We start from the raw sequence: 61,847 nt of genomic DNA, 5'->3' as shown, positions 1-61,847 counted from the left end.
GGCGCTTGGGTAGACGAACTACAAACAGTGCTCTGGGCATATCGGACGACAGCTCGCACCAGCACAGGGGAGACTCCTTTTTCGTTGGCCTACGGATCCGAAGCTATGATCCCAGCAGAATACGAGGTAACAAGCCAGTGAAGAGCCACTTTCAACCCAGAAGGGAATCACGAACTGCTAGTTGTAAATTTGGACCTACTGGAGGAAGCAAGAGACATAACTCATTTAAAGAATGCCGTATACCAACAAAGGGTAGCGCGTTACTATAACAGAAAAGTCCGGATCAAGCATTATAAAGTTGGGGATCGCGTACTACGCTTAATACTTCCCGCAGCTTGGAAAGCCAGTGATGGCACGCTTGGCCCAAACTGGGAATGACCCTTTGTCATCCACAAAGACTTGGGCAATAGGGCGTACCATCTAGCCAACATGGACGGGGCTATCCTCCCGCGAACCTGGAACGCGGAGCACCTCCGCCCCTACTATCAGTAAAAGTGTTTATTTTTGTCTATGTTTCATGTTACAATTCTTTAAGCTCGATTGAGATCAATAAATTTTTGCCTGATCAATTTTGCCGCACTTTGTTGTCTATTCTCCACCATGACATCTTAACATTTTCGGGGGAAGGGTAAAAACCATGGTTTGCGAGCTGGGGCCCATTCATCTTAGTCAACGGGCTATGGTTTGCGGCTTATCTGAGCATTCCTCTTGGTCCTCCCCCAGGTCGTGGTTTGCCAGCTAAGGCCCATTCATCTTGACCCAATGTCATGGTTTGGTGCCTACCTGGGCAACCACTTCCATCTCGAGCGAAGGGATCACTAGCTGAGACCCCATGGTCTGCGGTCTACCTGGGTATTCCCCCCCCTCGAACCACCCATGGAAGAGCCATGGTATGTTAGCTGAGGTCGCTATGCGACCTACCTGGACATATATCTTGGCCAAATCTTCAACTCCACGAATTTACAAGAAAAGCCTTGATATGTTAGCTGAGGTCGATCCGCAACCTACCTGGACGTGTATCTTGGCTGTCTTCGACTTTCCCGCAAAAATATCACGGGAAGCTCGTCTCGAGCCGTAGCCCGTTAGCTACGATCGTAAAATGGTCTATGCAGGCGTATGATTTGGCCAAGTCACACTACAACTCTCTCTATGTTTGTGACAGCTCGTTTTGGTTTTATAAGTTACTTTAAATAGCAGATCATTTATCCTCTCGACGAGCTGATCAAAGGATCTATAAATTATTCACGACCTGCCGCTCAACTAGGCAAAGCTTTCGCGACAAGCAACATGCGACCTACAATCAATGATTTATTATTAAAGAACAATCGTTCTGAGAAACTCTTTAAGATCACAGGATTAATTCAAGGCGAATATCGTTTTATTACAAGAAGGTATCTGATACAAGAATTTTCTATCGAACTACAACATGAAGGAATGAAGCCTAAATAAACTAGAGGATAACCAGAGTCCACAATGATCTCTGGCCTCCCCTGAAAGCAAGAAAAAGATAAAGTTCGCCGGATGCCAAGTGGCTCGGCAATCTTCAAGCTTTAGTCGCGCGATCCAACAATCTTCAGCTTTGACCGAGCGGCCGGCAATCTTCTTCCTCCCACATTCGACGGAAAAAGAAGAAGAAGATTGCCGAACCGCTTGGCCGCAGCTAAAATATCGGGGTACAGCGAGCAGCCTCATGCTTGCAAGAACATTCCACTAAGCAACCCAGAATAAACATGCCCTGATAGCTTAAAAACAAATGGGGTATTTATAAGCCCCATCCTGGAACAAGGGGGGATGCACGGTCAAAACCATGAAAAGCGGGGCCGTAATGGTAGCCCTCGTTCCTAGGTCCGCTGACTATTCTCGGAGTCCAAAAATTATTCCCAAGGATATGGAGAGTCCCAAGACGACAGTCTGACTTCGTAAAGCAAAGGATAGGTCGCCGGCGAATTAAACCTTAGCTCCCAGATCGCATGACGAACTGCGAGCTAGGAGGGATGCGGTAAGGGGGTTGCAAGGTTGAGCGTTGAGTTGGGCCAATATCCGAAGCATTGTGAGGTGTGAACTCCTTGACGGGTCTTCGAACAGCCGATAACGAGCTAACAATGCGGAAATTTGGAAATTTCCAAAAAACCAAAGAGATACAAAAGCATTGGGGTTTTCATTGAAACGCAAATGTCTTACAAAAAAAAAGGGGGGGAGAAAAACCCTAGTCAGAGGGGGGAGCCGCGGTTTCATGAGGAAGGCCGGCAACATCTTGAGAAGGAGCAGCCGCCTCGAGCTGAGCATCTTCAGTAGGAGGAGCAGCCTCGAGCTGAGCACCTTCAGTAGGGGGCTTCGGCCTGATAAGGCTGAGCGGAAGTCCCAGCAGCCTCTCCTTCAGCTGCCTCGGCTGCATACCTTGCGAACTCTTCCACGGCATCATCGCCAAAGAAAGAGACGTCCAGCTCGAGGTGAACTGTCCACAAAGTATACAGAAACTCGATTGAATTTTTTGAGGCAGCCTCTTTGCGCTCTCGGGTCACCCGAGCTTCAACCTCGACTTCTTTCCGCACGAGCTCCTCCTTGAACTTTTCTAGCTCACGAGCGACAGCGTCAGCTCGCTCCTCAGCCGACCTCTGTGCCTTCCTGCTTTCCTCCAGCTCTTCCGAGGCTTTCTTGAGCTTCACGTTATAACCGAAAAAGGCCTCGGCATACATAGATTTCTCTTTAAAGAGCTCATCCTCAGCTTCCCTCTTAGCCTCCTCGGCCATTCGGACGCGGTCTACGAGCCCCTCCTGGTGACTCCGCATCTTCTGGGTCTCCTCCGTCAGATAGGAGAGGCTATCTTGCAACTTCCTCTTATCCTCCTTGAGGTCCCTCGCGAGAGTCGCAAGCCTCTCCTTCTCCTTCAGGAGGACAGAAAGTTCCTCCGCTTGTTTGACACAGCTGAGGACAGACTGAAAGGCAAAACAAAACAAAACATGTAAACTTGCAAGCAAAAGAAACGGCAAAGAAATGAAAGACAAGGAAAGCTTACCAAGAGGCCATGACGAGCAGAAAAGAGTGGGAGCCTTTCTCCCGTAACACTCTCCCTCTCCAAGGCCTGAGCAGAATTCCCAAGGACGCGGTTCAGGTTGTCCGAAAGTATGTCGAAATATACTCCCCCTACAGAAACCCCTTGGGCCGCGGAGTCCGGAGGAGCGGCAGCCTTTTTCTTCTTCTCGGCTTGGCTCCTTGTAATAGGAGACGAAGTCGATGGAGCCTTCTTTTTGCTCCCAGAAGCTGAGGCGGTTTGACCTTCGGCCCGAGTCTTCCCACGAGCAGGTATAGCCACAACCACCTCGGAGTCGTGGGTCGTGACTGTCTCTGGGGCGGGTAAAGCAGATGGAATCACCGGAGGATCGGCCGCAGGTATTATGGACCCTTCAAACCCAGGTGCATCCACCCGAGCCTATGAGGTCGAAGCCAAAGAAGTTGCAGCAGAGGTTGCCGCCGACTTGCCGCGCGGGGCGTACTTCAGTTTTACCGTCCTCGGCATTGATGAACCAGCCTGTTCCTCTCAATCACCTTCGTCCGAGCTCACACCCAAGTCAATCTGTTCAAGGGAGGACTTAACGCCCTTCCTCCCTCGGACCCCTATCCTCTTCTTGTCTATCTCCTTTACGTTGAGGGAGGGGGCAAGCCCGAACTTACGAAGCAGGTCGTCAAAAGGCTTGATGTCGTCGGCATCCGTCTTCAGAGCCGCAACACTCTCGAGCAGCTCAACCTCGCCCTTGGTCAAGTTGGGCTTTTCACCAGAAGTATCTGAAAAGGAAAACAGTTAGTCAAAAGAGTAAGGGAAAAGCATGAAAAACAAGGATATGAGCTCGCTTACTGGGACATTGAACGAAGTCGTAGCTCGTGTAACGCCCCGCTCCCACCTACGGGTGTTACTCACGAATAATCAACTTATTATTCACATGCTAGGGCAAAGATGAAGAGATGGCTACGTTTTGAAGAGAAACGACCTAGGTGGGAAACTAGACTTCACCCTCTCTTCACTCCACTCAAGGTTTCGGGAAGATAACTAAATGACCCCGCGAAGAATAAACCCAAAACCTCGAGAAGTGCCACCTTCTCAAGCTTTTAATGAAGAGCTAATGATGGCTACCCAGGATCGAAAGAAATAAACTCGCTCACTAAATTCATACAAATTATGGCATAAGCCTTAATTATAAGAAAATAATAATTTCTTTACCCCAACTATTAACCCATTTATCTCACCTTCATTTCCTTTAGAAAATTATTGGGTTAATATTTCTTTGGAAAATTTTTATAAAATTTTCCTTATCAAATCTCCATTACTTTTTTTTTCCTTTAATTATTTCAAAATACCAAATTTTCCAAACACTTAGGAAATAAATTTTGAAATACAACATCAAGGCATCCTCATCCATTTTCTAAAATTTAAGGAAAATACTCCATTATTGGTATTCCCAAATTATAGAAAATTTTCCCACAATTGCCTCAAGTTCATATTAATTTAATAATTAATTTAGAGGCTAAAATACTCCTTTATTTATTTATTTATTTAAAATACATTTTATTTCATAATTACTCAAAATGTCAGAAATAATTAATTAAACAAAAAATAGAATTTAAAATAACATAAAAAGCATCACAGTAGCAGGGGGCAGCAGCAGCCTACCGCGCCCCCAGCGCGCGGGCCGCGCGCACTGGCCGCCTGGGTTGCGCGCGCTGGCCGCCTGCCATGCGCGCGGCCGCGCGCCCCTGGCTCCAACACACTACCTTTTAATTTTGTTTTTTTTAAATAAAAACCCCACATTTTCCAGAATTGAAATAAATGAAAAAAAAATACCTTTGGGCCACCCCCTTTCAAATAAATAAATAATTTTTTTTTTATGACCCCAAATCATTTTAAAATAATCAAACACCCTTCCATTTCATGCCAACCAAACCTCCAACTAAATCACATTATGTATCCACCATCAAAGACATTAATACCTTCAAAGACTAGCAAAATAGATTACATGCCAACATTCAACAACATAACCCAAAGATCTAAATGGTTTCAACTTTTCATACTCAAACCTTACTAATGATCACTCAAAATAGATAATAGGCATGCTCATACTTTCCAAACTTCAAGCATCCATCTTCTTCTTCCCTTTTGATGATGCCCCAACTACAAGGAGGTAAAAATACCTCATGAGCTTTAAGCTCAATAAGGGTGCAAATGATAAAATATGCGCAATAACAAGTAAAGTGTGACAAAATAAATGTATGCAATATGCTTGGGACTTCACATCCTCACAACCCACTTGGTTTGAGGCTTCCATATATCCCAACCCACATAACCTCATGGCCATAGGTCTTTACCACAACAAACATGCAAGATGCACACACATAGTTAAAGCATATATATAACATTTGCAAAGCCACCTCCCATGGGGCCATCCCTTACCTCTTAAGCTTCAACAACTAGCTTCAAGACTTCCTCCTTGCTTAACAACAACTTGCCCTCACTTCCAACCCTTAAGAAAAAAATAAAACTTGCTTAAAAAAAAAAAAATATTCAAGACTAGGGTTTTAAGGAAACAAGCTTTCTTGAAGAGCTTACCTCTTCAATCTTCCAAGCTCTCTCTCTCTCTTCTATGCTTTTCTTCTACTTGCCCAAAAGAAGACAAGTCTTCTTCTTCTTCTCTTATATAAGCAAATATTCCTTAATTCATTTTGATTTAATTCTATGGCAAGAATAAATCCTAGCCTTTGGATTTAATTTTAGTTGGAAGAACCCATCCTAGCCATCCAAATAAAGCACAATCCATGTGCTCTTGCAAGAAGCAATCTCATCCATCCATCTTGGGAGAATTAATCTCCACCCTTGAAAGAAAGCACAATCTTGGTCTTCCTTCAAGACTACATCTTAACCATCCATAATTCTTAACCCATGATCTCCACCATCCATAATTCCTTTTAAATTAAATTTTTAAATGTGTTGGCAATCCATGCCATCTTCCAAAACCCAATTCTAGCTATTGGATTAATTCTTCTTTCAAGACTTAATCACCACTATTAGATCACTTGGAATTTCTATTTTAATTCCCATTTAACTTTATTTGACTAATTTCAAGACATGTCTTGAAAGACATAATTCTTTTTCTTTTCTAATTTATATATCATCTCTATTTTCACTCATTAATGGGTGACTAATTTCATTTCATTTTGTAATTTCTTTTTAGAGACATCATCATGGCTTCATTTAATGCTTGAAAGACCAAATTCTTTTCTTTTTGAATTTCTTTTTATTCTCCTATCTTCCTTCACAAGATCATGCCAAGTGTCCCCTTAATATCTAAATTGGCTAAATTTCTTAATTTCACATTTTAACTAAATTCCTTTCATAAGAATTTGCCAAGTGTCATAATTCTACACAACTTGGCTTCCAATTTTTAATTCTTAATTTTTTTCCATACATTTTTCCCCATGCTTGAAAAGAATAATTAAATTCCTTAAAATTCTAATTACACAATATATATAAATTTCTCCACCAAATAATTATCTTTATGGGGAAAAACACCAAATTACCAAATTTGCCCTTCCCAAGGCATCTTATATTTTTATGACTTCTCCATGATTCAAGGGCAATTATGGAAACCCCCATATACTATCATACTCTTTATTATCTAATTTATCATAACTCACCAAGGGTATTACAGCTTGTGAGCTCTTGAAGAGAAATGCAAGAGGCAAAAAATCACCGTGCCTTGTACGCCCCTACGTTGGACTTCCACTTTGCCTTACCTTTTGGCAGGAGATCTTTATATTTAGACCTACGAGCTGTGATATAGTACAGCCCGCTACCTAAACCCTTGAAAGAGAAGAGGAACCTAATGATCCTAGGGGATGGAGGCTCAAGGCCTGCCCTCTTAAAAAGGAGAGCTAATGAAGAAAGTTGAGCGTAAGAGTTTGGGGTGAGCTGGAAAGGTGAAAGCCTCAGGTCATTCAGGAGAGCTATCAAGTAAGGAGGGACTAGAAACCTAAAACCAGATTCTAGATGTTGAAGGCTCAGAGCAATGAACCATTTAGGAGGGTTGGCAACATGGTCCTCAGGAGAAGGAACCATGGCACTGGAGCTCGAAGGGAAGCTATACTCCCTAACCCATGAATTGAGCTCGCTGAAGGTCACGTTTGAAGGATGACACTCGAACACCTCGCGGGCGCTTCGGTCATCCCCAGATCGCTGAGACGAAGCAGCAGAGACAGACGAAGCGAGTTCCTGAGCGCCCCCATCTCGCCGAGAGGAGAGCTCTTGAACAGTCTCTTCCCACCCTTCGCATGGCTCCGAAGAAGTCGGAGTGTCCATGTCTCCTATCTTGTAGTCGCGGCGCCTGTGACCTGAGAGGGACATCTACGACAAAATTAGAGTCAGGTCGCCGGAAGCCGACCAGTACTCACGAAAAAAAAAAAGAGCCCTAGGGACTCCCCCATTCAATCAGGTCACGCAAGATCCGCGAAACAAGGACTACCTAAAGTAAGGGGGGTGGGGGCTGGACATTCCAGCCTGGAAGATATCTAAACGTGAGACGAGCTCGCTTCTACAGCCACGAGCCCAAAAAGGGGCAGACGACGCTCCAAAACTGGAAAAAGACGAGCCATCACGAAGAAGGCAGTACGCGAGTAAGGCTGAAGTGCAGCTAACCAAAAGGCAAATTAAAAGAGTTGGAACTTACCAGAAAAATAGCAGGCGAGTGGTGCCGGAGTCGAGAACGGCAACAAAGGCACCTAAGAACCAAGAAGGCGATCGTAACCGATGCTAAGCGAAAAGACGGAGGAAAAAGCCTTTGCAAAAATTCGAAATGACAAGCGAAGAGGGAAGAACGAAGCCTCTGCCCATTATTTATACCTTTTACCCGAAAGATCTCAGCCGTCAGATCTGAGAACAGCTCATAGCATACCCCAAGTAAATCGGCCGCACGATATCTCGTGGGGCCCACAGGCATAATCACGCGCAGTAATGGGAAAGTGCGCACATTAAAAGCGGTATGAACAAAACGTGCCATTCGAAACGTTTCTCGAGGAAGGAACGGGAGATAGTCTGAAACACGGATAAACAAGTCGCGGCAACTAAAACAGCTCTCAGTCCGTAGCTCGCACTAAGAGCTGGGGGGGCTTATGTTATGGGCGATCTCCGAAATTCAGCTGATGAGCTAGACTCGGTTGCGCAGGGCGAACCCAAAATACCCAAGGCACAATAGGCCGGCCGGAGTTCCTTAGAGGCTCGCCAAGCCCAGAGATCGAGAACCACCAATGAAGTCTCACGATAAAAAGTCAAGTCACCTGAAGACAGCGAGCTCGCTCTAAGCGAGCTCACTCAAAACAACATCCTAGCATCACAACATCACGACTTCCGCTTCGCCGAAGGATGCGCCAAAGATTAGAACAGCTAGGAGACCGCGAGATTATCGGAAGCGATATACACCTGCCTATCAGAAGTAATTCAAATCCATGAAGACAAGGAACCTATCTCTGATATTCTGGAGCCAATAAGGAAAGTGCCATCAACGGAATAGACTCCTTCCATATTTAGAACTGATTCGAATTGTAAACAACACGACTCTATTTATAGAGAAGAAGACGCCACTGTAAAGGGATCGATCACAAAATTACATACTGTGACTCTGCCAGAATAACCAGAGAACAACCATGGACTAGGCATCATTCGATCCGAACCACGTAAAAATCTTGTGTGCTTATTGTTGGTTCCTTTGCTTCTGTTCCTTACTCTTCGGCACCTGTTATTGCATTGCGGGCTCTCGAACTTCGATTGACGGTTCTCGTACGTCAACACTTTACTATTTTTAAAAACGCATTTTCTAAAATAAGAAAAAAAATTATAAAGAAATTTTGGATTTTTTAAGTCAAAACACGCTGAAAACACACAAAACGCTGAAAATGCGAAAAACACTCGGCCAATCCCCGAATCTCGCACAAATCCAGTGTCTCTCATCTCTCTCTTCTCTTCTCTCATTTCTCCTTTCTTTTCTTCCTTTGGTCTTCCGCTATTGCCACCACCATCACCGCCGTCGACCGCACCCACCACTGTCAATCGTACCCTCCACCGGTTATGCAAGTCGTTGTCGACCACCTTCTGTCGTTCTTTTGCTGGTTTTATCTCCTCTCCCATCTCTTCTCTTCATTCTCTTGCTGGTTTTTGGGTATGCTGGTCGATGGGCCCTTGGGTGTCGAATGGTTGCCTTTGATCGCCAGAAACCACCGATCACGTTAGTCGGTGACGACTGATAGTGCGTTTTTCACTTGTGGCTGAAAATTAAAAATTAGATTTATGAAAATCTAACTATTAAATCTGACCCATTTTTGTGTATATTAACCCCCTTGGGTTGAAGTTTCTAATGGTAGACTTTGATCGTGTGAATCTTCTGCTAGCAGTGGTCGCTAACGATGGAGAAGAAGAACATAGAAAAAATAGGGGGGGAAAAGAAAATTTTATTATTAAATTTTAAAAATAAAATTATATATTTATTTAAAATTTAAAAAATGTAGTATATCTATATTATAATAAAAAATATAGGATAACATATAATATATTATTAACTATATAATTTAATATAAATTATTGTTAAGTTGTATGCTAGTAATTTATTAATCAAATTTATTATTTTATTTTAATAGTAGAATTTCATTAAAAATAGTTAATTTTATTATATAATAATTAAATTCATTGAATAAAATATCATAACGACAAAAAAGAAATAATTTTTTAAAATTTTAAAATAAACGTTTTTTCTAATTTTTATTTTAAGAAACAGTTTTTCAGAATGATAAAAAGAACGCATTTTAAAAAATCTCAAAATAGACAGTCAAAATACAAAATTGAAAATTAATTCAAAACTCGAAACTCAAAATTGAAATATGAAAAGAATACCACCTTATTTAATTTTTTTGTTTTTATCTGTACTTTAATTTTTGGAGCATATAGAAAGAACAAAGGTTCATAAGAGAGGTTATGTTGCATTAGAATTTTCGAGAGAGATTGTTGTATCTTAAAAGAGAACTTAGTCAATTCAATAGAGGAGAAAGTAATGCAAAAGAACAATGATAGATGTACATATGTTTGAGGGTAGGCAATTGCCCCCTCTCAACTTGTAAAATTGCACCTAACCCCTTGATGTTGTGCATATAAATTATTATACCCTTTAATGCTTGCCCCACTTGAAATAAAAAAGATTGGGGATGATTAAGTAATGCTAAAAAAAATTAGTATAAAACCTTTTAGACTTTTGGTCCCTGACATAATGTCCTAACTCCGCCACTATAGAAGAATGTGTATTTCCAATATTTTAGGCTATTTTTAAACCTCTTATACTTTCTTTATATAATTGTTATTGATTGAAATAATATGTTAATTAACAAAACATGTATCTCCTTGTTTTTGTTTAATATCCCCAATAGCATAGATCAAATGCTCACACAAAATAAAATGGGCCGAATTAAACAAGCTACACCAAGAATCCATCAATTTATCATTGCAACCTTATTTCAAAAATGATAACAATTTCCTTTGCCTTAAACCTTTTCTTATCATAAAGTTCCTTGTGAATACCATATTCACCAACACTAAAATGCTCTACTCTTGAATGCATTGATTGATCCATTTAACCTATTTATGACTGAACCCAACTTGAAGTACCTTAGTCAAATAAGTTTAGTCAACATAGTCAAATACCTTTTCGAAATATATACAACTTAGGCAAACACCCATATAGTGAATCTAACCTAGCCAAATTATGTTACCACATGTAAAGATGGAGGCATCTTAAAGCAACAAGTTCTTCCAACAATCGGTTCTTACTTTTATGGATACTAGCTACTCATTTTTTATTTTTTTCCGTAGTAGATTGTGATGCCTAGATGCATCTCAAACCTATATCTAAGTTCAAAGATATGTTGTGTGTGTGTATGTGAGAGAGAAGGAGTGGGAGGAGAAGGAAAACATCTAGATTCTAAGATGAGACTAAAAGATCATCCCAAACCAATCTAGATTCAATATAAGATAGGTTTTGAAGACTCAGATTTAGGTTCATGATGCATATTTGGGTTCGAAAATGAGAGAGAGAGAGAAAGATAAGGAGAGAGACGTATATTTAGGGTGCTATAGAGGTTGTTGCAAACACCTCAATATAGCTTTGATATCCAATTTTGGATTAGAGGGAGGGGGGTTAGGCATGGGAAATATAGTCTTTTTGTCTAAATTTTTAATGACAAAGAATTTGTATTAATTTTAAAAACAGGCGAGTGGTTTACACCTTTTCAACAAATCTCATTGGTGCCAACTGAAATTTACGCTTTAATAGTTGGTTTTTTGAATATTTTCTCCATTTTCCCAATTGAATTTAAATTTCAAAAATATAAATTTTTTTTTTGAATTGTCAGGCCTTTACAATTAAACCTGCACAAATGCCAGCCAAAATATAAACATTTATTTAAGTTGTTGATAATATATTTTAGTTATATCCTTGTGCATAAAATGATCTTATAATTGAAAGCAAAAATGGTATTATGTTCTTTTTATCAATTTCTTTTAGAAACAAAATCTTTAATGTTGATAGATAGGGCTAATCAACATAAATGGAAAATGAATAAACAAAGAGCTAATCGACATAATTTAGGTATTGCCATATTGACCTAATATTTTCTTAACGAAGTAAGTATAGATTTCAAAAGTCTTCCATTCAATGCAATGCTTTAAAAGTCCAATCTGTTTGGTCAAATTAATGTAAGTTGCAAGAAAATTGGTTCACTTAAAAAAAAAAATTTAAAAATTAGCCTAGTCAAAGTTGAATCGCTAGTTGTACTGTTAGCTTTCTAAATTAACGTAACTTGATCAATTTAAATTCAAGGCTTGCGACTACTCCAAATACTATCATTTTGAGCAGTATAAAAGGGCCAAAAGTAGACAAATTTCTACAAAGCCTATCGATCGCACAACGACAACTTCTTCATCGATCCAACCCTCTCCAATCTTCTCCTTCCACCTCCCGTTACTTTGTTCTTTTTCCTTTCCAATTTTCTCATCTTCTTCTTCCTCTCTGACCTTTCTTCTTCTTCTTCTTTCTAATCTTCAATTATTCTGCTTTGTCTTTGTTCATCCTTGATCATCGATTTTCCATTATTTCTCTTCCAAGTACCGTGGAATGACAAAAATAGACTTTATTGAGGATGATTTATAATTTGAATATTATTCGTTGATGTATTACGAATTATATATGAAGTTTGAATTATAAACTTATTATTACTATTAATAAAAAATTATAATGGTCAGACTTAATTTGACCACCGAATTACAAGCCATTTCCTATTTTAGTTTGGTGCCTGATTGGATTATGAAAAAATTGATTCAACGTAATTAAGGTGAGGAATACAATACTCCAATATATATCATGCTCATATATATATATATGGATTAAGGATAAAAACCCTATTTTACCCTTAAATACATATTTAATATAAATATATAAACATGGGTAAAATGCAAATTTCACCTCATTCAGTCGAGACTTTTAGATAAATATATAAGAATTGCATTTTTATGAGATAGGGAAGATATAAATTATTTTTTCTTATATGTTACATTCTAAACAAATTTATCTCTTCCACTTTAGATAAATTTATTTATAAAAATTTCAGATAAAAAGTCATGTAACATCATTTTAATGAGTTGCTAGATACATTTAACAAATATAATAAAAATTATTCTTGTTTAAAATACTTTCCAAATTCCACGTATTCTAACACATTTTTTAGTTAACAAACACTATCTAAAATAGTATTTTTTAACTAAGATATAGAAAAAAAATAGGATATAAAAAGTATTTTACACAAAAATATTTTTTATTATATTTGTTAATTTTACTTACGATCTTTAAAAAAAAAATCACGTGATTTCTTATTTGGGTTTTTCCCAATAAATTTATTTCTTCCCTTCCAAATAAATTTATCTCTCATCCTCTAAATAAATTTATCTTAATTCATATAAATAAATAAAAAACACATGTGTCTTTCAGTACATTCTAAAAAATTTACAAATAATTTGATAAAAATTTTAAAATATTTCTCAACCTTATTTTAATCAATCCATATGTTGGTTTAAAAAATATTTTAACCTTATATTAATATAATTTCATCTTACTCATTTTAATAAATATTTCTAAAAAGAAATCAAAGGACCTTATATAGAAAATGTTCAATTTGAGTCATAAATGTTACTAAGGCCATATTTCGTTGTTAAATTCTACATTTACAAATTAAGTTAAGATTCGATTTAAATATAAGAGGTTAAAAAAAAAAATTCAACATATTGAATAGTCAATGTTGGTCTACTCCAAAAGGCGCGAAACGGGTCAGTTGTCAGGGCTCCACCCACAAATTCGGTCCAACCCACATTTGTAATTTTGTGGCTGTATGTAATATAACTCCCGATATTAAACAATTCGGATTCCCATACCTTGCGACAGGTTTGTCGCGGGTCAACCCTAAGTCTCCTATAAGGGTTCGAAGGAGGTCAGTTATCAGGGGCCCCGCCTCCGCATGTTTGGTCCGACCCACTTAGAAAAGGCGACTGGGATTGTGCCGGTGAATAGGACACAATAATGAGCATCGGCTGCCACTTGGCTTACCAACTAGCCATTAATTTTTAGGGATAATTGTAAGAATTGACTAAGTTTTGTAATATTAATTTTGTTGTTATTTAAATACAATAATAAATTTATTTATAATAAAAAATATCATTATCAAGTCACCTCATTAATTTAATATTAATTTTATCTTATTCATAAAATTTTTGAAAATTTTTTTGAATGTTAAAGTAATTCTGTTTCCATTTTGTATGGGATATCCCTCGATTACGAAAAAAAATTATACCTTTTTAGTATAAAAAGTTATTTTAAATTTTTAATTTTTTTTTATCTTTTAATGAACTTTTGCCTATAACACATCAAATTTATTAAGTAATACCATGAGATTAATTAGGCTAATTTCTCAAAAATTTATAATTAATTATAAGATTGTGATCTTATCCCACTTATTAATTTTTATCAATTAAAACTTTATCTCTTGGGATTATCGCCCTTGCGTGGTCCCTCACTACTCGTGCCCTCGATTTCGACAGAAAAAATAAATCGCGTGTGGGCCTTTGCCCTTTGCCTAAGTCAAATACCAAGCTTGTGATCTACTAATACTAATCCAACGTATCCCTTACCCGCCAATTAAAACCCTATCTCTTATTAGCTATTTAGTGGGTTTAATTTCTCTAAATATCTCCCTATCTATCTCATAATTCACTCAATTATCTCTTTGTATAAGTGCATATAGAAAAGCAATGAGATAGAATATTAAATATCTAATATGTTTTTAAAGTTTCTACTCTTTATCATAAATATTACTTCATTTTAGTATTCTTGGCGTCCACGAGAAGCTTAGGTTGTATGTTCTTTACTATTTTCAACTCGTTTTGAGTTTTTAATTTTTTAAAACACTAAAAACTCGTTTACTTACTATTTTTAAAAATGTATTTTCGAAAACAAGGAAAAATATTGTAAAGACTTTTGAGTGTTTTCAGCCAAAACACGTTGAAAACACTCAAAATGCTAAAAACGTGGAAAACACCCAACCAACCTCTCATCCAATCTCACACAGATCGAGCATTTCTCATTTCTCTTATTTCTTTTCTCATTTCTCCTCTCTTCTTTTCTTTCGACCGTCAATGGCCATTATTATCGTGGATTACACTCGCCACTTGCAGTGCAAGCCGCTGTTGATTACCCCTCGTCGCTTTCTTGCTGGTTTTGTTTTCTCTCTCATCTCCTCTCTTCCTGGTTTTTTGGTATGTTGGTCGATGGGCCATTGGGTGTTTGGTGGTTGTATCTGATCGCCAGAAACCATCGACCACGGTGACCAGTGGTGACTAGCAGTGCATTTTTCACTTGTGGCTGAAAATTAAAAATTATATCTATGAAAATCCAACCATTATATTTGACCCATTTTTGTGTATGTTAACCTCCCTGGTTTGGAGTTTCTAATGGTAAACTCTGATTGTGTGAATCTCCAACCGGCAATGGTAGCTGGCGACGAAGAAAGTGCAATGTGCTGGAGAAGTAGAAAAGAGAGAAAAAAAAAAAGAAAACAAGAGAAAAAAAAGGCAATGTGCTGGAGAAGTAGAAAAGAGAGAAAAACAAAAAAAAAGAAAGCAAGAGAAAAAAAGAAAGAAAAATTTATTATTAAATTTTGAAAATAAAATTATATATTTATTTAAAATTTAAAAAATGTAGTATATCTATATTATAATTAAAAGTTTAGATAACATATAGTATATTATTAAGTGTATAATTTAATATAAATTATTGTTAATATGTATGCTAGTAATTTATTATTTTATTTTAATAATAGAATTTCATTAACAAGAGTTAATTTTATTATTTAATAATTAAATTCATTGAGTAAAATATAATAATGACAAAAAAGAAATAGTTTTTCAAAATGATAAAAAAATATATTTTCAAAAATCTCAAATCAGACACTCAAAATATAAAATTAAAAATAAATTCAAAACTCAAAATTGAAACACGAAAGAATACCACCTTATTCAATTTGTTTGTTTTTATCTGTATTTTATTTTTGTAGCATATAGAAAGAATAAAGGTTCATAAGAGAGGTTCTATTGCACTAGAATTTTCGAGTTGTATCTTAAAAGTAGAACTTAGTCAATTCAATGGAGAAGAAAGTGATACAAAAGAACAGTAGTAGATATATTATACCCTCTAATGCTTGCCCCGCTTGAAATAAAAAAGATTAGGGACGGTTAAGTAATGCTAAAAAAAAAATAGTATAAAAACTTGAGACTTTTGATCTCTGACATAATGTCCTGACTCCGCCACTATAAAAGAATGTGTATTTTCAACATTTTAGGCTATTTTTAAAGCTCTTATACTTTCTTTATATAATTGTTATTGATTGAAATAATATGTTAATTAACAAAATATGTATCTCCTTGTTTTTGTTTAATATCTTCAATAGCATAGATCGAATGCTCACACAAAATAAAATGGGCTGAATTAAACAAGCTACACCAAAAATCCATCAATTTATCATTGCAACCTTATTTCAAAAATGATAACAATTTCCTTTGCCTTAAACCTTTTCTTTTCATAAATTTCCTTGTGACTACCATATTCACCAACACTAAAATGCTCTGCTCTTGAATGCATTGATTGATCCATTTAACCTATTTATCATTGAACCCAACTTGAAATACCTTAGTCAACATTGTCAAATACCTTTTTGAAATATAACTTAAACGAACACCCATATATGAATCTATATGAATCTAAGTTGGCCAAATTATGCTGCCACACGTAAAGATGGAAGCATCTTAAAGCAACAAGTTCTCCCAACAATCGGTTTTTACTTTGTTTTCTTTCTTTTATGGATACTAGCTACTCATTTTTTTTTTTTTTTCGTAGTAGATTGTGATGCCTAGATGCATCTCAAACTTAGATTTAAGTTTGAAGATATATTGTGTGTGTGAGAGAGAGAGGAGGGGAGGGGAGGGAGAAAACATCTAGGTTCTAAGATGAGACTGAAAGATCATCCCGAACCAACTGACATTCAATACAAAATAGGTCTCGAAGACTTGGATCTAGATTCGAGATGCATCTTTGGGTTCGAAAATGAGAGAAATAGAGAGAGAAAGATATATTTGGGGCATTGTAGAGGTTGTTGCAAACACTATGAAGTTCTTTTTTTTTGTAATCAAATGGTTTGATTTGTAGAAAAAACAAGAGAAATTGATTGATTTTCAAATAGTGAGAAAAATAAGGGCAATGAAAAGGAATGAACACCATTATTTACTAAGAGGGCCTCTTGTTGTTGGAGAGGATGGATTGTCACCGACCAAGAACTATTGCCATTGTCGTTGCCACTAGGAGACTAAGAGAAAGTGAGAAACAAAGGAAATAGAAAAGAGAGTTTAAGAATAGAGAAAAAAAAAATGAGAAATGAGAAAAGTTTTTAAATATAATGGTTTTTTTATTTTAAAATATTTAACTAGCATTAACCAACGACGAGAGAAAATTGCAATGTAGCATTAAATCTCATGAATGTTTACTATATTTTCTCAAACATAAGGGGTAGTTCTTACGATTATTCTAAAATTTGAGAGGTACCATATGTAATTTTCCTACTATAATATGAAAATATTAAAATTTTTTATTAACTAAAACTCAACTCAACTTTATATGTTCATCAAGGATAGCTATATTTGGCCTTCTCAAGTAGTGGGCTAACTAAATGGTTCTGCCTAATGAATTTCATATATTTGTCATTACTTGCTTTTAATGTCAACAAAAGCAAGTAAAGGCAAAAGAAAATTTTGACTAGATAAGATCGCCTAGTTGCCTTAGTTGGGGGGGGGGGGGGGGGGGGGGGTGTTGTGATTAACCTTAACCTTAATGTCTAAGGTTGCCCTAAACATTGAAACTAATAAGTCAAATGTGTAAAATAACTTGATTTTACAACATATGACATAAATATTAGATGTGCCACAACATAATATGTTTTAGTAAAAGAGAGAAAGGTACATAAAGGCAAAGAATGGAGGAAAATGTTGCCAAGGAGTAGAGAAAAGTCTAGTGAAGGCACATGGCGGCAACAATAATTCTTAGAAATAATTTGTAAAGGCAATACAATCAAATAAGTTGAAAAGCCATAGAATGGAGTGCATGGGTCGCAACCTATTTAAGCCTATTATTTGGGCGAGGCCCACTTGTAGGCCTTCGTGTTAGCCAATCTTTTGTTGTTTTAATTAAGGGCAAATTTCATGTGCATGGCACCATTGAGCTTTGGTATTGACTATTCTTATTTCTTTAAAAATAACTTAAGCCTTGTTTGGCTTTATTGACTGTGCAACACTTTCTTTTTCGTCGACATATATTGTTAAACTTCTTAAAATGACCAAAATATTCTCAATTTTCTCCCCATCCATTTATTTTTCCTTTACCTTATCATCAACAAATTTCTCTCTCTACCTCACTCACCTAGAGAGAGAAAATACCTCAATATAGCTTTGATATCCAATTTTGGATTTTGGGGCGAGGCCGGGGGAGGGGGGGTGTTAGGCATGGGCAATATAGTCTTTTTGTCTAAATTCTTAATGACAAAGGATTTGTATTTTAAAAAAATGCGCAAGTGATTTACGCCTTTTCAACAACTCATTGGTGTCAAGTGAAATTTACGCTCTAATAGTTGACTTTTTGAATATTTTTTTTCATTTTTTCAATTGAATTTAAATTTCAAAAATTTTAAATTCTTTTTTCAATTGTCAAGTCTTTACAATTAAACCTGTACAAACGCAAGCCGAAATATAAACATTTATTTAATTTGTTGATAATATATTTTAGTTATATCCTTGTGGATAAAATAATCTTACAATTGGAAGAAAAAATGATATTATAGTTCTTTTTATCAATTTCTTTTAGAAACAAAATCTTTAATGTTAATAGATAGAGGTAATCATCATAAATGGAAAGTGAATAGATAAAGAGCTAATCGACATAATTTAAGTAATGCCACATTGACCTAATATTTTCTTAACCAATGGAGCATGAATTTCAAAAGTCTTCAATTCAATGCAATGTTTTTAAAGCTCGATGTGATTAGTCAAATTGTGAGTTGTAAAAAAATTGGTTCACTTCAAACCAAGTAATAATAATAATTTTCAAAAATTAGCTTAGTTAAAGTTGAATCACTAGTTAACTACTGATTCTCTGAATTGACGCAATTTGATCGATTTGAATTCAAGATTTTCAACTACTCTAAATACTATCTGTTTGAGCAATATAAAAGGGTCAAAACTAAACAAATTTCTACAAAGCCTAACAATCACACAATGACGGCTACTTCATTGACCCAACCCTCTTCAATCTTCTCCTGCCATCTCTTGTTATCTTGTTTTTCTTTCTCTCCAATTTTTCTATCTTCTTCTTCTTCTTTTTTTCCGATCTTCCACTATTTTACTTTGTCTTTGTTTATCCCCAACCATTGATCTTTCATTATTTCTCTTCCAAGCAATTTGGAAGGACAAAAATAGACTTTATTGAGGATGACTTGTAATTTGAATGTTATTAGTTGATGTATTATGAATTATATATGAAATTTGAATTATGAATTTATTATTATTATTATTATTAAAGAATTATAATGGTCAGACTCATTTTTTATTTTAGTTTGATATCTGATTATAAAAAAATTGATTTAACATGATTAAGGTGAGAAATACAATACCTCTGTATATATCATGCTCATATATATATATATATGTGTATGGATTAAGGGTAAAAATTATCTTTAGGTATAGGTTAAGTGGTTGAATCATGATAAATAGCAATTAACACCAGTAGATCGTGGATTCAATTTCTTACTTTATGTAGTGAGGTAAAATTTTTATTTATAATTTATTTATTTTTATCGAAATCGAGAATATAAGTAATGAAAGATTACGTAACGACGATAATTTCATAGATAAAATTCTCATTTTACACTTAAATACATATCTAATATATAAACTTGGATAAAATGCAAATTTCACCTCATTCAGCCGAGACTTTTAGGGAAAATCATTTTCCTTTATATGTCAGAACATATTTCTTTTTAAAGACGGAAAAAGGCTAGAGAGAAGCCAATGGACAATGATCAAGCGGCCGCGACGAGGTAAGCGCGACACGTGTAGTACACGTCATTGGCCATCGCCACGTGTCGGATGAACTGCGTTCTCCTTTGTTTCGCGGGCTTTCTGGGTTTAGGGTTGATAATTTGATTTTGCACAGATAGAGAAGCAGGAAGTAGAAAGAAAGCGAGAGAAGAAGAAGGAAATGGGTTTTGGTTTTGCAGAAGCGAATATTGGGAGCGACCACGTGAGTGTGGTTCCCATAACAGTGTTCGTTGTCGTTCTGTGCCTCTGTTTGGTGTTCGGCCATTTGCTCGAAGAAAATCGATGGGTTAACGAATCCATTACTGCCATTTTCATCGTAATTAATCCCCTCTCTCTCTCTCTCGCAATATATATATATATATATGTTTAATGTCGTGTCTTCCCAAAATCGATGAATTCTAAGAACGATTCAGGGGTCAATGAAGAAAAAGAAAAGAACCCCTATTGGCAGTTATATTATATATGGAGAGAGAGAGAGAGTGCTTTGATCAACGGTATATTGTTAATCAAATGAATTTCTTGTTTTTTTTTTGGTAAGGAGAATGATTTTACCAAAACAAGTGATTTTTTTTTTCTCATTTTCTTCTTAGTTAAACTGTTTGTAAGGCACTAATTGTCTGGTCCTTGTAGATCTGTGAGCATTAATTGCACTTTTTTTGCTCTCATTTATCATAATTCTATCTGATTGTTTCTCTTTTCCTATCAGGGAAGCCTTAGTGGGACAATAATCTTGTTGATAAGCAAGGGGAAGAGTTCTCACATCCTTAGATTTAATGAAGAGCTCTTCTTCATATATCTGCTTCCACCTATAATCTTCAATGCTGGGTAAGGGCAGCTTCCATGTGCAACTTAATTTAACTTTTGAACTAGCTCAATTTAAAATGGCTTAGTGATTGTGTCTGTGGGTTGCATTTCTGTCTCTCTCAACAGATTTCAAGTAAAAAAGAAACAGTTCTTTCAAAACTTCTTAACCATTATGGGATTTGGCGTTGTTGGTGTTTTCATGTCATCACTCATTATTACAGCTGGTGATCTGCTTCTCTCTCACATTATTTTCCAATTTCCTAGCTGATAAGGCTCTTATGTCTGTTCTCACATCTATTATTATTAAAATTATATCTAGTTTACTGAACGTTAACTGTTGTTCAGGTAGCTGGTGGCTGTTCCCTAAGTTTGGGTTTGCCGGTTTGTCTCCCCAAGACTTTCTCAGTATATATCTGCCCATCTCGTCTTCTCTTGATAGTATATGAGAATGCACTTTAGTGTATATATAAACTCTCAACTGCTGCATATGTATAGAAGTGTATATACAAGCAAATTTATTTATTTGTTTCAGCAATTGGAACGATATTTTCCTCAACAGATACAGTGTGTACACTGCAGGTTGGTTGCAACTGTGTATTGCTTCTGTTTCATGAATTATGGCTGGATGGATCCTCAGCTTTAGCAAAATCTTAAATTTACATGTAGGTTCTGCATCAAGATGAGACACCTTTGCTGTACAGTCTAGTGTTTGGGGAAGGAGTAGTAAATGATGCAACATCAGTTGTTCTCTTCAATGCAGTTCGAAATCTTGATGTCACTAGACCTGATGGCTGGGCAGCTGCTCGAGTCTTGGTGGATTTCTTTTACCTGTTCTCCACAAGCACTGCTCTTGGAGTTCTTGTAAGTGTGCATTTTTCTAATATAGAACTAGCTGTTGCGTGCTCAAAGCTTCAAGCTGACACTTCAACTTCTGGTTCAATCAATACATTTGATGATCTGGCTGGTTCCTAGATAGCATGCTAGATATGTCAATATATGTGATTTGGATTTTTTAGCTCTCATGTCTCCATTTTACTTTATTTGAGAATCTGTATGATTCTACCTTATGAAGTTAATCTTTCGTGGACAACATTTATTAAATCTTGCCAATAGGAATAGAATGTATTTCCTTTGGAATGGTTGTTCCAAAGGAATATATTGCTAAAGTAAGCAGAAAAATAGGAAGCATCCAACTTCTGATTCTACTGATAAGGCAGTGCCTTAAATGAACTAAACCCAAGAAAATGGGAAAAAGAACTCACATATTTGTTTGCTTTCTGCAGGATGGGCTTTCAACAGCATACATTCTCAAAGGCTTGTACTTTGGAAGGTGCGTAACCTACATAAACATTCATTAGAGACTTTATCTTTGTTTTGGCTGGAGGCACTCGAGCGTCCGTGAAATTGCTTTGATGATATTGATGGCATATCTGTCCTACATGTTGGCTGAGGTAATAATGTTTTCCCAAGATTGTGTAATTCTTATGTGAAAATATAATCTAGCATAATCAGCATTGGTTATCGATATATCTGACTCCAATTCTCTAATTTTTAAATTAAGTACTTGTAGGAATTATGTCCTTTTTCCAGTAGGACACAGGAGACCTTAGTAACAAACTGATATCCCTGATCAGTATAAGAACCCTCAAGTTTTCTCCTTAAAGGAATCTTTCAGGAGATAAATTCCTTTTTTTCCCTTCCTTTTCTGCCATAGGTAGTGTAATGAAAGTTGAAGCAGCTTTACCAAAAGAGTACAATAACTTTACAAACCTTTCCCCCACAGGTAACTCTAGTACAGAATATACTGTGCCTTCTCCAATCTTCAGCCTCCTCAGCCTTAGGTGTTGTCATAACACCTTACCACCAAGCTCTCACCTTCCACAGGACTCAAGTCAATTCCTTCATCTATCTCATCATAATACACATCAAAAATAGGGACTCCTTCCTCCGCTTCCCCATCATCAATCTATGCCAAGTTAATTCGACGGTGGGGGCTAGAATAAGATGTGTGGCCTTGTTCACTACATGAGAAACAGTGAATGGAAGAGCTACTACCACTGTCTCCAAAATTGCTAATTCTTGTTGAATCCTTCCCTTTGTCATTCCTTTTCAATTCTCCAATGGTCTTGGAGGCAGCTTTATTGTTAAAAGTAGCTTGATGGCTGCTTTATGGTGATGACTGAGCACCTTTTCCACCCCTGGCAGCAGCAGGATATTTGGAATTAACTCCAATATTCATGCGACTTTGTTTGAGACGCCTTGGTCCAAATCGAGCCACGCTTTCTTCTGCCTTAAGAGCAAATTGGTATGCCTCCTTAAGGTTTGTCATGTGCACACCAATTTCATCTTGAATAGAAGAATTCAATCCAAATAAATACCAGGCAGATTGCTGCTCGTCAGTCTCACTCAACCCAATTCATATCGACAAGTTGTAGAACTCTGTTGTGTACTCATCCGCACTAAACTCTGGCTGCTTTTGTCCATGAAACTTCTTGTATTCTTGTATAGGTCTGTCATATAATAAACTGGAGGAAATGTTTCCTGAGTTTTGCTTTCATCATCTCCCAAGTTCGAATTTTGCTATTTCCTTGCCTTTCACACTGTTCCTCTAACCTCTTCCACCAATGAGGGGCAATTTCCTTCAGTTTCAGCTTCACAAAGGGAACCTTCCTCTCATCAACCGTAGGCTTCCATTCAAAACAAGTCTCCAAAGTAGATTCCCAATCAAGGAAATCTTCAGTGTGCATCTTACATAAAAATCTGAAAATTCAACATGAATACCAGAATTCAGATCTAGTGCTCTTGCTATTTGTTCCTCTAATCCACCGTGTTTTGGCTGATCACGAATCATGGGATCATGGAAGGGGTTAATGTGCTCATCATCATCCCCAATATCTCTGCCTAGGGATTCATGATCACCCTCCGGTGCCTCTCCTTGAGTTTCTAACTGTCCTCTACGCAGGTCCCGCACCTCTTGTGTGAGTTGCTCCATCATCCTTCGCATCTCGGCCATCTCCTAGGATTGGGTAAGTGAAGGAACTATTGCTCTACATGCTGCCATGCACTAGTGAGACAGATTGAGGTTGGGCTCTGATACCAACTGATGTAGAATAAGGAGTCTAGAATAAAATTTAAAACAAGTTGCAGAGAGAGAGGATCCTGAGATAAGAAAGGTAAAACAGATCTGAAACACAGCCTAGAGTGATTGGTTCTTCAGCCAAACAGGGCCTGGCATCTGGTATCTAGGAACAGTGAGGACAATTCTTCTGATAGTAAAACTGCTGAAAATTAATCCTAGGGAAAACATTACAACAGTTTAAATAGTCCTCCTAACTTAACCCATGAGGATCAAGGTTTAGTTTCCTAATTCTACTACTCATAGGCCCATAAGGAAAACATGGGCTTTAAGATAAGACTCTAGAAACCAAAAAAACATAGTTTGAACCCAAATAAAATAACAATACCAGAAACCTGCGAAAATAATAGAATACTTGAAATTATAAAAATAACCCTGCTAATAAATTTTTTTTATTTCTCCTGCATCAGTTTTGGTGCAGGGCTTGTGAACTTAAAGCTCTCTTTAGGGGAGGGAGAGAGAGAATAATGGAATGTACTCCCCCCCCCCCCCCCCCCCCCCCCCCCTCCTACTTGAGGGAGAGTGGGGATGAAAAGTAATGTAAAATTTTCCTGTTTGGGAGATCAATGGAAATAGATGAACTGGAAGGATATTAAACAACAAATGACTATTAATACCCCTTAAGTTTTAATGGAAAGATGAAGTGTGATCAAGTTAAGGGAAAATTTGCATTTTTAAGAAACTATTTGGGTTAATGTTTGTTGGAAGATAAAAAGGATGCATATGTATGAAAGGATAATGAAAAGTTAAACTCCTATACGGAGAAGGAAAAGGACGGAAATAATCTTGGAATCAACTAAGGATATCCAAGTCATGTCGATCCAAAATTGTAAATTAGATAAGTTGATAGTTATTGTTATCTATTACTGTAAAATAGGAGAAAATGTAGGAGATTTTTTAGGAGTTGTTTGTATATAAGTTTTCCCAAGTTAATGGAATAGCCTATGGGTGAAAGAGTTAACTTCCCCTAAATAATTCTTTCAATGTTGTTAAAACACAAAATTAAGTTTTCTATCAATTTCCATTTCATCCATTCTTCCCCAATTCAGGGGAGATAAATAAATAGGTTTTGGATTTCCATTCCATTGAATTACTTTCGTCTCCCTCAAATGAGAAATACCCTCTTCCATCCATTTTCACTCCATCCCCCCTCCCAAATAAGGGAATCAAACCTTGGTGAACTCTAGATCTGGGTACCCAAATCAATAGGTCTCACCACACTTCTTTGGCTTCTCCATCTTGTTTCATGTGATTGCAGAAACAAAACAAAGGGGCATTGGGTCCTGCTATGGTGGCTAATGATACTGCCTGGATATTGAATTATTGCTGTAGCTACAATCTAGCAAAGATTCTTACTAGAGGCGGTGATATCAGTTTAGTGACGAATAATAGTGTTTTTTAATCGAACAGAAGGGTTCAACTGTTGAACAACTTATGTGACTTGGGGTTTTGACTTCTATGAGGGCTAGGCAACTCTGGTGAGTTTGACAGGCGGACCAGTTGAAGGAGAATTTTCTGTGACCTTAGGAGTGTGATCTGGTGGTGCAAAGAACAAAGGGCCCGTTGTCTCCAAGATGCTAAAGCTGATGATGCTGAATCAGGAAGAAGATACTTAGGCTCCACATCCTAAGTGGGTCAAGATGATGCTCATTGAAACGAGGCTTGGTGGGAGCCCCATTTTTTTTAATTTTTTTTTTTTGTTTTTTGTGGGGGGGGGGGGGGGTGAAGAAAGAAGATGGATTAGAATCAAGACTAGAAGAAGAAATAGAAGGGCTTCCTCAATGCACAAGGCTCCCCACTTTGTGAGGGTTAGGGTACAAATATGATCCTCCCCCATTCATAGAAGAAGTAACGTGGGAAAAAATCAAGTAAGCACTGTTATTCGAATGTCCAACCATTACTTTGTTTACATCAATAGGCTCTTATTTGAGACTAAAACCTTAACACAACTAGGACTCTTTCAAACTAATATTTTCATGACATCTATTAAAATTCTATACAAAGTAAATTCAGAGCTTAAATCTCATATGCTAGATAAATTAAATTTTGAAGAACAGGAATTTAAAAATTCTTTATTCTAACTGTATTGAGTATGACGTATTTATAGAAAACTAAAATTTGTATGCAACTGAATGACTGGAACACTAGGTTTGCGATTTATAAACTCTTCTTATTTGTAAAAGGCACAAAGTTTGATGCTTTGATTTCAAAAATGAAATTTGCTGGACAGAGCCAAGTTTCAGAATCTATTTGTTTGAATTATTTGAGCGCTTGGACAGTCTGCATTTGGAACTGATTCTATTAATAGGAATGAACACATCAGATCTCACTACAGCATGTATTTTGGATTGTTGTAATGCATTCAAATGCCTTGTGCCCCATTTAAATGCCAGTTCAGATGTTCGACTTAACTGAGATCCTTCAAGCTTAGAAACTTGTCTTTCAAGCCAATTGACATTTTAAGAAGATAGAAGTTCACAAAAGGTTTGGGGAATAGGAAGGATATATACAAAGGATGTACAGAATAAAAGAGAACACCAAACTTTGCCAACATGTTTCTTAACTTGAAATAGTCCTCCTTTAGGTGAACTTCATCTAAAGATCTACCATTTGTCTTGTGGTTTTGAGCTAATCAACACGTGTTTTGAGGTTTTACAAACTCTAGCAACTAAAGGGGTGTTTGACCTTGAGTTCCCACCCAAGTTGAGTTGAGTTGGGGGCCAAACACCAAAATTTTGTGTTTTGTAAACTCTCACTCTTCCAACTCAACCCAAGGTGGGGTGAGTTTCAAGGCTAAAACTCAACCTCACAATTTTGGTGAGGTTGAGTATGAGAGAAACAATACACTATTTTTTATATGTTCCAATTTTGTCCCCTTATAATAACTAAAACAAATCCAGGGTGCCATCGTAACCCTTGGTTACAGTCACGGCTGTTGGCTGAACTGAAGGTCAGTTATGCCCCTAAAGGTTAGGGTGCCTTAGGTGGGATCTAGGTTTCATCGCCCTTCACACGCCCACCATGTCAAACAAACTTGACCATCTTTTTCCCACAATCTAACTATGCTTGTTATTGAGACAAGAAGTCCATACCCAAAATTACATCAAAAACCTGGATTTCCAGTGAATACAGGTCTACCAAAAATGTAGTTTCTCCTATCATGATTTGACATCTTGGCACAAATCAGTGGGCAATAGAAAAAATTCCCATTGGAGATTGCTTGCCCATGGGTTCACTTAATCCTTTAGTGTTTATTCTTGCAGAATCTATTGTGACATGTGATATAAATGAATGTGTAGCTCCTAAATCTATTAATGCATGCATAAGTGTATCTTGAACAAGGAGTGTACTTTCAATCACCCTTGGGTCTGTCGTAGCATCCATCTTGGTCAGATTAAACACCCGTCCCGTAGCCACAGGTGTTGTTCCCTCTGTTGGCTTTACCAGTCCAAACCTTCCACGTTACGGGCATTGAGTGGAAATGTGTCCCAATTTATTGTAGGTGAAACACACCACCAGTCTCCTCGGGACTCCAATGGATGGTGGAGTTTTCTTGATAGCAAGTGACTCCTTCCGTTTTGGGTAATCTCTAACAAAATGCCCAACCTCACTGCAATAGTGACATCCCTTTGCTACCTTTGTAGCCTTACAAGAAAAATTATGCTCATGCGGTTTGTGGCAGTATGGGCATGGTTTTTGCTCCTTGAATCTTCTTGTCCCCGGACGGGCAAACTAAAACCCCTGCCTGGCCACAATCTTACTCTGTCCACCATTAAGTGTTACCTCTGCTTGGCCGCTTGGCCTCCACATAGTTCATCCCCCTACTAATGGGAGGAAGCCAACATAAGGATGAGAATGTAATAAGTTATCTTTGTCAAGTAAACCAGTATTATAATGAAGCATATATGGGGTCTCCTGGAGAAGAAGAAGCATATGAATGAGATATGGAGGCAGCTGACTAGAATTATAATGAAGGATATAAGCCTATGATTCCACTATGGGAATTTCATTTTAGCAGAGCAAGAAGCGAAGTTGTGGGAGCTATACTAGGTGTTGCTTGATGGCCCGACAGGAATTGGGGCTTTTCCTGAAGGTTCCTGTCTGAGGCAGTGGTGTGGGGGTCAGACCGCCTAGGAGGAGAGCCAGTTAGACTTGGTTCGAGTGTTGGAGACAATGGGGACCTCACTTACCTGGTAGATGAGGCTATGTCCCAAGCTGAGGGGGACAAAAAGAGCACCACTTCAAGCGTGTTTGTACCGGTTTAGGAAAGGTAGGTAGTAGGAATTGGGGCTTTTCTTGAAGGGCTCCCATCTTGTGGAGGTCAGAATGCCTAGGAGGAGAGCCAGTCAGACGTGGTTCAAGTGTTGGAGACAATGGGGACCTCACTTACCTGGTAGACGATGCTACGTCTTGAGCTAAGAGGGACAGAAAGAGCACCACTTAGAGCGTGTTCGTACTGGTTTAGGAAGGGTAGGTGGTACTAGGTTGGGGTACCATCAATGATGTATGTACTCACGATTCTAGCTAGTGATGTGATAGTGAGTTGTTACTTTAGGTCTAACTGGCTCTTTTCCTAGGCGGTCTGACCCTTACACCACTACCTTAGACGAGAGCCCTTCAGGAAAAGCCCCAATTCCCGCCGGGTCATCAGGCAACACCTAGTACAGCTCCCACAACTTTGCTTGTTACTCTACTGCTCAAATGAAATTCCTGTAGTGGAACCGTAGGCCTACATCCTCCATCATAATTCTGGTCAGTTGCCTCCATATCTCGTTCATATGCTTCCTCATAAAGAGGACCTACTTCTTTGGGAGACCCCACATATAGCTACCTATGGTTGACCGAAATAGCTGGTTTACTCGATAAAGATAACTTATTACATTCTCATCCTTATGTTGGCTTTCTCCCATTGTGTGGGCCAACTCTTGCTCCCAAGCGTACCAGAGTAGATCCAATGCCGCACCCACAATGGATCCATGCACACAACCACAATTTCGCCACCCCCTCTTATAACTCTCGAATTCCCAAGCCCATTCCCACACTATGCGGTAGACACGACTCTGGCACCTACGTCTCCTCTTATAACCTCTTCTTTAACTAGGCTTTGATACCACCCTGTGACGCCCCCAATTCCACAACTAGGGTGCCATCATAATCCTCGGTTACAACCATGGCTGTTGGTCAAACTGAAGGTCGGCTATGCCTCTAAAGGTTAGGATGCCCTAGGTGGGATCCAAGTTTCACCGTCCTTCACTCGCTTAGAACTCAAGTCCCAAAGAAAATAGGCAGCGGTGGGCATTTGAATTTTGATTGAGACACATTTTACAAGGCCTTAGGACGGAAGCATAATTTTCCAAAGAAAATCATTTTCCAACAAATTACTCAAAAATCTCATTTTCATACTAAAAATCCACTTATGACACATGCTTAGTACAAAACATCCCACATCTCAAATAACCAAAAACAAACAAAACCCTCTCATGGCCCATCATCTGCATCCATCGGCGATCCCTCTGCCTTCACCGCCTTCCCCTTGCTAAGCCTCGGTCTTTTTGTATGGTTAGCTATAAAGGGGTGAGTCCTAAAACTCAGTAAAGACAATATGTAATATAGCAAATTTTTGTTCATGAAATAAACATGCATGCAAGCCTATCCACCATATCCGAGTCCATCTCAGAGTCCTGGTGGCCTATATGATTCCCTTAGACCCTAACACAAGCTCTGTTTAGTCAAAAATCCATATCCTCATGCCTAGACATTCCTAAGTCATCTCAGGCAAGCCATGATCATGTAATTTGTACAAAAACATATTAACCCTTATTGAAATAGTTTCTAGTGTTTTGATAGTCCTCTTTGGAAAATTTCCTCAAAGCTTCAAAGTCACTAATGTCACGGCTCAAAATTCCTTTACCAAAAATTAAACATAATAAATCGAAAAGGACTATTTTAAATAGGTATTGCTAAATCCAATCTTAGGCTTTTCGCACCTACCTTTGATCCTTAATCATACGTTGATTCCCAATTCTTCCAATTCTTTCTTTACATTACAATTTCACGAAATGTGGTGTATATATATATATATATATATATATTGCAAGTTTTATTGCCAATGCCATCATTAGCCTAACTCCTGGGCTCTATACCTCTACTTGCACAATTAGCCACAAATCTCCTCAAGACAAATTAACTTGTCTTACATCCTTTTACATTTTCACTCAATTTCCGAGATTCTTCGCAGGGTAAGATTGTAGAAGAGGTGCTAGGAACGTAATTTGGCAGCAGGTGGCAAAATTCACAGGTGGCAGCAACTGCAGCAGCCACATGGCAGTGTGGGGGGGGGGGGGGGGGCTGATGGGTGCGGCAAGGCCTGTGCATGGTTGCAACATGGCGCACACTTGGCGCCCCACCCCAAACAATGCCGTTATGCTTGCCTTTCATCTGGAAAATAATCTGCCTCCCCCCAACCTCAAACCCGCAACCTATGCGCATGTAAAGCCCTAACATGGCGCGCGGGACCATGGGGCTATGAACCTGATCACTTATATATATGCCAAAATTAATTTTATACCAATCCAGCTCCCAGTTTTCAAAATTACATTTAAGACCCGTAAAACTTCCAAAAATTTTCAAACACCTCCCTATTCAAAAACACAATAATTTTAATTTCCTCCATTAAATTCCTCAAACCACAAATCTTCAATAAATCATTTCAAATTTAGAAATTATTTTTTTCCAAAATACTAGGGTGTTACAGTTCCCCTCCTTATAAATTTCATCCTCAAAATTTTTGAGCAATCATTTCCACTACATAAAAATTCACGAAATTAACTAGGATTCTCGAATAAATAAGGGAATTTCTCTCGCATCTTCTCCTTTGTTTCCTAGGTCACTTCCCGTTTCGAATGCTGGCTCCACTGTACTTTTACCATGGGAATGACCATACGTCTCAATTAACGGTTTTGCCTCTCCAATATTCGTATCGGTTGCACCTCAAAAGTCAGGTTAGGCTAGAGGTCAATTTCCTCAATTGACAATTCAACATCAGGATTATAGATGTGCTTCTGTAGTTGAGAGACATGAAATACATCATGCAATCTAGCTAATACCTTCGGTAATTCCAATCGATAGGCAACATGAACAATTCGTTTTATGATTCGGTATGGCCCCAAATACTGGGGTCCTAGCTTCTCTCTTCCTTGGTGTCTAAACGCTGATCGTAATAGAGTAGCTTGAAGATATATCAGATCTCCCACAACAATTTCCAAAGGTCGGTTTTATTGGTCCGCATATTCTTTTTTTCCAATCTTTGGTTGCTTTCACGTTCTTGCGAATCACCTCAATATGTTGGGTAGCTCTATCCACAAGATCTCTTCGAGCAAGCTGCTTTTCCCCTACTTTGAGCCAACATATTGGAGTTCGACACTGCCGTCCATACAACGCATCCCTCGGGGCACAGTTAGATTGTGGGAAAAAGACAGTCAGGCTAGTTGGAGGTGGTGGGCGAGTTGTGAAGTTTAAAGGTGCACCACTGGGGCAACCATTAAAAATCATATCGGCAATAGGAGCCAAAAAGTGTTTAGATAAGGGAGCCTTTGGGTATGCGGTGCAAGTTACTTCTAGTAAAAAGTTACAGAAAAAGGTGGAGAATGTTGAGGTAGTAAAGGAATACACGAATGTGTTTCTAGAAGATTTATCGAGTTTATCTCTTAATGAGGAGATTGGGTTTTCCATTGATCTATTGCCTGTGGCCCAATCCTACCCTATATCTATTCTCCTTATGGAATGGCTCTAGCTGAGTTACAAGAGCTTAAGGTACAATTGCAAAATTTGTTGGACAAGGGTTTTATTCACTCCAGTGTGTCACCCTGGGGTGCTTTTGTGAGAAAGAAAGATGAGAACAAAAATGTATATAGACTACCATGCTGTGAATAAGGTGACCATAAAGAATAAATACCCCTTATCTTGAATTGATGATTTATTTGACCAGCTGCAAGAGGCTTGGATATTTTCTAAGATTGATTTACAATTGGGATATTACCAATTGAAAATGGAGGAAGATATTCCCAAAACGACATTTTGGTCACAATATGGTCATTACAAGTATTTGGTGATGCCTTTTGGATTGACCAATGCACCAACCGTATTTATGGATCTTATGAATCGTTTATTCTAACCATACTTGGATAAATTCCTTATTGTTTTCATTGATAAGATATTGATTTATTCCTCAAGTGAGGAGACACATCGAGAGCATTTGAGGATTACTTTGTTTACATCCGAGGGTTTCGGCCATATATACTCTTCTTTACTTTTTTTCTCACTTTATATTTTTATATACAGAAAATATATTTTAACAAGTATATTTATTTTCATATTACTTTTAAATATTTTTATAAAATATATTTATTAATTATATATTCTTTGATCACAAATATTGAGTTATGTACAATTGATAGTGGGAAGTAAAAAAATAATAATAATTAAACTTAGTGGATTGAAGGAACTAAAAATCATAATTTTAATTGCTTTTTTGTTTTATATTTAAAATTCTAGATCATTATAACCTTGATATACATAATATTCATGATTGACATTATGTCCTTTTTAGTCATTTTGGTATCTTAACTCATCTCAACTCAAATATTTACCAAACACTAACTTTTGAAACTCACCTCAACTTGGCTAATTTACTAAACACTTTTTTATAATCAAACTCACCTCATTAAAGTCATCTCACCTCAACAAACTAAACTCACCTCACCTCATGCCTAAATGGGCCCTAAGTGTGCAGCCTCTTAGGTTGTTGGATCTCAATTGGGAAAGGGGTGTGTGACACCTAATACCTTCACAATTTTCGGGACCCTAGTCCTAATTAATGTTTTTGTGAAGATAGAATTGGAATTGAGGGAGAAACTAGAATTCTGAAATATTCATTCAATTCTGATGTGATTAAAATCGGCACTGTGGGTTATAACTTTATATATAAAGCTATCCAACAGTTTTACAGAGCGGTTGCCACTACTTCATAACTGCTCTTAATTGTAAATAATAACTGCAATTAAACTACAATTACTATTATATTTACTATTACATCCTTGGGGTAATGTAAATATTGGAAATGGGTAAAAATGATGCTTTGGGTACACACTTAGAAGATGCTTAAGCTGAGTTGTCAAAGGTTTTGAGTTAAAATTTTCAAGAGTTATCCAACATGACACCTTACCATGTGCCATAGTTGGGGAATCCTACAATAATTAAGTAGTTGCAATTTCACAAACTTGGGCTTAACATCAGAAATTATAGAAAATCTCAGGAGATTTTTCCTTGGGTTGAAGCAGCAGAGTTGATTTTTCCTTCTCTTGATAATTGTCCTCTCATGCACTTGGAAATAGAGGTTCCTGGTGAAAATATATGGAAAATAGGGAAACAAGAAGGGGGTTGAAGTGTAGTTTTCGAAGAATGCCATATGGTTATACGAAGTTATATGTGAGATATGTGTTTATCCCTTGATTTCTCTAAGGCGGTAGAATGGATTTACAATAGAATTTTATATTCTTTGAATTTTGGAATAAGCAAAGTTAATTGCCTTGTAATTCAAGTGCAAGCAGTAGCCTCTCTCTAAATTGAAGTGGCAGATTCCATTGCAATTAAAAATGAATTTGCAATGAGAAATTGAGATTCATTGCAATTCCTTTGATTATCTGCTCATATCTTCAAGTTGAAGTTGGCAAGCAGATTTTAATTTTAAAGGGACAACTTTGCTTGCAAAGAATTTATATCCTTTGGTTATTTCCTTCAAGCTGCACTTCAGCAGCCCGTCCCATCTCTCTCCAATTGAAGCACTCCATTCAGAAAATTGATTCGTTAAAGGGTACAAGGCCAATTGATTTGCAAAAGAGTACAAGGCCACCTATTTGAGTCAGCAAAAGAGATTTTGTAGAAAGTAGCCTGATGAATGTAGAATAAATGAGAATAAACCTCTTACTTTCATAGCTATGCACGGTATTACACTCCTTATTAATAGGGATGAGAGAATTACACTTTTGGAAAGCAACAAAGAATGGAAAGATACACTATACACCATACCAGGAAACAAAAGATACAACACAAAATTAGGAAATCTCTAAAACTGAACAGCTTTCTAAATATGAAGGATAGGATCAGGGCTGATTTAGAAAGCTGGTTGTTTAGGAAGGCTGCTGACTTAACTCATTCTATACTTCTTCCATGAATAATTCAACAGATTTCAATAAGAAATGGCTGCTATGTGGCATCATAGCCTTTGATATAGCAGGATTCATCTCTATTTAGGGAGTCTAGTTGTTGGTTTTAAAAGATAAATTATATGCCTTCAGTTGGCCGAACATTGTTGGCTCTGCAAAGAATGCACAGGTTTGAGAATAAGTGAAACTTTGGCCAAGACTTTTTGATGGTTAGTGTATTTTCAAAATTAAGATGAATCCCTTTTGGGTTTAGTGAGAACAAAGTCTAGATTTTTTATGAACAGTGAAGCATAAGGTGAACTATTGGCTCCTTTGGCTGATTCCATGTAGAAGATGCTGAAGTTCCTTGTTAGTTCAAGCAGTGGCAGAAGTTATGCTTCTGATAACATTTTAAATGTGCAAATATTTTGAAAGCATTGTATAATTTTACTATTATTGTTGAATTGTTGACTACCTTTCCATCTAAACGCTTAAGTGGTAGATAAAATGTTAATTTTATTTTTTATACTATCATTTTTATCTCAACATACCTTGTAACGGCCGGGGTCCACATAGCAACATAATGTCCGGTTCAGGTCGCAACCAATCCCTGATTTTGTCGCTCTGAGATTTAATCCCAAAACGTGCGTCACTATGTAGAATACCCTTCGCACTTATATGCTCAGTCCCCCCCCCCCCCCCTTGGCTGGCCGATGTGGGATTTGCCTAAGGTGCCTGCACACACCCCCCCTTAGGGACTCAGCATCCTCGTTGAGGTTTGCCCCACCACCACGCTCAGAGGCTTGGGGGTCGGCTCTGATACCATTTTATAATGGCTGGGATCCACATAGCAACGTATTGTCTAGTTCAGGTCGCAACCAATCCCCAATTTTGTCGCTTTGAGATTTAATCCCAAAACGCGTGTCACTTTGTAGAATACCCTCCGCACTTATATGCTCAGTTCCCCTCCTTTGCATGGCCGATGTGGGATTTGCCTAAGGTGCCTACATACCCTCTCACATGTGGCCAAGCTTTATTGCATAAATGGTCCAAATACATGTAACCATTTGAATATTGGGTTGGTGGTATGGTTTGAACTCAAGAACTTTGCGTACTCTGATACTATGTTGGATTGTTAACTATCACTCCATCTAAAAGTTTAAGCTAGTAAATAGAGGTTTAGTGTTTATCTTTTATATTATTATTTTTATTCTCAACAATTATCAATATTGTAAGATACAACTATTTCAATTCATGATCAAATCATTCACTAAAGCATCTCTCATTCAATTACCCAATCTATTCTTAATTATTTTCATAAGTAAATATACTAAGGAATAGACATTACTTTTGTATGTCTCAACTAATCTTATAGCAATTTATATGGGTCGGTTTGGTGGTAAGAGATTGCCTTATCTAAATAACTAGGGTTCAAACCTCCTAAGGGGCGAGTCCACATACAAATTTTTGTGAGTTTACCCATATGCATTATTTATGCTATGGATGAATGAACTTGAATCTATGATCTCATCAAAACAATTGCTCCTGAAGTTACCTATCTGTGTATAGTAACATTACACAATTCATTCATAACTTTTAAGCACACTTTTCATTAAACCTAAATTAAACAACTCAAAGGATTGGACCAATTACAAATGCTAATTTTCTTAATTACACTTATTTTTTTAATGAGTGGAGTCAATTTAAAATTTTCGTGTTTTTAGTCGGATCGAATTATAATTAATCTTTAATTCCATTTATACATTATAAAGTAAAACATAATTTCAGTGTGGGGTCAATTGACCCCACTAAATATATAGTAGATCTGCCCAAGTTTGAAGTACCAGAGCATTGAGCAACCAAGGGAACTAAGTTGGAGGCATCCAAGACACTTTGACATTGAGAAACAGCCAACCAAAAAGATTTTAGGGAGAGTAAGAAATGCGTGCTTGTTGTTGACATCATATGGTATGTCTGCACGTATAATCATGTAAGACCAGTCTGAAGGAGGTTGTATTCCCTAGAAGGGCTTTGACAGGTTCTTATCTTAGGCTATGGGCTAGCCACAATATTTGAAAAATGGCATGTTATATATTGCACTCGTTGGCATATGAGCATGTTGCTTGCGTGTGTAGTATATGCCTTATGTTTTCCACCTAGTGTCACAACTCGTGTGATTATTGTTACCAGAACACCATCTAGGTAATGCAGGAGATGACACGGACTAAGCTAGAGACTTGGTGCTTGTGTGCCAAACATATGGGATGCTAAGTTTTTTTCTTCTTGTATATGGACATGTATATAGATATTTTGCATTAGCAGGGAGTTATTTTTGCGAATTATAGAAGGTAAAGAGTACATTACCTGTTATAATTATTACTTGATATATCTTTTGGAATTTTGTATATGTTGGGATGTAATAGTGCACAGGAGCCATAGACCCTGTTATATAAGATAAGGAAATTTTCTGGTGCACTTTGAGAATATATGATAGTTCCCTTATGGTTTCTTGTAGGACTGTGGGATCCAACCTAAGGGTTGAGGTCTGACAGGGTGTTAGTCTTTCTTGTAATTGATATTTCTGCAGTGCTTGCTCACTCCTACTGCAGATCATTTGTCTCTTAATGCTAGGGTTTCCACACATATATTTCTAGTGTTGTTTTACACTTGCATTTTTAACTTGGGATCACTGCCACTCTGGTATATTATCTGCAGAAAGGATATACTATTACTCTCAATATCATCTTTTAGGAATAAAAGTTCTGAGGATATTATTTGATCCTTGGAGATCAAGACTTGAGCTATACCACTTTTAAGTGAGGGCCCATGGTGTTATGTTATAGTTCCATGATGTCCGCTTAATCATTTGCACTACCAGGGCTTACCTTGTGGCCTGGGAGATAAATTAGTTATATATCTAGGTTCAGCCACTTGGCTTTCAGAGCATTCTGAGATATAATCTTAACCACGCAAGATTCTAAGAAGGTGATTCATTCTTTCTCAACCTTTTAAAACCAAAGTGCTCACTAAGTGCCACCTATGTTCCCCTACATTTGTTTGGTGAGTACCTTCAGGTGAGGGCCCAGGTGAATCTTTCCCAAGGTATGTGAGGTGGGATTCAGAGTCTCATTTGGTTTTATATTTTTTGCAATTCAAAATGAATCAATCTCCATGTTGCTGGATTTTAGTGGTGCACAACTAGGCTGAAACTCTCATTTCATTTTGGTGACTGCTGATTTGAAGATTTTGTATTTCTTTTTGGGCTTGCCCGCCCCCTGATTTATGTCTTTCTAAATGCTTGGCTTGAATTTTTTACATACGGTACCCCGCTAAAGAAGAATTCTTGCGACAAAGCCCTAATTAACATGGCATTCTTGTCAAATTATGCTTGTAAGATTAACAATTTGTTTGCCTCTTGCAACTTTATTGTCATTGAATTACCTGTGACCTTTTCATTCTTGTGGACTTTAGGAGTATTGTATTTACATATGTTTTATTGCATCGTGCAGCTGTTACACCTTAGTGGGATTCTCAGTCTTCTTTTCTGGTATTCTGATATCTCATTATGCATGGCATAATGTTGCTGATAGTTCAAGAATTACAACCAGGCAAAATGATTATGAAATAATCTAGTTATTTACATTGGCATGTTCATGGCATGTCTAATCATTTCTGCTTGGTCTGATGCAGGCATGCATTTGCTACCATGTCTTTCATTGCAGAAACTTTCATATTCCTCTATGTGGGAATGGATGCCCTGGATATTGAAAAATGGAAGATTAGCAAGTTAAGGTAATACAAATGTACCCTTGCATAATTTAGTTAATTTAAATCATATATATTTGGAACTTAACTGCTCATATTGCTCATTGTTTATATGCGTATAGTCTTTCTGAAACAATGCATGACATATTTTCTCATCTTTCCACCTTTTCTGCTGTCTTGTAAGCTTGAGCAAAAGCAAGTAATTATCTCATAGATGACTTAAATCATATTTGTACGTTAAAGTAGTGTGCTGCCCAAGATATTTCTCTTCTTACTTGGTGCTCTTATGTAATATTATATTTTTTAAAATGTCAGCTCATAATGATAGGGATTGTGGCTTATGTTATTTGTTATCCACTTAAATTCCCTATTTATCAGAAATCCTATAGTAAATTGGCTTGGTGGTAAGAGGCTTTAGCGAATTTCTCTACAATCATGTTTCAAACTTCCTAGGGCAAACTTAACACACAAATTTTTATATGTTTTACTTGGTACATCTACTTTCTAGCTATTGTGTGTGCTTGGTAAGTTTTTGAAATGCATGCCTAAAGGATGTTAGTAGTTGCATGAAAAGAAAGTATTTAGTTACTAATAATTTTTAACCATATATTGGCTAATAATCACTTGTAAACTTTTTAATATAAATCAACATCACCAAAATCATTCTTATAAAAAATGAGTAGCCAGCATCCATTTTTCTTTATTCCTTTTAGCTAGTTTAATTTCCCGAATTATTTTCCTTTTATAAATTCAGCCATGCCATCTCTTTCTACGATAAACATTGATTAGGTTTGTGATAAATTTATCAATAAATGGTTATAAGTAAATTGCTAGTTTTAAAAAGATTATTTTATAAATAAATTCCATATAGACCATTCTTCGTACCAGAATTTTCATTTCTTTTCAAGATAAATAAATTATTTACTTGCCTATTGTGATAAAGTGAAGTTATATTAGTATGATCATTAATATATATTCCCCTGTAATGAGAAGCTTAAAACTACTTGGAATAATGTAAGTGTAAACATTAAAAAAGAAAAAGGCGCATAACAACTGTAACAGTTATAAATATTCAGGGGAGGTGTCACTTAAAAAAATTGTAGAAGATCACAAAACAATTTATTAAACAGTTATTGTCATAAATAGAAGTCATTAATTAATACATCAATCTATAGTTTCATTTAAACTTGTATAAAAACTAATAGTAATGTACACAAGGTTGTTAAAATTGGGATTTTAAGTGGGATCGACAAAGGGTCTATAAAATCGTATCGTAAAATCGAATCGTAAAATCGTAAGATTTTAGAGATAATTAAAAATACCCTTTAATTTTTGTAAATATATGTGTATAATAACATAATTTTGTAGAAAATGAATTAATATCATTTAATAACCTGATTATTCCTTATTATAATTCAAAAGATGATACTTTTAAAATATAGCTCAAAAACTAGCAGGTTGGTATAAGCAATTTAGAGGCAAAATATAGGTAATTTAGAGGTAAAATGTGGCTTAAAATTCTTTATAGGATGCTTCCAACGTCTTCCATTAGATTTAGATTGCAATTTTTTCTTGATTTAGCATTGATTAAATCAAGTAATATCCCGATTTGGAGTTGGGTGGTCCATTAATTAATTACTTGTTTGTCTTGATTTACTTATGCAATCAATGTTAGATCAAGTAAAAATTATAATTTAAATCAAGTAAATTGGAACTTATGCAATTAATGTTAGATGCTATGTGATATTGGAACTTATGCAATCAATGTTAAATCAAGTTCCAATTTAGAGGCAAAATATAACAATTCATTGCATAAGTTCCAATGTCAGATGCTATGTGACATTGAGACATTGGAAGCATCCTATAAATTACAACTTAAATCGATGGAGGTCTTTGAACCGTAAAATCGTTTGGGGATCTTTGAAGCGTAAAATCGTACATGTAAAATTGAGATTTTATAGGATTTTATCCCAAATTGGATTTTACATGGGATTTGAATCGTTTGGGGGTCTTCAAATCGTAAAATCGTACGCGTAAAATCGGGATTTTAACAACAATGAATGTACATATAAGCATACATTTAAGATTATTTAGCATGTTAATCATTCGTAATTATATTATCAAAATACAAATTTGTTTATACCGCACATTGCCCGGATGAACTGCTAGTGTTACTTGAAGAAAAGCTAATGATTTCTGAAGTTGCCTACGATTTGACTCAAACAGCTGGTCATGATTTCCAGGCATAGTTTTAATCTCTTGTGGGTTCTTCAAGGTCCAATACCACCATGACAACTTGTTGTGTCGAAAGTGTTCCTCCTATTCACAGCCAGTCCTAAATCCAAATAAAAAAGAGAAAAGTGTTGCGTTAGGTAGCTGCAGTCAGCATAAAACTCACCAGATCAACTATCATGACTTGTACTGAAGTCACTAATAAAACCTGGAGTTGGTCATTATTCCTGAAATATTAACTTTATTGACTCTGAAGTAATCTATAATTGAGTAGTATATGGAGACATCTAATTTCTCCCAAACAACTTGGAATCACCAGCTGAGATCTATACATAGTTGCTGCTAGCAGACTGGCAGAATATTGCTTATGGAACTTCTGAATATTGATTGTTTTAACTTTTTGAGCGCTCTCAAGATTTCAAGTAGGATTGTAAAACATGTTGAATTCCTGGAGATGTATATGCAGAATGCAGGTATGTTTACGAGTGTGCATAATTAACTAAAAAACACTTATCCTGCATCCTTCCATTTGTTGCAGTTTTCAGACTTCATTGGGCATATAGTGCATTACAATGTTTCTGATTTTGTTTGGGCGTCCGGCATTTGTGTTTCCTCTCTCTGCTTTATCAAAGTACATGAACCGAAATGCGGGTAGATCGTCATCCATCACATTCAAGCACCAGGTGACTATACCAAAATTATTATGTTTGCAATTTTTCATACAAAATAAAAGATTTCAAAATGTCATTTTTGATTATCCATTGTTTTATGAAGGTAATAATATGGTGGGCTGGGCTCATGAGAGGGGCCGTGTCCATTGCTTTGGCATTCAAACAGGTGTTCTTTTCTGTTCTCTAAACTGCTTCGATTGCGTTTTACAAGTTCAGCTAAAGATTAGGAATTCAATTGCAATTGCTTATGTTTAAATAATTAGGTGATGCTACTGGTTCATGCAGTTCACCTATTCTGGCGTGACAATGGATCCTCTTAATGCTACAATGGTTACCACAACGGTTGTCATCGTCCTCTTTAGTACAATTGTGAGTTTGTATACTTGCCTCTCTGCTGCTGATGCTATAGCTACTTGGGAACTTCCTTTCGGCACGCTATTAATTGTTAAAAACTCGAAACATCTCAACCAATTTGCATTTAACTGTGTTTCTAAATGTTAAGAGACCATACATCTTCAGTAATTCGAAGCCATTAAAAGCCGTGTCATCTACTTAGCTCTCAATGCAGGTTTTTGGCTTCCTCACGAAACCACTTGTTCACTATTTGCTTCCCCAACATCCGTCACACAGGAACATCGTTCACCAGGACGAGCCAGGATCCCCCAAGGAGGACCTGACCCTTCCTCTGATTTCCTTAGAAGAATCTGTTTCAACCAACATGATCCATGCAACGGGTAGCTTGTCAATGCTAATAGAAAGGCCTGTCTACACCATCCATACATACTAGAGGACGTTTGATGATAAATACATGCGACCGATATTTGGAGGGCCACGCAGCAACGCGTGCCCTTGTTAAAAACACAGCTCTAAACATGACTTGGGAGATTCGGCTTGTCGCTCTGTATCGGCGAAAGGGTCACTAAGCAGTTCATCAAGTTGCTGTTTTGAGGGACTGCAGAAACCTGGTTTTGTGTGTGCGCGCTAAACATTCTGTGTATCTGATAGACGAGAAATGAGTGTTGTCAATGTAAGTATGTTAAACTTTAGACCGTTACCAAATTCAACATGAGGAGAGAACTGATTTGTGGACATGCTCCATGAACTTGAACTACAGTTTGACCAAACTTTTGTCAATTACCCAATGCTTTGAAGGGTTTGTTGCTCAAATATTCCAAAAACAGATGATTTTGACAGAAGCACCGACATGGTCTACATGTTATCTTAGTGACCCTTCTTTGGCAGTAGCGAGATCTGTAGAGAGTGATGGAAGAAGGCGGCGAAAAGAGATGTGATGGCAGAGAGAAGAGAGACATGATGGAAACACTATTAAACTGTTGATGAAACTTTGGGTGTTTTAGCACCACACAATTTGTGGAATGTATTTTGTTTTTAATAAATAGCTAATATACTTGCAATTTTGGGAGTAGGCTGTCAAAGCCATTTAATGAATAAAAGCATAATCAGGGTGGAATTAATAAATTATTTCTAGAGAATAATAAATTTTAATTTTATCACTGGTTCTTATTGTCAACCAATAAGATAATAACATATATCCCTTTATCGCTCCCATATTTAAGAAATAAGTAAACATATTCAACTCCCAAACCTCAATCCAAGAGAATTTAAAATAGATTTGGTAGATTCCTCATTAATCCAATCTAATCTGGCAAATTTTACATTGGCCCGTAATTGTCAAACCCAAAAATCTCAAAGATCGCATTGAATATCCCACTTTACACAATACTTTTATATAATCAAATCCAACTCATCTTACCCATCTCAACCCAAATTGAGGCCTTAGTGTCAATGCCATCTTATGGTCTTGGATATAAACCCATTTTCCTTTTGCTGGCATTGAGAAAGAGAGAGAGAGAGAGAGAGAGAGAGAGAGGGAGAGAGAGGGATATCATCTGTAGCAAGTTCACAAAAAGAACAATTCCCAGCCTTAAGCCACCAAGTAAAGGTAAATTCTTGGATTATAACCTTCTGATCATATCTTAAGCCGTTAAAGATCAATTTTCAACTAGATATCACGCCAAAGATTTCGCATCATAGCTATCTTCTATTTTTCAGCTTGGCAGAAAAAAAAAAGGCAATGTTTTGGCATCGGATAGAGAAACACGTGTCATGTCAGATCTGTCGTTGGTACAGAGACCTGTACTTGTGGTCCGCCCACAAGCCCAGTTCAGATTATCAGATAGGATATTAAGATCCTAGGGACAAAGATAGCCAAAATCCACTCTGTATCCTGGCTGCTGCTGCTGCTGCTGCTGACTGTGCATGCACAGTTAAAGGAACAGTGTTTTGCATCAGCAGGAGTAACACAATACTTAACAGGGAGGGAGTCCAGTTTTCCTACTGTCCTCAGAATTTTACAAATAGTGTTGCATAATAAGAAGCCCAATAAACAAACATCATCCTACTTATGTTAGGAGGATTGACTATGGTGCATATTCCAGCTACACAAAACACAAATTGGAACTTTACATAATCATTCTTCTACTCACAACTTCAACTTACTTGCCTAGCCTAGGTCTAGGTGAGGGGAGAGAGACAATGTAAAACCACCAAGGAAGGGAGGATACAAAAGCCAAAAAAAAAAAAAAAAACCTTTTCCACAGCAGGTCCTCAGTCAGATTAACACCACCATTCACCTGCAACCAATGATGCACGAGTTCATAAATGTCAGGTCATGGGAGTATGACTTTAATTTTCACAATTTTAATGAATAGAATGGTCACCTTATAGTGAGTACATGAGTGTGATCTTCAAAAATAGAAAAAGTCAATGCTTTGTGATAGTAAATAAGATCAAAAGTCAGAATACATGTAAGGCAACCTTGTTCCGTTCATTTATATTTTTAGCTCAGAACATTACATTGGGAGGAGCATCGGCAGTAGCAATGGCAGATAAAAGTGGTGAGTGGGTCAATGGTGGTTACGGATGGTGAGTCCAGGTGGGTTCAGGTTAGCAGATTTTAGTGGAGAGAGGCCATGGAAGAAGACTGGTGCTGGTGGCAGCAGGTGGTCAGCAGTGAGTTGCAGTGGCGGTGACACAACCATATATTTCACGTTTTTTCCAACTACTTAAAAAAAAATGTGGTACCAAAAAGAACTACTTAAAAAAATTTGTAATGAGAGTAGTTATAAAAATGTATTCTTTTCTTGTAACAAAGGACAAAAAGGTTTCCAAATCAGTCAATTTGGCACTCAAAAAGTATATGGAATGGGAAATCAAAAATAATTGTTCAGTTCACTTGATTGAGCTAAATGAGTGTAAATATAACATGCTTAGACAGTGTACTGAAGTGGAAGGAAGCAATAAGAAAACTTTGAAGGATAACAATGCATCGAGTCATGCCATTTCAGGTTTATAATAATCACATTTCAAAAGCCTATGGGTCCTTCACTGATAAGATGATCTTGAGGTTTTGCAAAATAAGCAGAACTAGGAAAGCAAAAGGGACAAGTAAGAAATCAAAAAAAATAACTCAATGTCAAAAACTGTGAAGAAATTGTGCAAATGAGCGCAAAGAGCACATACATATATATAACTACTAACCAGCCAATGCGATCAGTTATCTTCATCTCTTAAATAAATGATGACGGGCCAACATCTCAGGTATCCCCATTCCAGAAATGCTTGCACAACCCAAAAGTTCCTGAAGCTTTGCATCACACCTAATAACCATTGCATTAACAGGATCCTGGAAATGAACAGGAGAAATGTTCAAGTGACGAGAAAGTCAGAAGATAGGAGAAGCAACACAAGCAAAAGAGTCTAGGTGAGCAGGAACCATGAAATGGGTCAGAAGCGTAATTCAAATTTACTGCACAAAGGAGGGCTGTGTAAGGTAGCTGGCAGCCAGAATAAAATCCCTAAATCATCATGAACTCTAGACAAACCTCACATAGTGGGATTAAGGATTGTGATTGCTGTTAGGAAAAATAAATGAAATACCATAAAAAATTTCCCATAATTGCCACAAAAGATAGGAATACTGCTTTCTTTAGCAGAATAACTTCAGCTATCTTTGCATGAACCACGATGTGAGTCAGATAATAAAAATTTACAGCATTCTTTACTTTCAGGCTCAAAGTCCTGTAGCTTATCAAATGGTTTTCACATGCTAAGTTGAACTGGAGGTTCTCTACAAACAAGGACGAGCTAAGTATTCACCATAGTTGGCCCATATGCAAAAGGTAGACATGCACAATCATGATAATGAGATGCTTCATATATTTTCCAAATATGCTCAAGAGATTTCCTTTGCATGTACTGTCCTACATATTGTCAACTAAGATCTTCATTTATTGTGTATGTAAGGATAACTTTAATTCACACATAAATCAAATTTCCACAAGAGAGGAAATATAGAGAAAGCAAACTCTTCAGAGATAATAGTATCACATCACTTGCCATTCTTCAACTAAAGACCGACCAACCATGTAGAAATTAAAATGAAAAAGGGACACACTGAAACAAGGTGAGAAGAGATTAGCAAAGAGAGGGAAAAACAAAAACTTATCTACTAATAAAGTTTAAAAAAATAAAGTGGAATGAACCATGAGTTCAGTTACCAACCTCCAGTTGGTTGACCTTTATGTATTGCCAGACACGTCCCAAAACCTCAGACTGCAGCATCTCCCTTCCAGTAGTTCCGAAAAAGTTTGCTAGTGCATCAGATATTATCACAATTGGACCAGATTCATCAGCTTTTGTCCCTAGTTCTACTTCAACCTTCTGTTTCTTTGCATTTTCACCTATAGGATCTCAAAGCAAACGAATAAAATAGAATGATACTAGTATACTACTTAAAGAAACAACATCAAAACAATACAGTTCCTAGTCTATGTGCATCAAAGTCATTAGGAGCCATAGTTGCCAAAGGAGCACCTAGTTGTGCATAGGCTTAAGGCTCAGCTGACAGTGCCTCACTCTATTAGGCACACACGTAGGCTCTAAGGCGCATGCCTCACCCTAAGGAGCAATGAGCACACCTTTTGCACCTATGTCATAATTTATTTTGTTTTTATTTTTTGAAGGACTTGTTAAAATCTAACTAGTAATAACTAGGAAAAAAATTAAAAGAGATTTGATAAAACAATAAAAGCACCCTATTAGCTATCTAATAAATGTTCGCCTTGCATCCAAAAGGCTTGTGCCTATGCCTTGTGCCTCACGCCTAGGCTCCAAGTGCTCTTGAGCCTCAGTGCACCTTGAGCCTTTGACAACTACGCCAGGAGCAAAGAAACAAAATAATAATAGTAATGGTAATAATAATAATAATAAGACTACAGCATGCAACCCACTATCCCAAAAGATACGTACTTTTAGGTTCAAGAGGGATAATGTGTTTAGCCAGCAACTTATTCATCTTGAACATGTCAGTACAGTCTGTCTCAAACACCAAGCGCAGCTCATCATTACAAATTATCTTCCTTTTGTTGCTTGGATCTTGAAGATTGTTTTTCCTTATGTAAGCCCAGAGCTGTTTAACAATCTGGACCAAAAGAATGGAACTTTAGAATGAATAATTTTCAGGAAGGGACATTCTTTAGGGAAAAGAAGAAAGATAATATCTTATCTAAAAGTCCAAACCTCTGTCCTGGGTAGTGCTGGCTGCCCAACAATGGCCTGAAGTACAGGTGAAACCCCACAAAGCTTGTTTAATCCCCCTGGGCCACCCCTTCTTTTTTTTCCAGTTTGAGAACTGCAACAAGATAATAGATGAAACAATCAACAAACCACATCAATTAAATCCAGTACAAGAATCTCTGACTGAAGATAAGCTTAAACAATCTTCCTACTAATTGTCGATTAAGGATTACAATTTTAGATTATTATCTGAACAAGACCGACCATATATGAAGAGTATACTTGCAAAGAGAATTTGTTAACCTTGCCAATATATTTTGTTACAGAAAAAACAATTTAAAAGTTCAATAAAAATTATCTATCTTTTAGTTTAATAAATTGGGCAATTGATTTGAGTATGGTATAAGAAAGACTTTAGTTAATCTGTTAAAATATGACATGCTATGATACTCTATTAAAAGAATTGCCCCTGGCTAAGTGTAGCTCGTAGATCTGCTACTGATTATGGCTGCTTATAGAAAGCACAATTGAATGTCATACCAATGTTTAAGGCATATCAACATCCAAACATATCGGACATGCCAGGAAATGTCGGATATGCCAGATGGAATACTCTAATTTTTGTTTTTAATCTTCATTTCTATATATACCTGGGACAAGAGCCCATGAGTTGCACATGCATGAAAACAAGATGAGGATCTAAATAGAATTCTTGAGTCAAGAATATTGAGTAATATCATTCCAACAACAGACATCTGTAATGGGAAAGGTGAGTAGGCTCTGTTTTCTCTCCTTCCCTCCACCTGCTGCCTCAGTCTGTCTTTTTCTTTTTTAATGGAATCATTCTTCATCCCCAGTTACATCAAAACCAATTAACTCCAACAGAAATCAAAAATCAAATAATGGTCTCACCCTAGCATAACCCTAATCACAACTTCAAAAAAAAATATATATATATATAGCTACTTGCTTATATATTAAATGAAGTTTGTATGATCATAATTATGAATTGTATCTCAATGTTGGATTAATTAAATATATTCTCAAAATATTTATTCCATTATTAGATTGAATGGAATCTTAAAAGTGGATTGGTGGCTTTTTTTCTCTTTCTATTTTTTTAACTTCTTTTGTTGGATCAAATCAATACTGGCTTTTTTAATATAGACACAGTGTAATTTCATTATTAAGGTCACAAAAAATTCAAAAATGTTGGCAGTAGAAACTCTTCTTTAATGGTTATATTCTTGATGTGTCTGTACCAAGCTACTCCGGCTACATGCATAAAGTTAAAACTAAGAGACGAATGGCGTTTGAAATACAAAGGATTTATGGGATTTAAAATTTTATACTAAATCAACCCCATGATCCAGACAACCTAACATTACAACAGTTGTTGGTCGTTACCATAGTTCTGAAAGGCGCGAGGCGCAGCGAGGCGCAAAGGGTCCTGGAGCCTGAGGCGCGAGGCGCACGAGGCGAGGCGCGCCTTTGCGAAGCGAGGCGCACCTTTTAGAAAAAAAACTAAAAATCTTGTAAAATCATAAAAAACTATCAAATTATCAATAATAACACATGCATATCATTAATGTTTCATTATCTTCAAATTCTAAACTAACAACATCAAAGTTAATTCATTCATCATACAATTTCTAAACTAGAAACATCATCAAAGTTCAAACTTAAAGTCTCAAACTCAAACAAGTACCAACCATCGTGCAAAGTTCTAAACAAACATATAAACACTAAAAGTCCACAATCAATAAAGAAGTTTTAATCATCATCATCATCATACCCTTCACCAAATTGAAAATCATCATCTTACGGTGCCATATTTTGCTCATCCCTGATTCCCTGTTATTTTTCTTCTTTTGCATGTACTCTCCAATCTCTTGTTTTATTGATGGAGGACATTTTGGAATAGCTTTAGTATTCTCCACAATCAATAAACACTACAAGTCCACAATCAAGAAAATGCTTTCATTTTGAAAAATGCTATTTTTCTAGGTCTGGAAGATTAGCGCATTTTTTCTAAGTCTGGAAGATTAGGGCATTATAAGGAGACATATAAGAAAATGTTTTCATTTTGAAAAACTAACTCCCGGTATTTTGATAGTTAATATTCATTGTTGTTAAAATGATTTTTAATGAATTTTTCAAGAAATAGTAGGTATGTATTTTGGGGGTGGTAAAATCGCTAAATTCTGAATTTGTACTAAAATCAAAATTCTATTTTCTTATTGTTATGGATTTTGATTTTTTAGATATTTTTATTGAATCCAAATGGGGGGTACTTTCTTATTTACATTTATGTATTAAAGTAAATGGAAGGTAAAATATAAATAAAAGAAAATGTGGACATTTACTTAAACTAAAGAAATGTAAATAAGTAGTGATGTATACATGCTGAAACTGAGAAGAGGGGATGCTGGAGAGGAAAGAAAAAAGTGATGCAGGCAGGATGCAGGCGCAATTTTCATGAGGCGCGCCTAGGCGCGCCTCAGCGCCTCACCTTGCAAGGCGCGCGCCTTGCAGAAACCGCCTCGCCTCAGCCCAGGCGAGGCGCCAAACTGGCGCCTTAAGGCGCCTTGCGCCTAGGCGCGCGCCTAGGCGCGCCTTTAATAACTATGGTCGTTACCACCACACCAAAATGTAGCATTCTTCTTCTTACCACACAACATGGCTAAGTCCAGAATGTTATCTACTTACAACTTAGGTGAAATTAGACGGGTTGAATAGGAGCAACAAGGATTTAAAAGAGCCTATAAGCAACCAATTTGGTGTAATAGAGATAAATTATTAATCATCTAAACAAGTGCAGAGGCTACACACATACATTTGGACAAGAACCGTTTTGCAAAGGGAAACTCCTAGTCTTACACAGGTCAACCAAATTGAAAATGCATAGCACAGGGCCCCTAATGAACTTGTGGATGAAAGGTTAACATAGGTCTCTATGGAAGTATTTACCCTCTTTTGTAGTGGGAACTTCCCCTCGAGTAGCACCTGTTTTCCTACTGTGAGAGTAATGACTTCACTTTATAACTTAGAATGGAGAATCAATCCTCCACTTTGCTTTCATGGCCTAGCTTGAAGATCAAGGCTGGGATGCTCTAGAAACAAGTTTCTCTAAATTAAAAGGGTTCCTAACTTCCTATCCCACCAGAAATTTAGGCCGGGATTTTTTCCCTTTGCCAGTTTCTACCTAGATTGCCCGAACCCTCTTCCCTCATTACCAATCCCTCCACCAGAAAACACTAGTACACAAAAATTATTTACTCATGCTAGTCACCCATCAAATTAATGTCATTATGGGGGTATAGGGTACATCACAGAGACACACAAAGAAAAATGAATGGTGAAACAAACAGTTGGATTACGTCCTTGTTCTACACGAATATTTGTTAAGCTCCCATTGGGAGATATACCAAGGGGTAAATGCAACGTGTACCATGGGTTTGGTTGGTCAATAACATGTGGTTAAAGTTGACAATTTCCAATATCAAGTTATATTTGGTTCTTTCCTTTTTCTCTCTCTCTTTTTTTTTTTTTTGAGGGGAGTGGTTCAGATAATAAAATGTGGACATTTTATGCTAGGCAAGGTAGTCACAGGCAAAAGACATCCTAAAGGCTCTATGACATCAAATCGCTTGAGGCACCAGGCACCAAAAAAGTGCTTGCCTGAGTGAAACAAGGTCCTAAATTGACCAAAAAATTAATAATAAACATATTTAATATGAAAAAGAGAACCAGATAATACATATGATAATAAAACATCTAAAATACTCTCAAAATATAATATAATATCATATAAGTTAGAACAATAGCACACTATAAGTTAAATGTTATACTATTATATAAGTTACATTTTTACAGCAAACGATATAAATTTTATAAGAAATAATAAACCTATTATATTCAATATCAAACACTAATGTTAAGCAGCAACTCTTTTTCACAATGCACATAAAATCTGTCACAATAACACAAACAAAACTGAGAAAGAAAGCAACCAAGCGAACAGTCCAGGATTCTGCCAGTCTAAAGATGTAGATTAGAGGAGGGACGGCCACTGAAGGGTCTCCTCTAGCAGGTGAGCCTGGTGGAGGAGTAGTTGCTGGAAGGGTCAGCCACGCACCATCACACGCCAAGGGTTATCAAAGTGTGATGTCTCCAACTGACCTCCAGTGACTTCTCTCAGACTCAACTCCCTCAGATCTAGGAGATGGTGTACATTAAAACTATCAAAAAGCAATAAACATAGAGAATCGAAAGAAACTCATAGTGGGTTTGCTTCAGTTAAACATAACGGCAGAGAATCCAAGTCAAGTTCGCTTTTCCCTTTTTGACTTTCCTTTTCCTATTCATATTACAGTCAGACGTTACGCATGCATGCTCTGCCGACAACCCTTCATTTTCTTTCCTTTTTTTATTTTTCTTGGTTGCAAGCTAGGTAAGCGCCCGCAACGATTGACACCTCATCAGAGATGCTTGCCTAGGCAGTGCCTGAGTGAAGCATGCCTCGCCTAGCAGTAGGCAAGGCACTTCAAGGGTGCCGTGCGCCACCCATGTGCCTAGGGAAGCACCTGGCTCACCTTTGACCACACCGATGCTAGGGTAACAATTTGCACTAATTACAAGTTTAAAGGTAATAAGAAAAGCGTCTGATATGCGTTGAAAACATCCAACACATGGGTGCCCCATATCCTACAACACTATAGTAGAATTGCCCATGGTTATCTGTATAGCGCTTGAACAAACCAGGATCTACAAAATATAACATAAACCATAACTCTATTGATCAATAGGTCCTATGTATAGACTATTATGAAAGGGCTCAAATATGGTTTAAACAACGTGCCGAAAATTTTCTGTACTCCGAAAGAATATCTATATAGTAAAACCATAATATCTATTCTGGACTCTCATTCCACATGATGAGTTCTCTCTTTAAGATCAAAAAGTTTTTCATTTTAACAAAACAAAAGCTACCACAACCTAAATAATAAACAAAATCATCATTTGCTTATCAACCTGTAGCCACTATTGTTTTGAACGTGACAAGCTGCTTATTTCCATAGCGTCTTAAGTTTTAATAAGATAGTTTTCTTTCAAAAGCATAAAAAAGAAGCCTTGTAACTATTTTATTTCTCTTTAGTGGCTACATGCATTTCATAATATTTTTCCAGTTCGTATACTCCATAAAAAGTTGCACAAGTGGAGATAACGTTTGCCAGATATTTCTTACTTGTGTGTGATGTTAGGGTTAAGTAAATCTAATTAAAAGTAACACCACTATGAAAGAACACTAACTCAGCAGCCATGACTGCATATCAGTTTCCCTTTAAATTATAGCATTTGCAGCTCTAATTTGCCCATAAAGCAAACTTGAGATTGACAAAATAAGAAGATAACAGCATATCCATATTCATCCAAATTGGATGAAATAATGAACAGAGAAACGAAAACTAAACCCATGCATCAAAGGTGAGGGAAGTTAGATACAGAGTAGTAGAAAAATCATCGTTCATGCACAGAGCAAGAGTTTTAACCTAAATAAACAATAGCAGTATAAGTCAGGGAAAAAAGGGCAAAAAGGAAAAAGCGATAAATTTTCTATTGATTTCCTCGATTTGATCAACAACCGAGGTCAAAAATGTCGGTTGAGGAAAACGTACCTCTCTACGGGGGCTTCAGCAGGGGCGACTGCGGAAGCATCGACGGCCGCAGCCGCGGGCTCCCTCTTTGTCGCCGGCGGCGCCGCAGGCGGAGCGGGCAAATGCGGAGAGGCATGGAAATTAGGGTTTTGGGGGAGGGGGGCCGCCGGCTGCGGAGGCGGCGGAGGCGGAGATCGGAGGAGCAGGTGGATGTGGTTGCGGATGAAGTCGAGCTTGTGGGAGAGGTCAAGCCCTAGCTGGGACTGGAGGTGGAGGACGACGGCGTTGAGGGAGGTGAAGGGAGTGGAATTAGGGTTTGTGTCGCGAATAAGAGACTCTACCGCTTTGGCGATGTCTTCGTCCGACACCATTGCTGTTCCTCCCTCTCTTATATACCCAAAACAAATTCACAGAAACAATCTCTCTCTCTCTCTCTCTCTCTCTCTCTCTGCGTCGCTCTCTCTCTCTCTCTCTCTCTATCTCTCTCTCTCTCTCTCCTCTCTCCGTGTTTCACCGTCGGCCTTTATAGACTCGAAATGACGAAATGGCCCTCGGGAGCAGTAAGACAGAGGGATCCTTATCGTACGGGACAGTCTGATTTGGTTCGAATCGTTGAATTTGTTTTACTTTACACTAACAAGCCTGTCAATTCCTTATTCATTCTTTTCACATTACTATTAATTTGAGATGAAAAATATTATACTCAAACATAATTTTTATTAATATACATAAATTTATAATATTTTTATTGTTGTTAAAATTTAAGAATAAATTTATTGTATGTAGTCTCCGGGAGACTCACAAATCAAGAAACTAAGGATGGGTGTGTGAGACTCTTCGAGATAAATTTTTCAATATTTAAGTTAATATCATACCTAAAGTATAGAAAACTAATAACAAGTAGAGTTATAGTTTGAGCCAAATTGGGAGGATATATTTGCTAGATTATGAGTTTCTTATTTATAGGAGAATAAGACTAATAGATAAAAGGAAAGGCACAATCTTTGACGAGAATTTTGAGCTCTCTCCTAGATTTGTAGGCAAACATATTGGAAATAAGTTTGACTCGATATTCTCAATCTCTCTCTCATACTAGTCCTTATTTGATATTTGCACATACCAATCCCTCTGCAAAGTCTCATACTTCAGTCTCTCAAAAGTTTCCTGCAAGTCTCACAAACTTCTCATTTAGGTTTTTTGTTCACTAAAACTAGTGTCACTTGGTCTTAGTCCTCTTATGATTATGTACCTGGTATTTGTTTCTATAGATATTTTCTTTTGATAGACTTTGGATATCTTTTTTTGGATTTGGACTTATCCTTGGGTATGGACCACTTTTTTGGATATAACAACTTTTATTCATAGATTTATTATTAATTTTAAGTTAGACTATTATGAATTTAAATAGAATTATTGAATTTATGTATATCACGTTAGATTATGAGTTTATTTGTCAAGTTACACGTGGGTATAGCATTTCTATAATTTGAAAATCAAATTACATAGTGTTCACTCGATTAGTATTGGATCAAAATTGAAATTAATAAAAAATTTAAATTGAAGACCAAATCGAATAGGGCAAGAAAATGTCAAGTCGATCTAGTTCATTCCAATTCCATTTGGTACGAACCAGTCTAATTTATACACATATATATATATGGTATAGTGTATATGCAATGTATATTGCATATACATGCACTTCATATGCAGAATATGCAATGGATATACATTGGGGAATGTATACAATAATATATATAGTGATGTATATCTATGTTGCACGTAAACGGGAAACGTTTTCAATAAGAAATTGAAATATGAAAAATGGATATTTTTCTAAAAAAATAGGCATAAATAGGGTCTGAAACGGGAATAAGAAACATTTCAGAAATAGAAAAACGATTCCTATGAGGTATTTCCATGCAACATAGATGTATATATTATTGTATTTATTTGCTATTTGGTTTAAATTTAGAACTCAATTAAAAATTAATTTTTTTTGGATGGAAAGTTAAATCCAACGTATTCAATCTTGGATTGGACAGGATTTTCTTATCTATTTAATTTTTAAGTCTAGATCAAAATTTAAACACCTCTTTAAAATTGTGAATCAATTTATTATTTTGTTAATAGAGATCAAAATTGAATTAAAAGTAGAATTTAATACGTATATTTTAAACTAATGATATATAAAATTCAAACACAAATCTCGTGTTACTTTAAGAAAATTAATAAATATTTGTATTAAACTTTTCAAACACAAATTAATTAATAAAGGTGTAAGTTGACCATACATCTCTTTAACTTTGACCCTTTAGCCGGCACTCTCTAAATTTTAAAATTTGTCTAACTACGAAAATCAAACGCAATTCTCAAAAATTGAATTGAATTTTGAAAAACTCTTAATTTTCTTTATTAATTTAGATGTGACTTTTTAGAAAAAAAAAATCTCAAATCATTTTCATCTCTTTCTTTAACACAAGTTAAAATTAAACTAAAGAAAAACGTCAATATTTAATAAGAAATTTGTATTTTGATCTGAAAGAGATGAAGTCAAATTCAGAACCCTCAATTACAAAATAAACCATGAGTCAATTGTTTAGGATTTTTGACCTAAACCATGAGCAAACCATAATCGAGGATTAGTTCCAGAACAAATTTTTTGACTAGTGACGATTCAAAACGTCACAAAAAATATCTATTTTGTCAAAATTTATATGGATGACGAAATATTTTTGTTAGGAGATTCATTGTCATATTTGTAATAAAAAAATTAAAGCAATCAAATTAAAGTTACATTACAAAAAATGTGTTAGAAGGCGACAAGATAATTATCTTTTTTGTGTTTAAATATTGCAATGACATAGTTCGTTGCTAGCATAAAAATTTGTCACCAAACGTTTAATATTGGTGACAAATTGATAGGCCCTCAAAAAAAATTGCTAAGTAGTGACTTCAAATTTGTCCGCATATGGTGTTGATATTTGTCATAAATGCGCTCAATTCATCACTAAAAATATAGACAATTTGTTATTTAAAGTAAAAATCATGTGCTCCACAAAAGTAACACCTTTTGCGACATAATTTGTAACAACATATACATGTAACATAAACTATTAATTGCACACATAATTTGTGATAATTATAATATGGGTCTTTTTTATTTTATAAAAAAAAATTCATTGTCTTTCAAACAAAGTTATATGATACATCTTATTTGAATGTAATAGAAATATTTTGAGTTTAAAAAATAAGGAGAAATAAATACAATTTATCTGAAGATAATAAGATTTGTTTCACCTTATATTGGGTTAAGTCGCAAAATAGAAAAATTCCTAAACCAAAAGTTATATATGATCATCCTTAAATCAAACTCCAATTTTTTTTCAAGGTAAGTCTTGTGTAGATGCTAAATTTAACTAATTAGATCTTACAATATTAACAAAATAGAAAAGTAAATGATATATCCAAATAATGTTATAGCGAGCTCCCATCTTTTCTTTGTACATGATAATAATGAAAGGTTCTTGTAGCTTGAGCAAAGAGATGTTGTCCACTGAGTTTTTAATGCTAAGAAAGCTCGAGTTTTTGATACTAACAAAGCTCAATGAAATTGAACCTCATAATCATCATAGATTGAAACTTGGTTTCGAAAACTAAAAAGATTTGATAATTTATTAGGTGTGAATGCAAACAATAGATAAGTAATGAGAGAAAAACAAAAAGTAAAAGTTTGTTATTGAATAGACCATGAAAAATTGAAATTTTGATAAAACGAGACTCTCATTGCCCAAATAGGAACGATAATTAAAAGGAAAAAAGAATGTAGGTATACAATTAAAAAAACTAATGGTAAATATTACATATACGTCCCTTGAGGTTGGGTGAAATTATAAGGAAACCTCATTTAAAAAAATAAGAAATTTAAGGAAAATCCCTTATATTTTAGAGAAATTTCACGAATCTATTTTGTTGTTGTTAAAAAAACATGTAAAATGGTCGGTTTACTCCTCCCTCTTTCTCCTTTGGCCAACCACTATAACTATCTAAATTGTAACTTAGTACGTAATGCCCGCCGCCATCATTGCTCACCATCTAAGAGGCTTGGTCTTGCTCTTTGTTAGCAACACAAGTTATTATCACACTGTACGCCGTAGTCTCACATATTATAAAGGTCGTTGTAGTGCCAATGTTGGATTGATGCAAATCTCGAGCTTCCACTACTCAATGCCAAAAATGAAATGGAATAAATGTGATTTTAATGTTATGAATGGAGACAAATTGTATTTTTTCTAGAACCAATGAACTTTCTTAATGATCATGATGTGGTAGGTAGTTGAGGTTAGAGTTGATAGAGATGTGTTAAAGATAATTGATTAATGTAAAAAGTACAAATTTACAACAGCCATCGACATATGTATACATTACCATTAATTGAATAGCAATAGAAAATAACCTTATTTAATCATTATAGAAAGCAATAGCAATACAATCAAGGTATTTCATTTGACCATTAGTGATTTGGTAAAAATGGAAGTTCATGAAATGCTCGAGTCAAAAACTTGAGTTCAAGGGTGTTCAAGTTGTAAGAAACTAAAATTAAACAGAAAAATAAGAGAAGAAGGAAATTTTGATTTCAAGTATTGTATTAATGAAATCAACAACTTAAATAGAAAACAAACTTGTAGAAAATAAGCAACGAACTAACCCATCACTAACAACTCCTATTCTCATGGGATTTCCTAAAAAATTGGTAAAACTACAGTCAATTTCCTGTAGAATAGGACTCCAACATTTATTCCGCTAATCAAAATAAAACAGTAACACCTTCCCTCTAAATTAATGCTATTCATACAATCAGCTTAAAGTAGAAATCAAACAAACTCTAAGTAAATCACGCAACTTCACAAATGCAGGCAACTCTAGAGGCTTGGTTAAAATATTAGCAATATGGTCTTCACTACGACAATAAACCAATTCAATGACTCCTTCTTTTGTGAGATTGCGAAGTAAATGATATCTCACATCTATGTGCTTGCTTATGGAATGTAAAATTGGTTTCTTGGAGAGTTTAATGGTTGAACTATTATCACAATAAATTGAATTTGTACAAGTCCCTGCTAGAAACAATGCAACAATTTGAGTATTCTCTGTAACCAAATAGCTTGACATGCACAAAATGCTATTGTTATAAACTCTGCTTCAATTGTAGACAAGGTAACAACTTGTTACTTCTTTGATGACCATGATACAACCTCTGAACTCATTATAAATACATGACCAAAAGTACTTCTCTTATCCTCTAAGTGTCTTGCATAATCACTATCACTAAAGATGATAAGATCTAATACTTTCCCTTTTTGATAGAAAATGCCAAAATCTAGTGTGCCTTTCAAGTGGTGAAGGACTCTCTTTCCAACAAAGAGATGAAGCTCAGTTGGACATTTCATAAATCTACTAATAAGGCTAACATCAAACATAATATCTGGCCTAGTTGTTGTTAGATACATTAGGCTTCCAATAATATGTTTGTAAAAGGTGTTGTTAAACTTTTTCCTTCAAAATCCTTTGTGAGCTTCAAACCTGGTTTAATTGGAGTTCCAACTGAGTTACAATTCATCATCTGAAATTTGTCCAAAATCTCCAAAGCATATTTCTTTTGTGTGATGATGGTTCCACATGTTGATTGCACTACTTCTATACCAAGAAAATAGTGTATAATTCCTAAATTAGTCATCTCAAACTCCATCATCATAGACCTTTTAAAATCCTCAAACATTGCTGGATATTCTTGTGTAGATCGAGTTATCTACGTATAAGCAAACAGTAAGAATTTTGCCTCCAACTCTAGGTTTAATAAAGAAAGTATGCTCATATGGACATTTTCGGAACCCTACTTCTACAAAATAAGTATCTATACAGTTGTACCAAGCTCTGGGTGTTTGTTTCAGCCCGTATAAAACCTTCTTCAATCTGTACACTTTCTTTTCACTTCCTTGTTTCACATAGCCAGGGGGTTGATCAACATAAACTTGTTCATTTAGATTGCCATGTAGAAAGGTTGATTTCACATCTAATTGAAAGATATGCTAAGAATTTTGCGCTGCCATTGACACTATCAGTTGAATTGTATCGTGCCTTACAATTGGAGCAAAAACTTCCTTGTAATCAATGCCAATTTCCTATTTGTATCCCTTTGCAAGGAGCCAGACTTTATGCTTGTCAACTTTTCCATCTTTATTCAACTTCGTCTTTTAAACCCATTTAACACCAATAGATTTTTGCCTTTTTGAAAGTTCTGACAGCTCCCATGTATTGTTTTTCTTGATAGACCTAAGCTCTTCATCCATGGCTTTTTACCATTTTGAATCTTTCACAGCCTTTTGGAATGTTATAGGATCACAATCTACAAATATGGCAAAATTAAAAAGAGTGTCATTAGATGGAACGCTACTAACCTCATAATCAGTCATCCAATCAAGCCTCTTTCTGATTCATTGAGATCGCGATCTTTCGCTTACTGCCTGAGCTTCGTTGACATCAACTAGCTGTTGCAGGTGCTGGTTTGTTTGCACCAATGAAGGAATATTAGGAATAGTATATTACTCCTGTATTTCTACTTCTTTCTTTTCAAAATTCACAAGTATTTGTTCCTGCCCTACATCATTTTCAATCCAATTCCATGTATTTTCTTCATCAAAAACAACATCCCGGCTAATGACAATCTTCCCTGTGATGGGATTGAACATTTTGTAGGCTTTTGATTGTTACTGATCCCAATAAAGACACATTTTCACCTTTGTCATCTAACTTCTTTCTTTTCTGGTTTGGAATATGTGCATATGCAATGCACCCAGAGACTTTAAAGTGGTCAACATCTGGCTTTCGTCCACTCCAAGCTTCTTTTGGAGTCATGTTTTGAACAACAAATGTAGGACTTCGATTCAAAACATGACTACTCCAATTCACTGCCCCTAGCTATAAATTCTTTGGAACTCTCATATTTTCCAGCATGATTCTCACCATATTTAGGATAGTCTAGTTCTTCCTCTCTGTTACACCGTTTTGTTGTGGTGTGTGGGTTGCTGTTAATTGCCTTCTAATTCCATGCTTATCACAAAAATTTGCTAATTCTTATGACATATATTCTCCACCACGATCAGTCTAGAGAGTTTGAATCGCTCTCCCAACTTCATTCTCCACTTGGGCTTTGAAGCTTTTAAAGGCTGTGAAGGCTTCAGATGTCTCTTGCAGAAAATATATCCATGTTTTTCATCAATAATCATCAATAAAAGAAATAAGGAATTTCTTTTTCCGTTTGATACTAGGTTTATTGGACCACATATATCAGAATGGTTCAACTCTAGTGGCCTCTTGGCTCTCCATGCTTTGCCTTTTGGAAACTACTCACGATGTTGTTTGCCAACAATACACTATTCACATACTTTAGAAAGATGAGTAATCTGAGAAAGACCAATCAGCATGTTTTTTTGGGAAAGAGTCTTCAATCCATTAAAATTCAAATTACCATAACGAAAATGCCAAAGCCACATTGGATCATTTATCTTAGCCACAAAGCAGGTTTGTATGTGCTTGATTCGTAGTGGAAATAACATATTTCCTGTCATCTTAACATGACAATTAAACCCCTTCTAGGATCATAAATTCCACACACACACTTGCTTTGAAAGTAACCACATATCCCTTCTCTTGCAATAGTCCAACACTCAACAAGTTGCTTTTCAGATTAGGAATATAAAAAACATTTGAGATAGTCTCAACATTATCTTCTTTGGTATTGATCTGAACATCACTTTTTCCCCTAACATTTACTATAGAATGATCCCCAAAGCATATAGTAGTACATAAATTTTCATTTAAATTAGAAAAGAATGATTTAATACTGCACATATGATTGTTGCAGCCTGTGTCTAGATACCATATGTTAGGTTAAAGCATGTTCTCCTTGACATGGAATGTCATAAAAATAGTTTCTTATTCCATTTTCTTTGCAAAATTGGACTATCTCTTTTTTCAAAATAAAGGTTTACAGTGCATTTAGACTTGTAATGGCCATATTCGTGACATTAGTAGCATTCAATGTTGGACTTCTCAATTTTTGATTCATGATTAGACAAGTGTTGGTGATAAGGTCCCCTGCCTTTACCTTGAGAATCATGTGTGTATCTACCTCTTTCTCTTCCTCGTCCATCACCTTGACCACGACCTTTACTTTTCCTGTAGAGGTATCACCATATGTCAAAACCTTTAAAGATTGTTCCTCAATTGAACTTGTTGTCATTCTCTACTCATGCACTAATAATGATCTCTACAATTCATCAATTGAAAGCTCATCAAGGTCTTTTGACTTCTCAACAGAACATACCACATAAGCAAATTTTGGAGCAATTGATCGAAGGATTTTCTCCACCATAGCTACATCTTCAATCCTTTCACCATGAATGCTCATCTTGTTAACAATTACTAGTGTTCTTGAAAAATACTCCTCGACACTCTCCTTACTTCATGTGAAGAATTTCAAATTCTTTGCGCAAAGTTTGAAGTCATTGGCATTTCACACTTGTTGAGCCCTTACACTTTTTCTTTATGGAATCCCAGATCTATTTGCAAGTATCCTTTTGGAGAAGTTGCCTCCAAAATGACATTGAGATCTTTCAGCTTCTGTTCTTCCAGTTTCTTTTGTTGAGCTTCAGTCAACACCATTCCTTGGGCTTGCTCACTTACTCATGTTTCCACGATAGACCAATAGTCTTTGAATCACAAAAAATTCTCCATCATCATATTCCAATGATCATACTGACCATCAAAGCGAGGGATTGTTGGTTGCACATGGTTATTTTCTGATGCCATTGACGCCTGCTGGCTACTGTAAAACAAAAAATTGTTGTCTTTGTTTTTTAGAGAAACCCCCAACTCGGCTCTGATACCAGATGTAAGAAACTGAAATTAAACAGAAAAATAAGAGAAGAAGAAAGCTCTAATTTCAAGTATTTTATTGATGAAATCAATAGCTTAAATAGAAAACAAAGGAAACAAACTTGCAAAAAATAAGCAACGAATTAACCCATGACTAACGACTCCTATTCTCATGCGATCTCCTAAAGAATTGGTAAAACTACAACCAATTTCCTGTAGAATAGGACTCCAACATTTATTATCTTAGACAAAATAAAACTTTAACAGAAGTCTAATACTCAAAATTAATCCAGAAGGCATATGGTTAATTTATTTAAGATGTTTTAGAAATGTGAGAAAAAAGATCAATAGAAAATTCTGTAATAAGTGAATAAAATAAAGAAAATTTGTAGCACAAAAGGGAAAGAAAGATCAAATAAAACTTAGTGGATAACTCTTAAACATGGCACATAAGTTTAACAACCATACAAAGAATATAGTCATGGATAAAGCTTAATGGAGGTCTATAATTCATGTAAGCAACCCCATCATATCTTGTGGGATTAACACTTGGGGTTGTTGCAAAATATGGATATAGTCATGCATAAAGATTGTTGAAAAAATTGTATTTAATTTATTGAGAAAATATTTTTTGAAAAACATATTTTCAGTAAATTTGGTTTATTGATGATCTTCAAAATATTTTATATAAATTATTTTAAATTGGAGAACTTCATGCTTATATATATATATATATATATGTCTTTCAAAATAGACAAGCATAGCTTTGTATTGATCAAAGAGTATGAAGCTTGTGAGAATTTTTTTTTTTGAAAATCGACCAAGTATAAAAAGCCCTTTGTAAATTCAATCGAGTATTGCTCAAAATGATTTCAAAATAATCGAGTATTGAAGTAATTTAATCGATTATCATAGGGTTGTGCAATGGTTCAGTTAATTGTAGAGGGAAGAACGGTTTGATTAGCATATGGGAGGGATTCGATTATCGGTTCGGTTATCAATTTTTGGGTCGAAATAACCGATAAAATCGAATCGACCGATATTTAAAATGACGTCGTTTAGTTCTTCATAAAACGACATCGTTTC

General features: G+C 36.3%; 2 protein-coding genes across 3 annotated transcripts; one reads left to right on the top strand and one right to left on the bottom strand.

The window, feature by feature from the left end:
- Window positions 1-19,710: 19,710 nt before the first annotated feature.
- Window positions 19,711-42,001, top strand: LOC127792483 (sodium/hydrogen exchanger 4-like). Its single transcript, XM_052322981.1, is given in 16 exon segments — window positions 19,711-19,761; window positions 19,878-20,078; window positions 20,469-20,587; window positions 20,693-20,790; window positions 20,912-20,971; window positions 21,099-21,145; window positions 21,233-21,427; window positions 21,850-21,896; window positions 21,951-22,017; window positions 37,414-37,436; window positions 37,438-37,512; window positions 37,595-37,696; window positions 40,440-40,584; window positions 40,676-40,738; window positions 40,858-40,941; window positions 41,129-42,001. Coding segments are annotated over 15 exon segments (1,512 nt in total). The 5' UTR covers window positions 19,711-19,761; window positions 19,878-19,922; the 3' UTR covers window positions 41,360-42,001.
- Window positions 42,002-42,902: 901 nt separating this feature from the next.
- LOC127791786 (uncharacterized) lies at window positions 42,903-52,320 on the bottom strand. 2 transcript variants are annotated; one of them, XM_052321834.1, is made up of 6 exons: window positions 51,849-52,320; window positions 46,174-46,285; window positions 45,904-46,075; window positions 45,157-45,335; window positions 44,116-44,278; window positions 42,903-43,226 (listed from the first exon to the last, which is right to left on the bottom strand). In XM_052321834.1, the coding sequence occupies exons 1-5, from the start codon at window positions 52,196-52,198 to the stop codon at window positions 44,156-44,158; spliced, it is 936 nt and encodes a 311-aa protein (XP_052177794.1). In that variant the 5' UTR covers window positions 52,199-52,320; the 3' UTR covers window positions 42,903-43,226; window positions 44,116-44,155. The 2 variants fall into 2 exon arrangements, with proteins under 2 accessions (XP_052177794.1, XP_052177793.1); XM_052321833.1 differs by having other exon boundaries at window positions 44,134-44,278.
- Between the last annotated feature and the right edge of the window lie 9,527 nt (window positions 52,321-61,847).

This window comes from Diospyros lotus, chromosome 15 (assembly GCF_014633365.1).
Source record: "Diospyros lotus cultivar Yz01 chromosome 15, ASM1463336v1, whole genome shotgun sequence".
NCBI lineage: Eukaryota > Viridiplantae > Streptophyta > Magnoliopsida > Ericales > Ebenaceae > Diospyros > Diospyros lotus.
Note: the sequence above shows the minus strand (reverse complement) of the source record. Positions and strands in the feature narration are given on the sequence as shown.

Coding starts and splice junctions, on each gene's coding strand:
- LOC127791786 (XM_052321834.1), bottom strand. CDS start 52,198: ATGGTGTCGGACGAAGACATCGCCAAAGCGGTAGAGTCTCTTATTCGC. Junction 45,336..45,903: donor TATCCCTCTTGAACCTAAAA/GTACGTATCTTT, acceptor GAGATCCTATAG/GTGAAAATGCAAAGAAACAG. Junction 44,279..45,156: donor TAAAGGTCAACCAACTGGAG/GTTGGTAACTGA, acceptor GTTCATTTCCAG/GATCCTGTTAATGCAATGGT.